Here is a 60,948-nt window from a genome sequence, read left to right on the forward strand (position 1 = left end):
CCCCAGGGGGAAAAGGATGGGATAGATTCCAGGGGGCAGTAAGGGCAACGGTAGCAGCGACGAAAACTTGTTTCAAGAAGAACCGGAGTCACCCCAGAGGCAGCGGTGGCACCAGAGATATGCGCCATCACCGAATGCTCCATGACAACCACCGTCTAAAGTGTTCCGACAAGGTCGGCATGCGCTACTTCCACCGTCCCCGCAACAAGTTTTACTGCCCCACCGTCGACGCCGACCGCTTCTGGTCCCTCGGCCCGGACGACATCAAGGATCCCGCCACAGCATGGATGACAGCTCTGCCCTCCTGACCGGTGTCACCCCGTCTTGCTACTCTGAAATTCTCAGGCAGAACGCCTTTACCGGCGGTCTCCGTTATTAAACCCCTGTTGTTGAAGGAATTCTTCCTCGAGCCCCCTTTGAAGTGACGGAGACCTTCAGCGGCCGCTCGATGACCAGAGAACTTGCAGATCGCTGTTCTCCTCCTTGCCTTCCTCCAAGCCCTTGGCATCCTCTTGAGGATGGCCTCCGGGGTGGAGGATCTGGCGGGGAAACCCCTTAGAGAGGAATCGGGGGGCTGAAGATGGCAGAGAGACGGCAAAGACCGGCGCGGAGGATGCTCGAAGTTGGCAGGGGCACTGAGGGAGTGGCTGAGTAGCTAGGCTCTCAGACGAAAGAAAGGTGCCATCCTTTAGGCAGAGTAAAGCCCCAAAGGAAGGGTAGGGGGTTTAAATAGGCAGCGGATCTTAGCGCAATTATGGTGGCGGGTGTCCCTAGACCAACCGATGCTTACCACGTGTCCCGCGTGTCCCACTCGCCGCTATTGAGGATTGACTGTTCGCAAATTTCCATGGTGCGACGCTTGGGATCACATCTCGATGGGAGTTCCGAAAAGACTCTTCGGGTCGCCCTAATCGAAAAAAGGGCTCTGGCATGCGCGCATTAAATGCCGACATATTCGAGAACGGTTGCGCCCGGACGTCAGGGGGAGAACTTCGGCTGCGACAACCTCTCCGTACTTCCTTCATTCGAAATTCAAACTCGGAAGTGGGGGGACTGGTGTTGGGCATAAAATACCCTCGGTCGAAGTTCTTGGCAGGGTCGACCCTCGCGAGTCTCTTCCGACTTTCGACAACTGTTGGTGAACTCCCGTCACTCCGTCCACAACTTCTGCAGCAAGGAAGACTCCGCCCGGACTCCCACGGGAGCCAGACTCCGTCCATAATTTCTGCAGCAAGGAAGACTCCGCCCGGGCTCCTACGGGAGCCGGACTCCGTCCACCACTTCTGCTGCAAGGAAGACTCCGCCCGGACTCCTACGGGGGCCGGGCTCCATCCATAATTTCTGCAGCAAGGAAGACTCCGCCCGGACTCCTACGGGAGCCGGGCTCCGTCCACAATTTCTGCAGCAAGGAAGACTCCACCCGGACTCCTACGAGAGCCGGACTCCGTCCATAATTTCTGCGACAAGGAAGACTCCGCCCGGGCTCCTACGAGAACCGGACTCCGTCCACCACTTCTGCTGCAAGGAAGACTCCGCCCGGACTCCTACGGGAGTCGGACTTCGTCCATAATTTCTGCGGCAAGGAAGACTCCGCCCGGGATCCTACGGGAGCCGGACTCCATCCACCACTTCTGCTGCAAGGAAGACTCCGCCCGGACTCCTACGGGAGCCGGACTCCATCCATAATTTCTGCAGCAAGGAAGACTCCGCCCGGACTCCTACGGGAGCCGGGCTCCATCCATAATTTCTGTAGCAAGGAAGACTCCGCTCGGACTCCTACGGGAGCCGGGCTCCATCCACCACTTCTGCTGTAAGGAAGACTCCGCCTGGACTCCTACGGGAGCCGGGCTCCGTCCATAATTTCTGCAGCAAGGAAGACTCCGCCCGGACTCCTACGGGAGCCGGGCTCCGTCCACAATTTCTGCAGCAAGAAAGACTCCGCCCGGACTCCTACGGGAGTCGGGCTCCATCCACCATTTCCGCAGCAAGGAAGACTCCGTCCGGGCTCCTACGGGAGTCGGACTCCGTCCACCACTTCTACTGCGAGGAAGACTCCGCCCGGACTCCTACGGGAGTCGGACTCCGTCCATAATTTCTGCAGCAAGGAAGACTCCGCCCGGACTCCTATGGGAGCCAGACTCCGTCCACAATTTCTGCGGCAAGGAAGACTCCGCCCGGACTCCTACGGGAGCTGGACTCCGTCCACCACTTCTGGGGCAAGGAAGACTTCGCCCGGACTCCTACGGGAGCCGGGCTCCGTCTACGACTTCTACCGCTGGTAAGCCTTATCCAGACTCCTACGGGAGCCGGACTTCGCTTTTGATTTCAATTGCAGGAAGACTCCGTCCGGACTCCTACGGGAGCCAAACTCCGCCTACGACCCCCAACTGCAAGTAGACTGCATACGGACTCCTACGAGAGTCAGACTCCGTCTTCTATTCTGACTGCGGGAAGACCTCGTCCAAACTCCTACGGGTACCGGACCTCGCTACCGACTCCAACCGAACTTCGGCCAACATGTCTGGATCCCCTGACAAGCCACAGTAATGGACACCACTGCTCCACTCCCTGCGGCAGACCCTGCGTAGCTCCATTACTCCCTGATAGGCCGTATTAACGGCCATGACTCTGCTCCACTCCCTGCGACGGATTCTGTGCGAGTCCACCACTCCCTAACAAGTCACGACAGCGGATGCCGCTCCACTCCCCGTAACTGATTCCACGTGGCGAGCCACGACGATAGCCACGATCCCGCTCCACCACCCTCCGCAATAAATTCCTCCTGACTCTGGGCGGCCCACGATCAGACGGTTTCAGATGTCGCCATCAATTTGTTGCCCCCTCCGTCTATAAAAGGGAACCCCAGATATGTTATTCCATAAGCTCTCGTTTTTACCTAGAAACTCTGCTAAAATTTTCGTTCGAACACTCCATTCTTGTTGAGGCAGAGAACTGACTTGAGCGTCGGAGGGTCTTACCGGAGCAACCCCCCCTCCGGTTTAGACTTCTTTTGCAGGTCCCGACGGTGACCGCGACTCCCTCGACTCCAGCTTCTCCGACGCAAGCAGATTTTTGCACCAACAAATTTTTTTCCAATCTGGCATTGAGTTAGGACTTAGGAGGGGTGATTCAGCCATCAATTGAGTGGAGCTGACCTTTCCATCTTGCTAGTTTACTATCAAACCTAATCAAACAAGGATTGCCGATTGGCCCAATTATAGAGAGAGGTGACTGTAGAAGCTCAAGATAGCTGATGGGAAAGCTGCTGCTAGTACAATCAAGAATTGCAACCAATTTTGCTCCCTTTGCCATGGTCGGCATCCATGTAGACTAGAGCCGTCAAAACAGACCGGCCCAGCCTATGGAGGGCCGGCCCTTCACAAGCCGGGCCTATTAAGGCCGGGCCAAAAAAGCCCTTTTGATACACAGGCCATCAAATAGACGGCCCAGTCCTAGTCCTTATAAGTGAAGAGCCTAAATGGGCCGGCCCTTATAGCTCACAAAAAAATTAAAATAATTATAAAAATTAAAAAAATTAAAAAATTATAATAAATTAAAAAACTCTCAAACATAATATTTAACTCCACAAAATCAAACAAACCAAGAAGTAATAAATATTGTTCAAATAACATTGAGTCCAACTATTGAAATTCAGTTTCTGTTCTTAAGATTTTTGCCAACATTTCATTAATCAATAATCATCCTCATCTTCGTCAATTATAACATTAGAAACTTGACAATCTTATTTTGGCAAATTTGCATCAACTTTTGTAGTTGAATCATCATCTTCATCTGCAATCCACAAGTAACAAATAACAAAGATCAATAAATAGTTAAAAAAAATCTATTTTGCATCCAACTAAATTCAGATTTTTATCTTAAATTATAAAAAAAGATATTACCATCATGAATAAAGCCATGTAACTAATTGCGGGTGCAAATGAGAGCTTGCACATGATCACCAAGGAGGCAGCATCTATATTTATTTAAAACACGAGCACCAATGCTAAAAGCTGATTCGCTAGCCATTGTAGTGATTGTTATGCTTAGTATATCACAGGCCATTTGAAGAAAGGAGAGAGTAATAATGATCAGATGGGTAGTGGAAAGATGAACAGGGACTAAGGCTTGGAAAAAATGATTTGAGTTATTAGACATTAACGATGGAAGTAATGACTAATGAGGCATAGAAATGAGAAAAAGGATATTTTAGAAATAATTGGTTATTTACTGATTACTTTAAGTGGTTAAGTTATTTTAAAATATTTTTTTTTAAAAAAATGAACTGGCCCGTGGGCTAGACGGGCCAGCCCTTCACGGGCCGGACCATAAATGGATCGGGCTAAAAAGCCCTTTTGTTAAATGGGCTGCTAAAATACTGGCCCAACCTTATTATTTTAAGAGCCTAAATGGGTCGGCCCACGGGCCAAGGCCCGTTTTGACGGCTCTAATGTATACCAATGTGCTCTTTGAGGACACCTTGAGGTCTGAGGCTAGTTTAGATCCCAAGTAGAATGAACTTTGAGATTTGACACTTGGTGCTGAGATGCTTGGCAAAAGAGGATAGTGTTTTCTACATATTGCAAGCTAGTCAAGTGTCCAGTTTGAGAGGAGGGGCCAAGACTGACAGGTTATTCCCCTAGCATGCATAAGAGATGCATAAAATATTGACAAAGTAAGTGTTCGGACAATCGGATCTACTCTCCCTCTTATTCAAGATCGGACCCTGACTATGTATTGGTAACAAATGATGGACCATCATAACAAAACTGTCAAAGAAGTTATTTGTTCAACTATAGCGTCTACAGAGTTCGTTACCCAACATTCTATCGACGTCATAGAATATAAATGACCGACTATCTATCGATAAGCTGACCGTCTATTGATAACTCTGAATCACCTTAGACGGCAACTAATCTCAATGACTTGATCGACTATACAGTTGATGGTTAATCAGTATATCAGAAGTACCGACATATAGTCGATATATTAAAATCATCGATTGCCAATCGGTATATCGGAGTTAACGATTACGATACTACAATCGTGGGTAATAACTATATGTCACGATCGTTAGTAGATGTAAACTATCCACTAATTTTATGATTATGATCCGATAATAGGAGTTAATTATTTTTTAGTATCATAAAAAATGGGACTCCACGTGTTCAACGGTTACATCCGAATTGCCTATAAAAGAGAGGTAAGAGAACAGCAATGATAAAAAAAAAATTCTGAACTAAAACTTTGTTGAATTATATTCTAAATATCTTGTTTACTACTTCTCACTGATTTAGGCATTGGAAGATCCTCGTCGTACAAAATTCTGAGTAGTGAATTTATTTTGCAGGTCACTCTTCATTAGATTCAGACATACTTGAGAATTGACCGCAACGGTAAGAAACCCAATCACCCATTACTTTCCTTTGTAGTGAGGCAGGTTGGCTGCTGGTGTTATGCGTTGTACTTTTATTAGACCGTAATTGGGTGATTTCCACCCTATCTTCTTAATTATCCCAAAAATTAGACTAATTAGCAACGTTCACGTTGGGGTGAAGCTTACGTGAACTCTCCTCCATGTAATCTAGCATACAATTTATTTTTTCTATTTTTGTCGATGATAGTATCTAGGACAAATAGGAAGAGTACTTTACCTAAATAATTTTTTAAAAATATTATTTATAAAAATAATTTAATTTTTAATTTATTTATTAAAATAATATAAATCATAAAAATATTATTTTGAATGATATTTTATGATGGCCACATCACCATCCTTTTCCACGTGGATGATGAAAAAAATAAATAAATAAAATCATCATTTCGTATGGTATTTTTTAAAACACCATTTAAAATAGTATTTTCAAAAACATCATTTCAAATGATGAGTTCAATTATTAATTCTTCAAAAAAAAAAAAAAAAATTATAATTTTAAATTTTTTAAAAAATAAAAATTATAATTTTGATTCAAATAAAAATCATCATTTCAAATTAGTATCTCCATTTCAAATTATCTTTTTAAAAAAATATCTGAAAAAAATTGATGTAAAAAAAATAAAAAAATATCATAAAAAAAATTAAAAAAAGATAAAAATTATAAAAATAAAAATTTTAATTTTAATTCAAATAAAAATTATTATTTCAAATTACAATCCCCTTTTCAAATTAATTTTTTTAAAAAAATATCATAAAAAAAATAAAAAATGAGAAAAAATAAAAATTATAATTTTGAATGAATTTTAAAAAATAAAAATTCTAATTTTAATTCAAATAAAAAACATCATTTCAAATTATTTTTTCTATTTAAAATTAATTTTTTTTAAAATATCCCAAAAAAATCTTAAAGAATTAAAAAATAAAAAGTGCCATAAAAAAGAAAAAAAATAAAAAAATGGAAAAAAATAAAAATTATAATTTTAAATTTAAAATAAATAAAATTTTAAATTTTAATTAAAATAAAAAACATCATTTCAAATTATTTTTCCCATTTCAAATTAATTTTTTTAAAAAATATTCCAAACAAAGAAAAAATATCTAAAAAAATGTCATAAAAATAGAAAAAAATGGTAAAAAAAAGAAAAAATTAAAATTAAAATTTTAAATTATAAAAAAATTAAAATTTTAATTTGAATTCAAAAAAAATAAAAAATACCATAAAAAAGTGAAAAGAAGGAAAAAAATGGGAAAAAAAATAAAATTTGTAAATTGAAATTTAAAAAAAATAAAAATTTTAACTTTAATTTAAATAAAAAATATCATTTCAAATTACTCTCCCCATTTCAAATTATTTTTTTAAAAAAATATATAAAAAAAATTGGTGTAAAAAAATAAAAAACACCATAAAAAAAGAAAAAAGGGAAAAGAATTGAATCGAAAAAAAATAAAAATTGTAAGTCTAATTCAAAAATAAAAATTATAATTTTAAAATATAAAAAAATAAAAATTTTAATTATAATTCAAATAAAAAACATCATTTCAAATTACTAAATAAATTTAAATTTAATTTTTAAAAAAATATTCCAAATAAGGAAAAAAAATACCTAAAAAAATGCCAAAAAGGGTAAAAATAAGAGAAAATTAAAATTAAAATTTTAAATTATAAAAATTTTAATTTAAATTCCAAAAAATTAAAAAAATACCATAAAAAAGTGAATAAAAGGGAAAAAATGGAAAAAAATAAAAATTATAATTATAATTTTTTTAAAAAAAATTAATTTTAATTTAAATAAAAATTATCATTTCAAATTACTATCCCTATTTTAAATTAAATTTTTTATTAAAAAATTACATAAAAATAACTAAAAAATTAAAAATACCATAAAAAAGAGAAAAAATAAAAAAAATAAAAAGTTGAAATAAAAATGCCAAAGGGAATGGCGTTTTTGAAAACGCCATCCCTTTTGGCGTTTTTGAAGCTTAAGACCCAAAAAAAAAAGGAAAAACTCACTCTTCTCCGGTGTGTCGCTCTTCTCTGCATATTCCTTCTCCTCTCCGATGGCACGACGGCGAACTCCCGACGGTAGTGAGCACCCTCTTCCTTCTTTTCTCTTCCTCTCTCTCTCCCTCTTTTCTCCCTTTTCCTCTCTCTCTCCCTCTTTTTCCTTGGCCCGCCGGCGACAGACGGCCAGCGGCGGGCCCAGTGCCCCCCATGTGGTTGGTCCGTCAGTGGGCCGCCGGCGGCCGCCCCGCCCCTCGTCTTCCCTTGGCCGACCGCCCGCTATCTTTCCTCTTCCTCTCTCTCTCTCTCTCTTCCTCTCTCTCTCTCTCCCTCTTTTTCCTTGGCCCGCCGGCGATAGCCAGCCGACGGCGATCCCTCGCGCCCCCCATGTGGTTGGTCCGTCGGTGGGTCGCCTGTTGGGAAATGTGTCCCAAAAAGTCAATCGTCAAGCTATTGACGGTTGAGCAACCAAGTATTGTAATTGATTTGTTAATAAATAAAATATATTTGGCATTTTCATCATAAGCTTTCATCTTCTAATGAACTCCATTGTTATGATGAAGTCCTTAGGACTATTTAGATTCGATAAAGAGAGGATTTATCGATTAGTCCTTAAAACAGTTCACGACCAAATGATAGGCTGTTAATAAGGACGACAGCTTCTATCGAGCATAGGTCGCTGTAGGCCATATGGGTTGGTTATCCTCTTAACCAAAGAGTGTGGAGACACTGGTATGGCATACAGGTGAGATGTACTGGTACATCATCATTGAACGTGACCAACTCCAGAGTATTCTGCTGTCGAGAATGTCTTTGATGGGATATAGGTATAAGTGTCCCTTAGACTTGAGATCGTCTCAGTGACTTGCAAGCAACTCACTGTGCTTTGGTATTGGACTAACTGAATTTTTAATTCAGAGATGGAAGGCTTCTGGGCACAGTCAAGTACTTGCGAAGTCAGAGTATGATCGAGATAGGATTGACCACTCCAAGAGTTGGAGAAGAATGAGTCGCTGTATTTCAATTTAGCAAAACCTTGGCCAGGATAATCCATCAGATGGATTTGATATTTTGAAATACAATGTGGACAACCTGATCAGAGTTGACAGTTGAACTCTGGAATGTCCTATGATCATTTTGGTCAAGGGGATGAATTATATGAAAACTATATCCGCATGGGTTCTAAGGATGTTGTTCTACACATTCGACCTATCCGATCATCGGGTACCATTACTAGATGATCACTTCGATTGGTACAGAAATTTATTTCTGTGCTACCGACTTAGGTTCGGACCTATGAGGTCACACACATTAGAGTTCATGATCTGATCGGATGGTTGATCAACGATTAAGAATCGTTCTAGGATTAAATGATCAATACGATTGACATTTAACCCAGTGCAAGTGTTGCGGAGGATCGATTAGCAATTCGATTGCTAATTGGCTTAATTTGATTAAGCCAATGGACTGAGATTAAGTTTAATTAAATATGATTTAATTAGATTTGGTTTGGGCTTGATTGGATCAAATTCAATTGGTTTATTGGATAAGCCAAGTGCAAGAAAAAACTAGTCCTAGTTCAACTAGGACTTGGGTCAATATAATTTCTAATTTGATTAGAAAATTAAATCAGATTTAAATCTAATTTAATCTGATTAAATTAGGTTCTTAATTGGGTTAAGACGTATTTTAATTAGGTTGATCTAATTTTGGTTTGATTTGGTTTGAGAAACCAAATTAAAACAAGTCATAAGATAGAATCTTAGTAAGACTAGGATTCTACCTTGCACCACATAAGCCTTCCCCACGCCCTCTCTCTCATTCAATGCCAATCTCCTCTTATTTTGTACGACAAAAGCCCTCTCCCAAGTCTCTCCCACATTCACAAAAGGTCTCCTCTCTTCTTTCTTACATGGAAGGTGATTTGGATCAAATCAAAAAGGAATAAGTTTGGATTTCGAATTCTATGAGATAGAGTTTTAGAAATCCAAAACTCTTTTAATTTTGCACCGAATTTATCCAAATTTTTTTTGAAATTTTTATGGCTTTTAGGGTATATATTGTGCATCCTTTTCTAGTAACCCATGCACAAAAATAAGGAGGAGGTGCTCAAGAGTTGGGCGCCCCTTATCTTGCCATGTTTGGATAAGCCTTGACAAGGTATTTGACCTAGACAAGGACTCTATCATATCTCTCTATATAAAATGAGTTTCTTCATAAAATTTTTGAAAACGATAGAAATTTGAGAGACCTTTGGGTCACCCAAAAATCAAAGAGAAACACCTTTAGGTCATGGAGATATAAAAGACACAAGTTAGGGTGTCTAGAGAGAGAAACAAGAAGAAGAAGAGGGTCTTCTTCTAGGGTTGTTTGTTTTCATATCTTTCCTCCCTCCATCTTGAGTTTTCTGAGAGCGTCTCAGATCTAAAACTCCTTCTTCTACTTTCTATCTTTGGAAGAGTCCAAATCAAGAAAAAGGAGGCACCTGATCAACCATCAAAGAAGGATCAGCGCAGTACTAGCATACTGTGCTGATTTCCTGAAGCAGGACTTCTGATCGAGATTCGTGGGCTCGTGTGGATGACTCCTAGAGGTCGGATGCGTGTGCGGCTTGCAACATCATCCTTAAGCCCGGATCAGCGAGGTTATAACGTCTAACTTGCAAGAAAATAGATCTGATCTATTGTTTAATACATACATTAGATGTAGTATAGAAACATGTTGATATGATCAACATGTAGTTCATGCTATATTTATATATTTTAATTTTTAATTTAATACTATATAATAATCATGTAATAAAATTTTAGATCTAGAGATTCTCTGATTTTAGAAAATAATTTTGATTTATTTTAGTCTTTCGCTGTATGATCTTGAAAAGTTTCAAGATCTAACCCTGAAATCCTAGATCTGGTTCCTACAATTGGTATCAGAGCCAGGTTGTTTATTACATAATTATTTATACATGCTTAAATTATTTTTTAGATTAGATCTAATTTATAATCTAATTATTAAATCTGAAATTAAAATTTTAGATCAATCACGAACTGCAAGGTTGTCCTGCTGTAAGGTTTACCCCTTGCAGTGCAAAGGTTGTCCTAGTTCGTGTAGATCTATCTTTAATCATAAATTTATTAGATATGATCTAGATTAAATTTATGATTTATTAGATTTAAAAGGTGTTTAAATCTGAAATAAAATCTCTTTGTTAATAATTTTTGTGCAAAGAAATTATTTAAAGTTGAAATTGTTTCAATTACATGAACCTGTTTAGATTAGATCTAAAGTAGTTTCATGTTTATTTCACTTACATCTTGATTATGAATCAAACATGCAATATGGTTGGTAGAATTATATTATAAAATTATTTTACAAATATGAAAATTATTTTTTGAAAAGTCGAACCCAACCCTCAACCCAAAACTTAATTAAGAATTAAGAAGTTGTTTGATTAGGTTCTAGGATTGTGAATTGAAGAACCTAAGACACAAACCATAACACATTGGGTTAATGGGTTAGTGAGAATTAGGTCCATTAATTGGGTTACACCTATGGTTAGATTGAAGATGGACTTAATTAGAGAATTGACTAAATCTAATCAATTGTTGTCTTAGATTAGGTCAAGGATTCTCTAGATCAATTACAATAGTTGTAGTTGGTCAAGTCTATGTCTTTAACGAGAACCAAATGGACTTGATTCTTGGCTAAGCGGTCTAGCACGAACTGTTAGGTTGATCTAATCGAAACTAATTAAACCAGTTGGTGTCTAAGGTAAATCTGACCGGTGGTTTTTAATTGGGAGCCCGCTTACCTGGCCATTTCTGATAGTGTCTAAGGCAAGCTTTGGCCGACCCTCCCACTGATCGAACTTACCTGGCCTCTTGGTGAAATTATGTCTTGATCGGATCACTTAACTATTCGAGCTGACCCATGTCAGCTAGGTAAATCAGTGTGACTGATTTAGGTACTCTTAGACCAGCCCTTTTAATGGTCTCCCTTAAGCTGACTTGGTGAAGCCAGTGGGAGGATCATGATAAGCTGGTTCATCTGACCTCATCCTCTATATTATTTAAATCCTCTAAAATTATTAGGTCCTTAAAATGATAAAGTTATGGAGATAACTGAGTCATAGCCTCCCATTAAGATGTTTGATAATGAGCCCATTAACTCAATAATCATTGCAGACCCAAAGGCCTGGTGCTTGTTGACTAATGGAATTATCACTTATCATATGATGACTTGAAAGTGTCTCTCTAATGGTGGTTAGGTGAGCCAACCAAAGTTGGGCTTAATCATTCGTTGGTTAGGTACACCAAGTATGATCATGTTAATGGTTGGACCTAACTGGATCCTTACAGTGGAGGCCAAAGCCTACTGATTAGATTTCTGGGGCAAAATTAAAATTACTAAAAATTGTTTAGAGAAACAATTGGTTATGAACCTACCCTTAGATGTACATGAGTTGGCCAACCAAAGTTGGGCTTGTGTGCAGTCTAAGTGGATTCTAGTACCCACTAAGAAATTAGGATAATTCTTCGAATTGGAGGTAGAGGCTACCAATTCGAATAAAATAGTGGGAGAAACCTTTTGATTAAAGTCCAAATCTTTAGGTTTAATGAATCAATTACTAATTAGGTTATGGTTCTTCTTTGTGCAAATATGGCCACTTTCCTATCACTCCGATCATTGTTGGACAATGATAAGTTGGTGGGACCCAACTTCGGTAGCTGGTACCAAAAGTTGAGGATAGTCCTGGAGCATGAATGGATCCTATATGTGATAATGGATCCTGCACCTGAGGAGCCAGCTGTCAATGCACGTGGAACAGTCAGAGACACTTACCAGAAGTGGCTCAGTGACCGGACCATGATGCGCTGTATCATGCTGGCTGCCATGAGCGACGAGTTCAGTCACAGATTCGAGACGGCTCAGTCAAAGGACATGCTTCAAATGTTGGAGGATGCCTTTGGCACACCCGATGATGTAGAGAGGCACAAGACTAATTGTGCCATCTTCAACACCAAAATACGGGATGGTGCCTTTGTCACTGATCATGTATTGTACATGATCGAGCTGATGGAACGATTGAGCAAGCTCGACTTTTCCTTGCATGAGCAGCTTGGGAAAGATGCAATACTGAACTCGCTGCCCAAGTCTTATCTCCCATTTCTCACTCATTATAGAATGACAAAGCCTGAAGAGAACTACCATGGGTTACTGGGGTTGCTTCAGAACTTTGAGAAGGATCACCAACTTCACAAGGAGTCGGTGAACTTAGTGGGAGGTTCATCTTCTGGTTCTCGACCCTTAAAGAAAGGAAAGAAGAACAAGAAGAAGAAAGTGAAGAAGGTGCAAGTTCAGGCTGGGACATCAGTGCAGAGCCAGACCAAAAAGATCAAGCCTGATAAGAGTCTATTCTACTGGCAAGCACCCTAGATTAGATAGTGTGTCAAATATCTACTTATGGCACTGTAAGCTAGGTCATATAAACAAGAACAGAATAAACAGGTTGACTCAAGAGGAAATCCTCGAAGTCAGTGATTGTGAATCACTTCCAACCTGTGAGTCCTGTCTTCTTGGTAAAATGACCAAGTCATCTTTTACTAGAAAAGGTGAGAGAGCTACTGAGCTCTTGGGCCTAGTACATACTGATGTATGCGGGCCCATGAGCACCAATGCTAGAGGTAGATATTTCTACTTCATAACTTTCACGGATGACCTATCCCGATATGGATATGTCTATCTGATGAAACATAAGTCGGATTCATTTGAAATGTTCAAACGATTTCGAAGTGAAGTAGAAAAATAAACTGGGAAGAGTATTAAAACTCTTCGATCTGATCGAGGAGGAGAATACCTTTCTAGTGAATTTCTCATATATCTAGGAGAGAATGGGATTCTCTCCCAATGGACTCCTCCAGGAACACCACAGCACAATGGTGTGTCTGAAAGGAGGAATCAGACTCTGCTAGACATGGTCCGATCCATGATGGGTTTTGCTAGCTTACCGATATCCTTCTGGGGATATGCACTCGAATCGGTCTGTTATCTGTTAAATAGAGTTCCAAATAAGTCTGTAATTAAGACTCCATATGAGATATGGACGGGACGTAAGCCAGCACTTTCACACCTTAGGGTCTGGGGGTGCTCGGCCTATGTCAAATGATTAGTCATAGACAAACTTAGACCTAGGTCTGACAAATACTCATTCATAGGGTATCCCAAAGAGACAAAAAGATATTTTTTCTACCATGCTGATGAACAAAAGGTGTTCATCAGCCTTAAGGCAATCTTTTTAGAAAAGGAGTTCCTTAGTGAAGGAACCGTTGCCTCTAAGGTTGAACTTGATAAAGTTCAACAGGTAGAAGGACCAACACCAATAGCTGAACCTGAGTCGGATATGATTAAATCAGATCTGGAGCCTAATGTACCTGCACCATTAAGACGATCCGATAGAGTACCGCATCAGCCGGACAGATACTACGGTTTCTTGGTCTGGAACGGTGATCCCATCGAACTTGATGAGAATAATGAGGATCCGATCACTTATATGGATGCAATGCAGAGATCAAATTTTGAGAAATGGCTTGAAGCCATGAAATCCGAAATGGAGTCCATAAAGGTCAACGATGTATGGACATTGGTTGATCTATCTGAAGGGGTTAAACCCATTGGGTGTAAATAGGTCTTCAAAAGGAAGAGGGGCGCAGACGAAAAGGTGGAGACCTATAAAGCCCGTCTGGTCGTCAAGGGGTATCATCAACATTATGGTATTGACTATGACGAGACATTTTCTCCTGTGGCAATACTCAAATTCATTCGGATAATGCTTGCAATAGCTGTCCATATGGATTATGAGATCTGGCAGATGGATGTAAAGACAGCTTTTCTGAATGGAGAGCTGACCGAAGAGGTGTATATGATACAACCTGAGGGGTTTATATTACAACCTGATACGGTATTGTAATTGATTTATTAATAAATAAAATATATTTGGTATTTTCATCATAAGCTTTCATCTTCTAATGAACTCCGTTGTTATGATGAAGTCCTTAGGACTATTTAGATTCGATAAAGAGAGAATTTATCGATTAGTCCTTAAAACAGTTCACGACCAAATGATAGGCTGTTAATAAGGACGACAGCTTCTATCGAGCATAGGTCGCTGTAGGCCATATGGGTTGGTTATCCTCTTAACCAAAGAGTGTGGAGACACTGGTATGGCATACAGGTGAGATGTACTGGTACATCATCATTGAACGTGACCAACTCCAGAGTATTCTGCTGTCGAGAATGTCTCTGATGGGATATAGATATAAGTGTCCCTTAGACTTGAGATCACCTCAGTGACTTGCAAGCAACTCACTGTGCTTTGGTACTGGACTAACTGAATTTCTAATTCAGGGATGGAAGGCTTCTGGGCACAGTCAAGTACTTGCGAAGTCAGAGTGTGATCGAGATGGGATTGATCACTCCAAGAGTTGGAGAAGAATGAGTCGCTGTATTTTAATTTAGCAAAATCTTGGCCAGGATAATCCATCAGATGGATTTGATATTTTGAAATATAATGTGGACAACCTGATCAGAGTTGACAGTTGAACTCTGGGGTGTCCTATGATCATTTTGGTCAAGGGGATGAATTATATGAAAACTATATCCGCATGGGTTCTAAGGATGTTGTTCTACGTATTCGACCTATCCGATCGTCGGGTACCATTGCTAGATGGGCACTTTGATTGGTACAGAAATTTATTTCTGTACTACCGACTTAGGTTCGGACCTATGAGGTCACACACATTAGAGTTCATGATCCGATCGGATGGTTGATCAACGATTAAGAATCGTTCTAGGGTTAAATGATCAATACGATTGACATTTAACCCAGTGCAAGTGTTGCAGGAGGATCGATTAGCAATTCGATTGCTAATTGGCTTAATTTGATTAAGCCAATGGACTGAGATTAAGTCTATATAAATATGATTTAATTAGATTTAGTTTGGGCTTGATTGGATCAAGTTTAATTGGTTTATTGGATAAGCCAAGTGCAAGAAAAAACTAGTCCTAGTTCAACTAGGACTTGGGTCAATCTAATTTCTAATTTGATTAAAAAATTAAATCAGATTTAAATCTAATTTAATCTGATTAAATTATATTCTTAATTGGGTTAAGACCTATTTTAATTAGGTTGATCTAATTTTGATTTGATTTGGTTTGAGAAACCAAATTAAAACAAGTCATAAGATAGAATCCTAGTAAGACTAGGATTCCACCTTGCACCACATAAGCCTTCCCCACGCCCTCTCTCTCATTTAACGCCAATCTCCTCTTATTTTGTGCTACAAAAGCCCTCTCTCAGGTCTCTCCCATATTCACAAAAGGTCTCCTCTCTTCTTTCTTACATGGAAGGTGATTTGGATCAAATCAAAAAGGAATAAGTTTGGATTTCGAATTCTATGAGATAGAGTTTTAGAAATCCAAATCTCTTTCAATTTTGTACCGAATTTATCTAATTTTTTTTGGAATTTTTATGGCTTTTAGGGTATACATTGTGCATCCTTTGCTGGTGACCCATGCACGAAAATAAGGAGGAGGTGCTCAAGAGTTGGGCGCCCCTTATCTTGCCATGTTTGGATAAGCCTTGACTAGGTATTTGACCTAGACAAGGACTATATCATATCTCTCTATATAAAATGAGTTTCTTCATAAAATTTTTGAAAAAGATAGAAATTTGAGAGACCTTTGGGCCATCCAAAAATCAAAGAGAAAGACCTTTGGGTCATGGATATATAAAAGACACAAGTTAGGATGTCTAGAGAGAGAAACGAGAAGAAAAAGAGGGTCTTCTTCTAAGGTTGTTTGTTTTCATATCTTTGCTCCCTCCATCTTGAGTTTCCTGAGAGCATCTCAGATCTGAAACTCTTCCTTCTACTTTCTATCTTTGGAAGAGTCCAAATCAAGAAGAAGGAGGTACCTGATCAACCATCAAAGAAGGATCAGCGCAGTACTAGCATACTGTGCTGATTTCCTGAAGCAGGACTTCTGATCGAGATTCGTGGGCTCGTGTGGACGACTCCTACAGGTCGGATGCATGTGCGGCTTGCAACATCATCCTTAAGCCCGGATCAGCGAGGTTAGAACGTCTAACTTGCAAGAGAATAGATCTGATCTATTATTTAATACATACATTAGATGTAGTATAGAAACATGTTGATATGATCAACATGTAGTTCATGCTATATTTATATATTTTAATTTCTGATTTAATGCTATGTAATAATCATGTAATAAGATCTTAGATCTAGGGATTCTCTGATTTTAGAAAATAATTTTGATTTATTTTAGTCTTCCGCTGTATGATTTTGAAAAGTTTCAAGATCTAACCCTGAAATCCTAAATCTGGTTCCTACATCGCCGGCGGTCGACCCGCCCCTCCCCTTTCCTTGGCGGGTCACCCTATCTCTTTCCTCTTCCTCTCTCTCTCCCTCTTCCTTCTCTCTTCCTCTCTCTCTCTCTCCCTCTTTTTCCTTGGCCAGCCGGCGACAACCGGCCGATGGCAGTCCCCTTCCCTTGGCCGGCGGCCGCCCCGCCCCACCCCGCCCCTCCCCTTTCCTTGGCTGGCGGCCGCCCCGCCCCTCCCCTTCCCTTGGCTGGCGGCCGCCCCGCCCCGCCCCTCCCCTTCCTTTGGCCAGCGGCGGGCCCCTTCCCTTCCCTTGGCTGGCCGCCCCGCCCCATCCCCACTCGTGGAGGCCCCTCCCCGACGACGGCCCTGCGGTGGGCCTCGACGATGGCCCCATGGTGGGCCCCGACGATGGCCCTGCGGTGGGCCCCCCGCGGCCACCTGACGATGGGCCGCGGCGGGCCCCGACGGCGGCCCCGCGGTGGCCCCCTACGGCGGCCCCTGATGGTGGGCCCCACGACGAGCCCCGACGGCTGGCCCGCGGTGGCCACCCGGCGACGGGCAGCGGCAGGCCCCAGTGGCGGCCCCACGACGGCCCCCCGACGGCGGGGCTGCGGCCCCCGGCGCCTTTCTATTTCAATCTTTTTATTTTTTATTTTTATCGTATTATTTTTTATTTTTTATTTTTATCTCATTAGATTCGGATTTGTTTTAAAACTCGATTCGATCCTAATTTAAAAATTTTAAAATATATTATATTTTATAAAAATGTAGACCAGTCAGTTAACCAATGTAGGATATTCTACGATATCCGTATAAAATATATATTTGATTATATATTTTTGTATGGGTACTGTAAAATATATATATTGGTCAATTGATTGTCCAGTTTGGACAGTTTGGGAATTGTATTTAATTCTATAGGTAATTATATTATTTGAACAATATGCAGAGGATTTGAGAGAAATTTCGAACAGTATTTTTTTTTAATTCTCCTCACACATTTTCAGTCATGTGGAGAGAACTAAGGAGAAATGCTGTCGAAATTTTTTTCGATCCCTGTTGCGTATCGTTTGATTAATATAATTAATCTATAGAATTAATACAATTTTTGAATGGGATAGGATCTATCTGTATCTATTTGTTGATGATATGATGTATTTATCATATAAATATTTTGAAACGATAAAATAATTAGTCATACTAAATTTTTTGATTTTGATTTTGTCATAGATTTTTCTGAGAAAATGGCCAGTACTAGAGTTCGTGTACTATTATATTATGATGGCATAATACAGAATGACGAGATTGGTGTGCAGTATAGTCACCCCGCAAATCAGATGATTAGAGTATCTTCATCATTATCACGTCAAAAATTATTGGACCATTTATACAGCAGTATTCCTGTAGACAAAGAAAAATATGAAATAAAATTAAAATAAAAATCTCCTAATCTGTTGGGATAGTTAATGCAGAGCAAGTATATCTTAGTTTCAATTGATGATGATAAAGATGTCGAAGAAATGCTGACCTTTCCTTTGAAATATTTAGAATGTCGTTTTTTAAATTATATATTGAAAAGAAAGATGTATCGAGCTTTGGATACTATAGTCGGCTTTAACTCAAGCGGACAATATTGTTGGACCTTCTTCACCTTTCGTAACTCCTATTGTGCAAATCGATAGTGTTGAGGCCATATTTGCAGAATAACATTCTACTACTGCCGGTCCTAGTTGTTCAGTTATTCAGTCCTATGGTGACTTCTCCTGTGTCTTCTGCTATAGTGACTTTTCCTTTGCTAGAAGTAGTGGTAAGTGCGGGAGATGACACTCATATAGAAAATGATGACTGGGTAGTCGGTGGAATAAATTTTGATAATCTAGGCTTTGAGTCAGATGAAAGCGAAGATGAAGACTATTGGATGGATGAGGACAGTAGCAGTAATGATGATGATGATGGTGAAGATGAGAATGATGATGAAGATGTTCAGGCTAATATTAATGTGGGAGAACTTCAACCTCATTTGCACGAACCTTCATAATTTTTTAACGATATAAATTTAGATGATGGTGGTTGTGTTAGTGCTGGTCAAAGATTGAACTCTGACTATCAGTTTTGGGACTCCTCGATGACTGATTTTTCTAAAGATCTAATATTTGAGAGTAAAGATTATGTAAAGAGAGCTGTTGATCTTTATCACATTATGAAGCATCGAACATACAATGTAGTTCAGTCGCATTCAAAATTATGGTGCATACGATACGCATCATCAGATAATGTTCAAAATTGTAAATGAAGGCTTCGTGCTGCATTATTGAAAAAACATGGATATTTTCAAATCACAAAATATGAAGATCCTCATACTTGTTTGTTTACGGGATTGAGTCGAGACCACAAACATGTCAGTGGAAAGATCATTGGCACACTAGTCTGACATATTGTTGAGAAAGATCCCGATGTTAAGTTAAAGCTATTGTGGCAACCGTTAATAATCAATTTCAATATACAGTGTCATACAGGAAAGTATGGTGTGAAAAGCAAAAGGCATTGGTTGATATTTATGGAGAATGGAAGCCGTCTTATGCTAAATTATCCTATTATATAGCTGCACTTCAACATGCAAATCTCGGTACAGTTGTTTCATAGAATTTTTTTCAAACTGTGAATTCCAATATCCGAGTTTTAAATTATCTTTTCTGAGCTTTCAAACCATCCATTTAGGATTTTACGCACTGCCCTCCTGTAATCAGCATTGATGGCACGCACTTGTATGGAAAGTTTAAAGGTAAGATATTAATTGCAACAGGAATTGATGCAGAGAATGGGATATTTCCATTAGCATATGCAATTGTGGATGAGGAGATGACTGCAAGTTGGAGTTGGTTTCTTTTCCAGCTCAGAACACATATCGTCAAAGATAGAAATGGAATATGCTTAATTTTTTTACAGGCATCCAGATATATTAAATATCATCGCAGATGAGTCTATTGGATGGAATCCACCACGTGCCTATCACCGATACTGCTTAAGATATATCTGTAGTAATTTGAATACTCATTTTAAAAATGTGCAGTTGAAAAGAGCAGTATGGCAAGCAAGAAGCATCATCAAGTTTGCAAGTTCAACTTTATCATGGGTAGGATCAGAATAGTGAATGAAGAGGCTTGAAGCTGGTTGTCTGAGATAGAAAAGGAGAAGTGGATGTTGGCACATGATGATGGCTTGCGCTATGGTGTCTTAACTACAAATTTGTTGGAGATTTTTAACAGTATTTTACGAGGAGTTAGAAATATGCCAATTACAGCTTGTGTTCAAATGACATTTTATCATCTTGTGAAATACTTCAATACGAGACATGCCCAAGCCTTGAGATATATAGAGGAGAATCCAAATAATCTTTTTACTTCTCATGTTGCAATTAAGATTGCTGAAGATCAAGTTAAAGCTAGCCAGCACCGAATAACAGCATTCAACCTTCAAAGAGGCATATATGAAGTGCTTACGAGGAGAGCAAGCGTAGGGTTACGAAGTGAAAAAATTTTTCATACTGTTACTTTAGCTGAAAAAAATATTCTTGTGAAAAGTGGAGCATGTACAAATATACATGTTCACACGTTTTAGCTGTGTGTCAAAAAATTACTGTATATTTTAGTGATTTTGTGGATGATGCATATACAATTACAGCATATATGAATGCTTGGAGCGGTGACTTTAATCCATTACCACATGAAGATTATTGGATGCATACACGTATGTTCAAATGTATTCCTGATCATCATCGTTTGAGATCCAAATAAAAAGATAGACTAAAGTCAACAAGACTATGAAATGAGATGGATGATAGGCAAATAAGAAGGAAGAACCACTGTGGCATTTGTAAAGAACAGGGACATGACCACCGTCGCTGTCCTAGGATACTTCAACACACTTCAACTTTAAGTAGTGGAAGAATTAAAAGCTCCGAAGATGTATTTTCGTCATTGTTTTATATATTTTTGTGAGATTGTATTTGAATATATGTGTTTAATATTCAGAGATTAACTGAATTATGTGTTTAAGTTGTATTGTGTGATAATATTATGTTTAAAATATATTTCTCACAAAATAAATGACTATCATATTTCTTATTTTTTAATATACTTATGATAATATCATTATTTTAGATTCATTAGCGTATTATGGCTTACGATCCGCAGCATCTCGATCCTCGAGACAGCAGTATTCTTACATTGCAGGAGCACCATCGATCACAGACTATTTTAGATGGCGACGTAAGTATTCCAATCCTACTCTTACTATTTAAATTTTTTTTTAAAGTCATATACATTATCTAATTATTATATCTTATTGCAGGAGTCCAGATACCTTCGTCTACGACGATCTGATGCTGACTTCTAGAGGACAGAGGACATCTCACATAGAGTGCTGGATTATTTATGATATTTTAGATTTTATGAAGTATATCGGATTGGTCGTATATAGATGGACGTTGGTTTTATTACTGCTTTGCTTGAGAGATGGCGTCCAGAGACACACATTTCATCTTCCATTTGGTGAGACGACCATCACTTTACAGGATGTCAGCATCCTTACTAGACTACCAGTTGATGGCGATCCAGTTATCGGAGTTGATCCCATGCTTACCATTCTGGAGTGGCAGGATTTGTGCTTGCGATTGCTAGGGTTTGAGTCCGACGCTCAATTTTTCGATCATTCACGACTCAGGATTGAGTGTTTGGATGATCGTTATCGATATTTTCATATTGAGGATGATGCATCAGAGGAGATGGTATAGCAGTATGTTAGGGGTCAAGTGCTGCAGTTATTAGGTGGTATCCTGTTACCCGATACTTCATCGAATAAGATAAAGTTGATATTTGTGCCATTATTAGAGGATTTAGATTTTGCTCGTAGACTCAGTTGGGGCAGTGCAGTACTAGCTTGCCTGTACAGAGCTATGTGTCGGGGTTCTTATGCTGATCAGAGCGAGATTGGTGGTTATCTTGTATTATTATAGGTATGTGAATTAAAAATTTTTATTTTTAATATTCAATTATAGTTCACATTGGGTATATCATGTATAATTTTTTTGAAATTTTACAAATTTGGGTATGGAAGCGTATGCCGACTATCAGTCCATTACGATGACAGTTGCTCGAGATGCCATCAGAGCAGTATGATCTTGATGTTCCATTCAGACTAGACGGATCATTGAGATATAGGTATAAAAATATTACTTTTTTTATTTGAAACTTACTATTTTAAATCTGATAAAAATTATTTAACATGAGTAGATTGTGAAACAGATGGAACGTTGCATTCAACGTTCATCACGTATCGACGAGAGTGGCATGGATTTATAGGTGCCAGTTAGATACATTAGTTAATACATATAGACGGATAAATTTAATTTTTTTTATAAATATTATTTTACAGTATTCATAATCTATTAAAATTTTAGCTTATTAATTTTTTTTATTTTAACTCTATCAGTTTTTGTGGGAGCCATATACAGATGAGATATTGGCTATATTGCCGCAGATGTGTACAGTTGGACATGACATATGGACTGCTAGGGTGCCACTTATTTATTTTGATATGGTAGAGTGGCATCTTTTCGATCGTATCCTACGGTAATTTGGTCAGATTCAGGACATCCCAAAGCAGTTTGATATCAATCAGGGATTTCATCGTTTGATCGATGAGGGAGTGCTCATATTGACTGACGTATCAAACATGCAGAGTACATCGATATTTGGGATGTACGTTGAGATCATATTGTTCATGGTGATCCCATTTTGAGAGGCCGTTCATATATCGAGGACTACATGACTTGATTTTTTAGTACTATAGTGCGAGTCATTGGACAGCCTCGGTATGCAGTTTTCGGATACGAGGGCGAGAGTTCTGCTATGCATCTTTTGGTAAGACTACGAAAATTAGTTTATGTTATTTGTATTATATTTTTATTTTATATTTTACAGTATATTGACTATTTTATTTTTATTATGTAGACTGATTCTATGTCGAGTCTTGTGTTGAACGCTCATCGTGCTTTATCTACGACTGATGAGGACAAACGGATTCGGATACTGCGTGAGATAGAGAGAATAAATTTTGAAATATTGATGGCGATTGGTGTTGACCCATATAGCTATGCGTCTTGGTATGGAGCAGCCGATGCATCAGATATGAGATATACGCCGTCACCATATGTTCCACATATGCCATCACCGCATATTCTGCAAATGTCATCACTAGATGCTGCACAGATGCCACCGCCTTTTGATCCATAAATGGCAGCACCTTCTTCTTCCTACATTCCCTAGATGACATCACCGGATACCAGTTGGCCACATGAGTATGACACTTTCATTTCAGGCCCATCCGTGTATCCAGATGAGAGGGTTGAGGGGGTCGCTCATTCCGTAGATGATCCGACAGCATCAGTTATTCCTGAGCAGCATGACCAGCAGATCTCCACTGATATAGGAGAGGAGCCATCACAGTAGGAGTAGGAGCAGCCATTGAGGACCTTCCTGAGAAGGTCCAAGCGACCACGGGCACCGCAACGTCCTTGTGGGACTTAGTCTTTTTTAGATTTGTACTTAGTATTTTTGAAACTTTTATTGTACTATTTTTTGTACACTTGATATTTTTATTATATTTAATATTATAAATTATTAATTTTATTTTATATTATTTAATTTCAAATGATCGGATATTATGCTTTGTGGATATGGATACACATACTCTAATGTGTCTCAAAACATTAGGAGAGAAAAAGTTATGCTAAAAAAGCTATAGAAATTATAACGTAAATAATAATAATATATCAGATAATTTAATTATATTTCTTAAAATATCTAAACATAAGTTAAATCAGATAAGTTGGTGGGGAACCATCAAAGTTCAAGCCAATTTTTCGATATATGAGATGAATCGGATCGCACTGGTACATTTCGATCTGGTACGAGCACGAATAGCTATGTACGGTGCAGTATGGACAGGTATAGGATGGTAAGATTTCGATATAATTTTAAATTCAAAATTATAATTTTTATTTTTTTCTTATTTTTTTTAATTTTTTATGATATTTTTTATTTTTTAAATTTTTTAAGATATATTTTTTTGAGATATTTTTTAAAAAAATTAATTTTAAAAGAGAATTGTAATTTGAAATGATGATTTTTATTTGAATTAAAATTAATTTTTTTAAAAAAATAAAATTATAATTTTTTTCTTATTTTTTTCTTTTTTTATTTTTTTAAAATTTTTAAGGTATTTTTTGTGATATTTTTTTAACAAAATTAATTTTAAAAGGGGATTGTAATTTGAAATGATGATTTTTATTTGAATTAAAATTAAAATTTTTATTTTCTTAAAATTTAGAATTATAATTTTTATTTTTTTTCAATTCAATTCTTTTCCCTTTTTTTATGATGTTTTTTATTTTTTTTACATCAATTTTTTTCAGATATTTTTTAAAAAAAATAATTTAAAATGGGGATAGTAATTTGAAATGATATTTTTTATTTGAATTAAAGTTAAAATTTTTATTTTTTTTTTAAATTTTAATTTATAATTTTTATTTTTTTTCCCATTTTTTTCATATTTTTTCACTTTTTTATGGTATTTTTTATTTTTTTATTTTTTGAATTCACATTAAAATTTTAATTTCTTTTATAATTTAAAATTATAATTATAATTTTCTTTCATTTTTACTTTTTTTTTTCTGTTTTTATGGCATTTTTTGTTTAGATAGTTTTTTCCTATGTTTGAAATATTTTTTAAAAAAATTAATTTGAAATTGGGAAAGTAATTTGAAATGATATTTTTTATTTGAATTAAAATTTAAAATTTTATTTTTTTAATTTAAAATTATAATTTTTATTTTTTTATAATTTTTATTTTTTTTATGGTATTTTTTATTTCTTTAATTTTTAAGATATTTTTTTAAGATATATATTTTTTAAATTAATTAATTTGAAATGGGAAAAGTAATTTGAAATGATGTTTTTTATTTAAATTAAAATTAAAACTTTTATTTTTTTAAATTTAAAATGATAATTTTTATTTTTTTTCATTTCTTTCTTATTTTTCCTTTTTATTTTATTTTTTATTTTTTTAATTTAAAAAAAATTGGGATATTTTTTGAAAAAATTAATTTTAAATGAGAAAAATAATTTGAAATGATATTTTTTATTTGAATTAAAATTAAAATTTTTATTTTTTAAATTTTAAAATTATAATTTTTATTTTTTTCTCATTTCTTTCTTATTTTTATGATATTTTTTAAAAAAATTAATTTGAAAAGGGGATTGTAATTTGAAATGATGATTTTTATTTGAATTAAAATTATAATTTTTATTTTTTTAAAATTTAGAACTATAATTTTTATTTTTTTTAAATTTTTTTATGGTATTTTTTATTTTTTTTACATCAATTTTTTTTTAGATATTTTTTTAAAAAGATAATTTGAAATGGGGATACTAATTTGAAATGATGATTTTTATTTTAATCAAAATTAAAATTTTATTTTTTAAAAAATTTAAAATTATAATTTTTATTTTTTTAATTTTTTTTAATTTTTAATTTTTTATTTTTTTTTATTGAAAAAAAATTAAAATCGTCAAATCAAATGATATTTTTTAAAATGTCATTTGAAATGGCAATTTCAATTTTTTTCCGTCTACATGAAGAATGGGTGGAATAGGATGGTGACGTGGCCATCATAAAATGTCATTTTGAATAACGTTTTATACTGTTTATATTATTTTGATAAATAAGTTAAAAATTAAATTATTTTTATAAATATTTTTTTTTAAAATTAATTAGATAAAGCACTCAGGATAGGAAGGAAATAAAGAATGGTAGATTTTTTTGAGCTCTATAATCTACCAGTGCAAAATTCTTGAGCAATGGGCAAAGAGTTATCAGTCAAATCTCACAGCACCATATTTTGTTATATAAAAAGAAACAACAAAATAAAGAACGGTTAAGAGCCTTCTTTATCAAAAAAAAAAAAAAGAATGATTGATGTTTTAGGCTCTATGCTTCAACAGCCTGAGGATGGAGACACGAAAACCAAACCCCTAAAAAAAGAATGGAGATGCGGGGTATCGATCCCCGTACCTCTCGCATGCTAAGCGAGCGCTCTACCATCTGAGCTACATCCCCAGGGTGTGAACGGCAGCAAACATTTTATATTTTAGTATATAAATAATGCAAATAAAGAAGCATTACAAGGCCCATACGTGGCTCTTTTGCTGCCCCTTCTATTGCCATTGTACAAATCATCAACTCAAGGACCAATAAGAAGGTCGGCTATGTTATTCTTCTTGTAAAATTTTCGTGTTAGAAAAGCATTTCTCAATATGTTCACAAGTTTAATGCCATTTAGACGAGAACAATGAACCATCTCCTCTTATAAAAACGTACAATTTAAAGGGCAACACGCAGAATGAACCGCACCTTTCCCTGATTAACATACAAGCCCCACATGAATCAGACATGAAACCCATTAGACGAGGGTGGAGTATGGCTGCTGTTTTTCACAATCAGCTTTTGCTGTTAGAGGCCATTACGTGCCAATGTTTCTCAAGTTTTTAACTTCATAATCACTGTTGAAATTACTTTAGAAGTGCAGCACTTTCAAGCAGCAGTCATTATTTGTGGTTAACACATAAGAAGTTAATCGCAAGAGTTTAAACTTGTTCCCTTAGATCTTGATCAAGACTTTCAGGTTGATTGGACCGTTGTGCAGGAGATTTTCTCTTTTCACTTCTTATACATACCTGTGTTAACATTAATCATGAGAGAATGCATGCATGCGATTACAGAAGCTCCAATAATTTCTGATCCCTTAGGATGACGGTCTCGTGTGATGCAGTTTCTTTTTTACTTTTCTCGCCTCATACGGAAGCAAGCATGTGCAAGGGCAAAGAAAATGCATTGAGATTTACAAAGACAGCAATTATTAATAAAGAAAAAAAGCAATCAGCAATCACTAATTTTAACAACTCATTTGCCTTTCTATGAGATAGCAAGGGAAATAAGCTCTCACTTTCCAAGAGGAAGCTGCAAATTTATCTCTTGCGGTAGCAGCAGCAACCCTAGGCTTATTCAGCAGTTCACACTTTCACTTCATTGCTAATATCAACCTTTAGTTTAAATTTGCACTGAACAAATAGGAGTCGAGCGAGAAAGGAAAATTTATAAGTAATTTAAACTTCTCTCATAGCCAAAAATGAAAATATATTGGTATGTCCTTGGAAAATCTGGTTGTCCTAGGTGAAAAGCGTGAAATGCAGTGAACATTTACGGAGCACATTCTTTCAGGAACGAAGAACCATTTAGATGACAGAAAAAATAACAAAAGCTGAAATAACACAAATTATCCCCTTCTTTTATTGATCTAAAGCAATGCGGCGAATCTTGCACACAAGATGGGCAGTTGGGAGGTCAAGCTGGTTTCCATCTGATTTGAGGAGATCACGAATCTGATCTCTTGGAGTTGAGAGGCAGGTGTGAAACGTTGTCAAGAATGGAGGGATGGGCATTGAGAGTGCCGAGAGCACATTACTCAAATATTCTATATCAGCTGAGAGCTGTTGTGCACCTCGGTCAGTGATATACTGAATTCCCCGTAGCTGCTCCATGAAAAGAGCAGTAGCACCCTCAGCTACCTACATATCATAGAAAGAAGGAAAAAATGAAAACTATATACAACACGCAGCAGCAGCAACAATAATAATGTATATTAGTGAACTGGGTGATAGAGGTGCTTGCTCAAACAATATAGCCAAATACTAAATGTGGCATATGATTTTACCAATCTAAACAAAGTCATGCTATGGACTTAACAGAAAATAGAAAACAAATCAAAGAAAAAGCAACATATGGGGGAAAAAAATAATTCTATAAATCAATATTCCAAGAATATCCATTGCTACCAATGGTGCATATATTTCAAATTCCTAAATCAATGTTCCAAGAATATCCATTTCTAGCAATGGCACATATATTTCAAATGCCAAAACCAAATTCACTGAAAAGAATGTTACCAAGAACCATAGGTTGATTTTTTTTTTTTTAATTACCTTAAACATCCATTCACTAGCAAAAAACTGGGCCTCTTCAGTGCCAGCCTCACTGCTAGAAATGCCCTCAGCCAATGGCTCCAGTTGTTGGGGTAAAGTAAGAAGATATTCCCCAATGCTGGTCACATAAGCTTGTGGGTAGGCACTAAAACTTGGGAGGGGAAGAGCACTTGGTTCCTCCACAGAAGACCAAATTGGCATCCGAGATACATCATTCAAACGTTGTCGTACTTTTGATATAAGAACGTCATAAACAAGCTCATTTACTGTGTCTGAAAATGCTGCCACTCTTTGTGATGCAAGAGGAAGCGCATGGAACCGTGGATCTTTTGACTGCAGAAAAGTGAAGGAAAATTACTATTGAAGAATAGCCTAAAAAGAATTGTTCGTATTGCATTTCTTTTTTAAGTAATTAAGGAACAAAATGTCAGCTCAAAAGGACAATGCAGGGATATGGGTAGACATGGGCAGGTCTTTTGTTTGCACATAACAACAGGATTATAAGAAAGAGAAACACACAAATGACAGATAGAAGTAAAAGAGACAACATACAGGTAAAGACGGTTCTTTCATGTTGCAAGCTAAATAATGTCGTTAGAAGAAATATGTGTTCAGTGTATGGTTCTGTGTGATGTGGTAGCAGATAAAAAAAGAGTCATCTAATACAGCAATTTCAACTTTTATACTGTCCAGACTCTACAATTCATATTGCTGATATTAAATGCCTTAAACATGTTTCTTAAACATGCCATAACCACCTGGCTCTTCCAGTCTTGGGTGCAACTGCAGTCGCAGAATTATATGCTTTGCTCAGAAAGAGATGCACCTTCCTTTACGTCTGTTAATATGAAAAGATTACCTCCATGCAGCAGAATAAGTTTTTTGCTGATAAATCATGTCAAGAAACATGGCCAGGCTTAGGATGTGCTTTGCAATATGAATTAGTGGACTGTAATCTGTTTTAGATGCTAGAACTTTCTCATGTATTGGGTAGATTATACTATACAGATTTTGTATTTAATGATGCTTAACTCCAAAAATAGTGCATTACAATATATTCCATAGTATCATGTCTAGCCAACCAAATGGATCCCTAAGGGATGCAACGGTAACCCATTATGCCATACCTAGATAGCATACCAAGGCAATAGCTCTCAAACAATAACATGGCAAGCTGCACTCCACAGTACCGAAGGGATAGGAGGGACAGCAATAGAAGTAAAGATTGGAGATCCCATTAGCCCTAAAGAAACAAGACATGTAACCACCTTCTACATTAACTATTGTATACCATATATGGAGGTTGGAGGATCATGTTTCTTGATGCAAAATTTTAAGGAGGCTTACAATGCCCCATCATCCAAGGACACCACAATTTTCTGTCTGACTTCATGACCTGAAATGCTATGCATATCTAGGTTAGTGGAGCACCCATATGCCAGATGGCTTGAAGAAGATGATGAAGAAGGAGGAGGAGGAGGAGCTAAAATCTCTCCTTCAATTAAACCCCTTTTTCAATTAAAGAAAAAGTGACTTGAATAGATGTTGCTGCAACAAGAAAGAGCTAAAATCCCTTCTTCAATTTGGGAAGAAAAAAAAAAAGAAGTGACTTGAATAGATGCTGTGGCAACCCAGTGTTGGATGCTGAGACTGGCCTGACATGATACGTGCCAGAAGAAGTCCCTTTTTCCCTTTTCTTTTAACAAAAAAGGTGACTTGAATATATGCTGTGGCAACAAGAAAGAGCTAAAATCCCTTCTTCAATTAAACCCTTTTTTCAAAGGGAATGACTTGAATAAAGAAGAAGAAGAAGAAGAAGAAGAAGAAAGAACTCAAAATCCCTTTTTCCTTTTTTTTAATACAAAAAAGTGACTTGAATAGATCCTGTGACAACAAGAAAGAGCTAAAATCCCATCTTCAATTAAACCCTTTTTTCAAAGGAATGACTTGAATAGATGCTGTAGCAACAAGAAAGAGCTAAAATTCCTTCTTCACTTTTTTAAAAAAAAAAGTAACTTCAATAGCTGCTGTGGCAACCCAGTGTTGGATGCTGAGACTGGACTGACATGATATGTGCCAGCATCCCTTTTTCAGTTTGAAAAAAGAAAAAAAAAAAAAAGTGGCCTCAGTAGATGCTGTCGCAACCCAGTGTTGATTGCTAAGACTGGCCTGACATGATATGCGCCAGCGGGGTTAGACCAGCATGGACCAATACTTGAAACCAGGATTTTATGTCAACAGCAGGTGGCAACATTAAAATTGTTTTTTGGATGTTGTTTTTAGTAAAATTGACAGCTGAATTGCAGGAGAAAGTAGATAAAAGCTTCCATTTGACGGCGAAACCCAGAACATGAATAGCAAATATTGTCAGAGAAAAGTAATTTATACCTGCTCTAAGAGATTAAAAAGCTTCCTAGCTTTCTCAGGAGCATCAGTAAGACGCAAAGCTGCCACATCTAGTGCTGCCCTTCCTGGAAGAGTGGCTTCGCCACTCTCATCATCAGCAACTGCACGGGATTGGTCCAAATTTGAGCCAAACACCGAAAGAGATAAACTCGTCCCAATTCTAGCCAGGGTAGCCCTTAAAGAAGCTTCAAAAACTGATGCTCTGCTGGTTAGGCAATCTGCAACAGTAAGAATTTGCAAAGCACCTTGGACAATAGACCACTCCTCCTCTTCAGAAACCATATCCACTATGCGTGCTCCTTCTCTTTTGTCCAATCCTGCATCCTTCTTAGGACCATCACCTTGTATGGTATTATCCACTCCGCATACAGATCTAAGTGACTTCAGGGTATCTTGCAGATTCGAAATGTACTGTAGCATGATCTCATCAAGGGCCACTATAAGTTCATCAGCTTCAGAACCACCAGTAAAACTAATGCATCTTTCAACAGCTGCTTCAAGGAACACCATGACTTGGGGGATAGATTCCTCCATCCTCCGAACAGTTTCACTGAGTTCTATACCCTGTGCACCCACACCACGGGCGACAGCTCCACGGATATCTATCCCTGTGATCTCAGAAGAAAGGATAGCACGCTCCATCTGACCATACCTAGACAACCACCAAGTTTGTACTGGTAAGTTATTATCCAGTAGTTATTGATTGATTACATAGCTTTATACCAATAAACCAAGGCACCACAGTAAAGCTTAAAGTATGCACCTCGACTTAAATGTTTCAAAAGGAGAATAGACAGCCTTTAGTGTACTCAGTAGAACTTGAATATCAGTATCCGAAAATAAGTGTTGAATATTCCTTGCAAAAGAGACGGTCACGTTATGCAGCTCAATTAGTGTCTCAAGATGCTTGTTTTGTATCCTAGTACCCTTTGGTATGTCTCCAGACAAAATGTCCATTATGCCTGCATTTGTAGATAAAATAACAAGTTGATAGCATAAATTAAAACAGGAAAAAAAAAGTCGGTATATCAAGGTCAGTGTCAGTATGTAGATTGACAAGGGCAAAAAAAGACAAAGGGTTCCGAGATACACAGATTCCAGAGATGGAATTTGTGCATGGAATTACTATGCAACTAGCCTCCGTCTCTAGGTGAAGCACCACCAGCCACCAGATTAAACTGCATTATGCATCATCAATATACATAGGTCGAACCTCCTAGCAGCATTATGGTTATCCTTTTTTTCTTCTCTCTCAATAAATAATTTTTTAAAAATAAAAGAGAATGCAATATTAGGTTCAACTTGTCAGTTCAATTTGGCACTTGACACTCTAACTGTCCATGAGAGTAAATCATGTTTTATAAATGAAAAGAATCTAACATGGGATAAGAATCTCGGTGGAAAAGAACAAAAAATAACAGAAGTGGTCAGGCTAATCTATATATGAACCATGAACAGGGGAATGAATTAGAAACATATGGAATAAGAAAAGGTACTGCCAGCAACTAAACAAAGAACCCAAGCAGAGGTGGTCTAAGACTATCATTGTTAGAAAAAATGAACTTTGATAATGTAACCTTTTGTCAATGTTTTGGTTTCAGGAACAACATCTCCAGTTGCAAGATTGACACGAGAAACAAAACTGGCACCCAATTCAGACATAGTGTCAATCAGTAGTTTTGGAACAAGAGACTTGTAATCATCAGGTAAAGCATTCATGCACCTGCAAGTATAATCTCAGTTAGAGCATAGCATTAACAGCAGCAGGTGAGGATTATTTTGTGTTTAAGCATACTTTGAGATGGGAGGAAGAAAAAACTACAGATGAGTTCCTTGTCATAAAATTGTGTGTGCGTTCATGATGTCAGAAATTGAATAACTTTATTTTGTGTGTGTAGGTGTGTTTGTGACTCTAGCAGTAGCAGCAGAAACAATTATCAAAACATCCAAGATAAAATCTTGACCTGTAAAAAATATACCTTGAGTTAATCATGTACAATAGAAATGTTTAAAAAAAAAAATGGATAAAATCTTCTGCAGCACAACAAGATAATGAACTAACAGTCATTTATAGCCAAATAAAAAAGAATTCCATGTCGCTTTAGAACTTAGTTGGAAGAAACTTCTATTAGTGTGTCATATCTGCTTTGAAATCTCTCAGGAAACTTGCTCCCTCACCCAATTCCTAATTGCCACTTCTTCTTCTTCTTCTTTTTTGGAGGGGGGGGGAGAGAGAGAGAGAGAGAGATCGCCATCCCCACTCCCATAACCGCTCCTGCTATAGGTAAGATTTAGAATGCATGTATGACTTGCTATTGGTAACTAAGATTTATAATACATGTAACATAAAGAGCATCTTTATTGTTGTCAAGAAAAAGGAAAGATAGGTCTGATAATATGGATGATACTTACGTTGGGCAGGGCTTGACATGGAATATTGTATGCTTACTATATGAAGCCATACGAACCTAGCATTACAGTGCCAACCTTTCTGGCTGGCATGGACAGCAACATATTCTGCCAATGCCTTAGTGGCACTGGCACACACCTGTCAAGTGCACGTGTGCCATGTTTTCCGGGCATGACATGGCAAGGCACGCTCCTGTGCAATTTGAAGTCGGCATGACAAAGGTACATGACATTTAAGATCTTAATACCAACACTTTGCATGATTTGGCATGAATAGGTATGCAATCGCAGTACCTATACTCCATGCTCCTACGAAAGGGAATTTTCATGTTAGAGTGCCCATACTACTGTCATGGTTCTTTCAAGTTAATATCATAACATTTTAAAAGGTACCTATTTTGCCAATAATCATAGTTTGACCTTGTTTATTTGACCACAATTTTGATCCATGAAAATATCTACAATAAGTTTATCATCTATTGACTTTATTAAGGTTTTCTCCCAAAAATGACTTTATTGAGGACGACCTCTTTCTTTGCATCATTAATGCTGCTACGAAGAATTCTTACATGACAGAAAACAAACCAAGCAGTAAGAAGCTAATGCCACAGAACAAAAGATATACGAACTAGGATGCTTTTTAAACTTGAATCCAACTCTTCTGCAAGATCTCGATGTCCAGATCTTGTTAGTACTGCTATCACATACAAGCTCACATGCTCATTCTTTAAAAAGAAAAAAGAAAAAAGAAAAACATTGTGGTTTGAAATGTAATGGCATGTCTCCTTTGTTACCATGCTTCTTGATGCACGTCAAATTTTGGTCTATTTGGTTGTACCTTTTCTCCATTTATGAAATAATATGAGTGCTCGCCTTTGATTATCGATCAACCGCAATTGATTGAAACAAAGCCTAACAGAAGCTATAATACCAAACTGATGTAGGACAGTTAAAGAAACCTCTTTACTGATTTTTTGATTTAGTAAACGATGTCATTAACTAAACAATCTTGGTTTGGCAGTCAAAAAATCGACTGAATTTTAAGAGAGCAATCCCAGTCTTTATCTATTTTAGTTCAGACATCAGAAATCACTGATGTGGACAATCAGAAAAAGAACACCCAAAAGATATGTTAATTTTTGTTGTTCCTTGAAGTTCACAACATTAATTCCAAAGAAGTTTAGCTAACCAAAAAAATCAGTTAAATTACCTCCTAGAACTGGGTTTAGCCATGCATAGTGAATAACATGCATATCACTTGAAATTGTTGGCACATGACATTTTTTTACATATACTAAATTCCAAAAACAAATACTGCAATTTCACAAAGTAAAAGAGTAAAAGGAAAATAAATAACATACCACTTCCATTCTTGTTCAAGGTAAAGTAGAACCTCATCATAGAAACTCGGTAACCAGCTAGAGAAAGAAACAGAGGTTGAGTTATCACCATGTCTTTCCATCTCAAGCTTGCTAGTTCGCCGTCTTGAGTCAAAGTCTTCCCAAAGTATCTTTAAAGGTTTGATGTGCATTTTTGTATACTGCAGCTCTAATGATTTGAACCTCCCAATACGAATAAGTATTCGCCGTAAATCTTGAACATCATCAACCTTGATATAATAGTGCAAAGAGCAGCTAAATACGAGCCATGATGCTATGGAAGCAAGAATAAACAAATGTTCTAGAGAAATCAAGCAGTTCAAGCACATAAAATTGATTTAAGAATGAATATAAAAACCTTTCGATTTGAAAGAGCATCTGACAGACGAGGTTGGACCATTTCTTCCAGCCTGTCTTCTAATACTTCGAGCTGCTTTCTCACATTAGCAAATTCTGCAACCTGCGAGCACAGTTTTTTTTCCCCCCAAACAAACATAATTTGACGAAGAAATACCTTCAGTTTAACAGTAGCATAGAATATGCAAAAGGGAAAAGGACAGTTACCTACCTCTCCAACAGCTGATAAGCAATGCCTCATGTTGGCCAAGGTTTCTGCTGCCCGTGGAAGATCTCCACTTGCAAAAACATCCTCGACACTTGCACTCAACTGAGTCAAGCCTGCTGCATCCTGTATTTCCACAAGAAAGTTAGAAAAAAAAAATGCTAATTAACAACTCTGTACTGATGGCATTTGAATAGCTGATTTGGTAATTCTTCTGGCACACCAAGTAACCAAATAGCTCATACCTGCAACGTCTCATATGCTGCTTCCATTCGCTGTTTGACAGTGTCAATTTTAGCAAGAGCAGCTATAGATTCTGCAGATGTGCCCTCAGCCTGCCAATCAAAGTCCGCTTAAACAATGATCAAACTTTGCAGAGATAGTCCTCTAGTTATCAACAAACCAACCTCCCCCCTCCAACTGAAAACAAATATTAAAATTAAAAAAAAAAAAAAAGAACTCCACCACAAGTTATATATAAAATTGTAGCCAGATCAAGTTGAATTCCTGGAACCCAGTAAATTTAGATATAACCTATTAAGATATAAATTGAAGATTTTAGTTAAAGATTTACATGAGAGCACATATATCTGCCTTCACTAAATTAGTTTAACAAACTCATAACATGAATTCTAATGAAAGCTGCTACAGATTCAGCAACTGTTTCCCTGGCCTGCCAGTAGATTCCTTTTAAGCTCTAACTGGACTCTGACCAGATTCCATATACTAGCATATGTAGAATTTATATTTCCATGAAAGAACACACAAATTATTGGAACCATTGAAGCTGACAACTTAACATTTTAACAAAAAATTAGTATTTCTGCTTCAGAGAGTCAGTTCTAACAATACCACCTATATATCCAGCTAATATGCCCATGGTCTACCATTAAAACTCATTTACACTACAATCTAGCTCTCCCAAATGTAAATTTTTGAGTCAACATATCAGCATACAGTAGAGATAGTTAAGACAAAATAAGACTAATTTAAAAAAAATCAAAAAAACACTACTTAAATCCGAAATTATCAAAGGAAAAAAATTGAACCTAACACAAATAACTGAAATTTAATCAAATTATGAATCCTAACAAAGCTATCAAAATCAGCTTTTGACCAAGGAATTGCATTCTCCACTTCACGGCATCCATTTTGGCGAGGCAGCAGCTATAGATCGATTGGCATTTATACTAAAAAACTGAACTTTCCCAATAAAATACTCGCAAACATATATGGGCGCTCAGTAATCTAGAGATAAATCGAACCAAGTAAGAACAGAATCGACGCCAAACTCATCAAAAAGTCAAATTTCCAAAATACCCGCACAAATTGACCGGATTTCTTTGGGTTTGAGAAACTTAATTGAAATCTGAAATTCAGCTACCAATTTTTAAGATTTACAGACTACAGAATTGGTTGTATTCGGTTAGAACAGCAAGAAAGGAAGGAGGGACCTTCTTGAGCTTAAGGAGGATGGAGGAGATGATGGAGCGGAGGGCGAGGGCGTCGTCGCGGAGGCGGACGACGTCACGGCAGGCGAGGGGGACGCGGCGGAGGGCGTCGGCGCTCTCGCGCTCGAGGGCGTCGGCGATCTTCTCGGAGGCGGCGCGGAGGTTCTCCTCGAGATCGGAGAGGAAGCGATCGAGAGGATCCTGGGGGTGCCGCGACTCCAGCGCCGCGTTGATCCATCGCTTCGGATCAAACCCCTCCTCCGAGAACTCCCCCAGATCCACCACCACCATGGCTCTCCCTCCCTCGACTACTCTTCTTTAACCGAAAGAAAGCTGCCAACTTCCTCCACCCGTCCCCTCGTAAACCCCCAGGGTGGGCGCAAAGGGTGGACGCAAACGGATGGATCCGGCCGCATAGCCAGCGTCATCCAAAGACGGCAAAAAACGTACAGTCTCTTGGTTGAAAATAGTCTCAAACCGGCTACAGGTCGTTCCACTAAAAAATACTGATACCAGTTACATTAATTCTATTATTTCTATACAATAGCACCATTTAATTTTTTTAAATAATATTTAATAATCCAAATGAAAGCATCATTATAATCTAAGATCATCGATGATCCGAATCTTATAATGATTTGATCTCCATAGTCCAACGATTAAAATATATTTAGCAGAATATGATTCAGTGATTAAAGATTTTCAAATATCTATGAATAACTTGTTTGGTACGAGAATTCAAAATTATTGGTCATATAATATCAAAACTAACGATGATGAGGAGAAGTAGATTGAGGACCCTCACATAGGTTCCCTTAGAATGCTGAATGCCATCAACAGTCAAGTAGAGGAGCAGTCCAAACTATCCAAGCCACAGCAGCAACAGTTGAAGCAACAGCAGCTGTTGAAGCCGCACGTGAAGTTACCCACCTTGGGTTGAAGCTAGAGAGGGACTCCAACAGGATGAAGGCAGTGAACTTGAAAGCATAGCCCATTGTTGGACTTGCAAGGGGTGTGTCTATTCTGGTCGGAACTTAGAGTGGAAAGACCAATTTCATAGCCATACCCCTAGGATGACTTCCAAGTCATCCTAGGCATGGATTTTCTTCAGGCTGCCAAGGTGGTGCCCATGCCATTTTTAGATGCCTTGTGCGTGATGGGAGATGAGTCTCCCTGTGTTGTCCCTGTGGCTTGGCAAACTCAAGAAGGGATGCACCAAATCTCTTCTCTTCAACTAAAGAGGGGAATAAGGAGGGGGGAACTAACATATGTGGCTATCTTGAAATTGAAAATGAAACCAAAGAACATGGGTTCCTTCCCTCCTAGGGTCTTGAAAGTCCTGCACGAGTTTAAGGATGTGATGCCTCCTGAGTTGCCTAACACTTTATTTGAATTGAGGGATTCAGAGGGAAAGGAAAGGGAGGGATTCCCTTTTCCTTGTTTGGATATTAATTTTTAAAGGAGGGAGAGAGAAAGAGAGGGATACCTTTCTCCCTCCCTTTCCCTCCATTAAACTAGTTTTCTAATTTTTTCAATTTAAGGGAATCGGGAGGGAAAGGAACATGTGACAAATTAAAAGATAAAAATACCATAGATCTTAAAATAAAATTAGGGTACAATGGGCTTTTAATCTTCTTTCCTTTTCCTTATGAGGGCTATCCAAACAAAGATGATGTTCCCCCTCCCTTTCCTCCCCTTTCCTTCCTTTCCCTTATGAGGGCTAATCCAAACAATATGTAAGACTTTGCCGCTCAGATGGATGGTGGACCATAAGATCGAGCTAAAGCCAAGGGCAAAAAGCCCTACTCGTCCTCCCTATCGCATGGCCCCATCGGAGCTTGCCGACCTCCGGAAACAACTTGATGAGTTGCTAAAGGGAGGGTAGGAATGTATCCTACCAGGTGTAACTTCTCACATGACTCAAAGTACATCCAGTATTCCATGAAAATTGCCTCAAGCCATACTATGCCGACCAAGTAGATCCCATAAGGAACATGTCAAGCCATCCAATCCTTACTTCTACATCCTTGGAGAGACGAGTTGATAGCATTCTGGTAGATAGAGTTCAAGTCCTACCCAATGGTGCAAAATAGAACTAGCACTTCATGAAGTGGAAAGGACTTCCAGAGTTAGAAGTAAGCTGGGAATCATGAGGGCTCGCTGCGGCACAAGGAGGATTGGATCCAAGCATACAACATCGACGAGGACATCGACTTGATCAAGTGTAGGAGTCTATTAGGGCTATTTTGCCTTACACTTTGTTTGGCAATGGCCTTTGATACAGTTTTGTATATATTTTGTAATTAGAAAGCACGAGCAACTATCACTGGGCCATTTTTTCTTGTTTTGGGGTGGATTTTGGGATGTTTTTTTTATGTCGGGGCTTCCAATAGTGGGCCATAAAAATGCAATGCTACTTGATACTTTGGAAGCCCCTGGGTGGGATTTGGGTAGATGCCCTATTTATATAGTATTGAGAGGGTGGGTGAGAATAATCTAGTGGATCGATTTTCTTGGAGATTCTTGCGGTATCTATTATTGCTTCTCCTGCCTCCTGAGCCCCTAATTATAGTCTGAGTAGCGATTGCATGGGCTTGTAATCTTTTAATTTTATTAATGAAAGTATTAGTTTTACAGTTTCATATTTGAGTGTATTGCATTGCCTTTTCTTATATCTTTTATATGCTTTACCTTAGTGCGCGTTCGCTGGCTCCTTTGTACAGGTGACATCGGGACGCCGCATGGATTTGATCTACCCATAGGCTGAATCCGTGATAAAGTAGTATTTGATATGAGAATTTAAGATTATTGATCATATAATACCAAAACTATCCATGATATATTTTATAAAAATATATTTATTAATCATATAAAATATATTATAATAAAATATTAATATATTAATAATTAATATATTTTATAAAATATATATTTATTAATTCTATAAAATATTAATTAATATTATAAAATTAATATTTTTATTTATACTTATAATATATATTATTTATTAATATGAATAAAATAAGATGAATAAAAATATATTAAATACTTTTATTATATAGATATAAAGTATGATAAGATATTTCTACTTCAATTTAAAATTATTATTGAACCATAATGTGACAATAATATGATTAATAATATATTATAATATATATTATATTATATTATGTCATAAATATAATATAATATCATATATATAATATTTATATAACATATTAATGGTATATTGATATACCTTTTTTTGGCTAAATTAAGAGATATTTTTGTTCTTTAATTTTAGCTTAAGATTATTACTTGTGGATGATATTAGATTTCCGACCTCACGAATATCCCATCATTGGGTTAGATGATGATTTGAGAAGTGAGGATGATTTGAGATCACTACCATATAAGATTATTATGGTATAATTAAATATGATAATCTCATCATCTTCACCTACATCACTCTTAATTTTAGATGGATCATCATATACTAAAGATCCTCATATAATACAATATACAAAGGAATATACCAAGAGAAAGATATTATATTGCAAAAGCCATATGTTAACTATTTCACAATTACATTACCATAACTACTTCAACTACTGAAATCTTGACAGCGAGGCTCATGATAAGCAAATAATGAACTTAAGAGATAATTTTGTTCTTTAATTTTAGCTTAAGGTTATTACTTGTGGATGATATTAGATTTCCGACCTCACGAATATCCCATCATTGGGTTAGATGATAATTTGAGAAGTGAGGATGATTTGAGATCACTACCATATAAGATTATTATGGTGCAATCAAATATGATAATCTCATCATTTTCACCTACATCACTCTTAATTTTAGATGGATCATCATATACTAAAGACTCTCGTATAATACAATATGCAAAGGAATATACCAAGAGAAAGATATTATATTGCAAAAGCCATATGTTAACTATTTCACAATTACATTATCATAACTACTTCAACTACTGAAATCTTGACAGAGAGGCTCATGATAAGCAAATAATGAACTTGTTGCAGCCAATTCTCTAAAGCACCTGATGCTAGTGAAGAGCTATCTACAAAAAAAAAGTTCATTGATCAAAATTGTGTTCGACAGAGATCCTCCGATACCTAAGTCAATGGAGAGTAGACCAACAGTAAGTTGAATATAGAAAGTAGTGGAATGTTTGTCCAGAAGTATTTTATCCCCTGCCTGTTCCCTTACTTCCTCTTTATAGGTAATTCAAGTGTAATCGTCGAGCATGTGGTTTTATTTTTTATAGCACTAAGGGGTAGTTACCCCGATTATCGGATCATAATCATGAAGTTAATTTATATCCACTAACGATCGTAGCATGTAGTTATTTTCCATGATTGTAGTATCGTGATTATATATTTGATAGTCGGTCGTTTGACAGTTGGCAGTCGGTTGTTTGACAGTTGGCCCTTATGATGCTGGTTTGGTCATGAAGATGGTCAGTCGGTCATGACATGAAAATGGTCAGTCGGTTATGCTATGAAGATGGTCAGTCGGCCATGACATGAAGATGGTCAGTCGGTCATGATATGAAGATGGTCGGTCGGCCATGATATGAAGATGGTCGGTCGGTCATGACATGAAGATGGTCGGTTGGTCATGAAGATGTTGCTTCAGCTATGATGACTCAAGTTGAGCCATGATGACTCTGTTTTAGTCAGATAACTTTGGTTCGGTGATAATGATTCTATTTCGGCTAGATGACTCTAATGAGAGCTGAATTTTGAAAATTTTTTTCCTTCCACAACCTCTCCTTTTAGGATATCTTGGCTCTTCTTATATAGGTATGAAACAGAAGATCGTTCTCGAATATAGAAGCCGACATAGAATCGGAAGGAGCAAATCTGATTGTCCCAACAAAACTATTTCACATATTGTGTAAAAATAGAATAAGTTAGTCTCTCTCTAGATACAAAGGGTTTACATCTTCTTCAACTTTTCTCTAAAGTCTAAAATGAAAATATCCAATTCAAATTATATGCAGCCAATGTGGTATGATTGAAAAGTAAGCTCGGCTGAAATGTGGGACTATGATGCAAGACAATATTTTTTGAACTCAAATACTTATCAATTATAAGTATCAAAGTTTAGCCATCATTTATTCAGATTTTTATTTTAATTATAGAGTGCAAAGAAACCTTAATAAATATACCAACTTGTGTTTGTCAGTTTCAAAGAAGATATGCATACTTAGTACAACAAAGTTAGGTAATTCCCACATACAAAAGATCGTCAAGATGAAACGGACATTGAAGACAACTCATGGGATCATTGCCCTCTCATTCTTTCACGTCTTACTACTGATACTCAATGTAGTCGTGTACTAAAACTTTTTGACATCACTAGTTTTTTCGTTTTTGGTAAGATGACATCACTAGTTTTTATGACTTGATGTTATGCTTTTGAATTCAAACTCAAATTCACGCTTGAACTAAGCTTGATTTAAAAGTGAATTGATTTCAACTCAAATTATGATTATCAAGTTGATTACTTAGGCTTATTTTTGCTTGATTTAAAGTTAAATTTAGAGTGAGCTTGAAATATTGATAAACAAGTCAATCTTAATCTTAGAGTTTATAATTAATATCAAATTAAAATTGATCAGGCCAAAATTTGACCAAGATTGGCTCAATTAGGACAGACTGATTAAAATTTTTAGAACCATCATATCATAACTCAAATTCTCAATTTTTTTTTTAAGGTCCACTCTTTTGTGGGTCAATATTATGAAAAAGTTGATCAAATTTCTCATTATCAATTTACGTATATTCTTACATTTTTCAAGATGAATAAATTATTTTTTCATACATAATATTTATCAATGAAATATGAGAAAATTTTATCCATCAAGATGGTGGCTAAATCATTTTTCCATCGATCAGTAAAATAAATATTTAATTTTATTTTTAAAATATTCGATCCTTATTTTCAACACGTCCTTCATCCCAATAACTGAATTATCTATCACTATGGTGGTAGCTCGGTCGAACCGAGTTCGAGTCATGATCCCTAGGGGGTAGCGATCTTCTTCAAATAAAAATATAAAAGATAGTATGAAAAATATGGATAAATTTTAATTTTTTATTAAAAAAATAATAAAAAAATATGGATAAAAAATTTTGAAGTTATTTTTTATACGTAAAAAAAATATAAATAAATTATTTTTTATAAATATTATTTAAAAATATTTATTTAAAAAATATAAAATTTTAGATAAATTTTTTATTTATAAAAAATGAACCCTCGATGATAACTAGCGGATGGCAAAATGCTTACCTCTCTGGTCCCAATCCAAACGCAGTCCAAACACCTGACAGCTTTGTTACAACGTGAACTTATATAACTCCATTGCCACTTGTAACATGATGTGCCAATGTACCTGCCATCTAGAGCGTAATATAAAGATGGAAAAGACCTGAAAAAAGAAAGAACAAAAAAAAAAGGCTGCGGAGCCTTCGGTTCCCGCATTTGAACCCCACCAGTTCCACCACCCCCTCCCCGACACCCAAAAATACCCAACTTCCTCCTGCTATAAAACCGGATTCCTACCTCTCTCGGCTCGCCCGCCTCCCCCCACCTGCCGCGATTCCTTCGCCCTCCTCCTCCTCCTCCTCTTCTCTCTCTCTCTCTCTCTCTCTCTCTCTCTCTATCTCTCCGCCTCCCCGGCGCCGAAAGCCTAAAGCCAGCATCCGATCTTGAGATCATGAGCGCCCGCGAGCTGCTTGGCGTCGACCCCCTGGAGCTCAAATTCCCCTGTAACTCTCTTATCCCCCTCTTCCGTTCATCTCGATGCCCTCTCAAATTCTGTTCGATCCAAATCTTTCCTAGGGTTTCGATTATTTCTAAGTTTTCTTGATCTTTTCTGTGGTTGGTTCGGTTTGTGCAGTCGAATTAAAGAAGCAGATCTCGTGCTCTCTTCAGCTATTCAACAAGACCGATGACTACATTGCTTTCAAGGTATTAACCTCTAATCATTTGTGAGAATTTTTTTAACCTTGAAGGCAGATTCTTTGAAATCCTGGAAAAAGAAAAAAAGAAGCTTTATTTTTTTCACCTTTTTTTTTTGTGATTTTTATTGAATATCTGCCGGTGGTAATGCTGTTCTTTTTTTAGGTCAAGACCACGAGCCCGAAGAAGTATTGCGTGCGGCCCAACACTGGAATTATATTGCCTCGACAAACATGCGATGTCATTGGTATGAATTTCATCCCAAAATCTGCTCATGTTTCTTTTTTTTTTTTTCTTGGAGAATCTTCAGATTTTTTGGATATATGTAATTGATTGCTGTCATCATCGTCACTTTTTTGCTTCAGTTACAATGCAAGCACAGCGGGAGGCTCCTCCTGACATGCAATGCAAGGACAAATTTTTAGTTCAGAGTGTTGTCGCGAGTCCTGGTGCAACCGTAAAGGATATCACCCCAGAAATGGTGCCTCCTTTTCTCTTTATTTTGTATTCTCTGAAACTAATCAGATAGAAAGTAGAAACTGTGTGGTCTTTCTGGAATCCAATCTAGATATTGATGCGTGGAGTTGGGTTTTTGTTTAGTTCTCTAAAGAGTCTGGTAATATGGTGGAGGAGGTCAAATTGAGGGTTGTATATGTGTCACCACCTCAGCCACCTTCACCGGTCCCTGAGGAATCCGAGGAGGGTTCATCACCTAGGCCTTCCATATCGGACAACGCAAACATGACTACCAGAGAATTTGTTTCTGCTGTGAGTTTTTGGAATCTTCGGCTCATGGATCCTTTTTTTTTTTTTGTTAAAATTTTTGGGCTATCTTCAAAAAGAAGGGGGGTAAATTACTTGACTGTGTAAATGTTGCAGGCATCGAGGGAGGAGAGTGAGCTGCAAGAAAAATCTTCAGAGGTGAGTCTTTGTGGAGATCATACGTAAAATATGTACCAAACTGTGGACTCTTTGTTGATTTTTGAATCCTGTAGGCCTGTTATAACTTAGAAAATAGAAACTACTGCTTTTGTTGGACTTTTGGGTCAAGGAAGGGATAATTGTAATCTTATGCTGTTTTATCTATTCTTTTTGATCCTACTAGAATCCGGTTGCATCTGCATGTTTTTAATTCAACAAACAGCTGAATCTTTATTTGGTATCGAGCCTCAGAGCTTACGCTTTATCTCACAAACTATTATATAGCTGTATGAAATGCTGAATGGAGTTAACTTTACTTGCATGAGATATTAAAGGTACAGTGGTTGGTCTTCCATGGTCATACATGCATGTTTACAGGCACCGAGAATACTTTGAAATAGTCTACTGTTGTTGATATCATGTGCCAACTGGGAAGATATGGATGGGAAATACCTTCAAATGGAAGCTTTTTAGTTTTTCACTTTTTATGCTGGCATCTGTTTGTTTTGTTACAATAGAATTTTTTTATCAGAATTCGAAGTTACTGCCTGATGTAGTAGATTTAGTTTTTATTTCGATTTACTGCTTAGAGTAGGTTATAAATCCAAAAGCTGAATATGTTCTGCAGGATGAATTCAACAGATTAGTTAAAAGTCTTATTAACTAACAATATTATCAAATAGATTTATGATTTTGTTGCCTTGACCGTGCAACTTTGTCAACAACATTGCACAAACAGTTTATTGATTATTGATACAATGAGAATGCATGCTATGCGTCTTTTCATTCCTGTGCAAGCATGTATTTGTGTTATGAGAAGTGCCCTGTAAATGTTTTTTTGAAGTTGGAAGTTGGTCTTCTTAATGTTTATTGTCCGGTTCTAGGAAAATGGTTTTTGAGGATGGAACCAAGATTAAGATCAATCTCTGTATTAGATTGAGTTTGACGTTCTCAAGGCCTATGTTTGTCTATGGAATTAATAAGTCTTATAGTCAAGATTTGCAGAACCGGTACCGGCGGCCGTATTGGCTGGCGGTATGGTTCGGCACGCCTCCGTTCCGTTTCGAACCAAGGCGAACCGACGAAGGAAAACGGAGCCAAACCGGAGAAGAAAAAGAGAGAAAGAGAGAGAGAGAGGGAAGAAAGAAAAAGAGGGAGGGGGTCTGCCGGAGGGGCCGTCGGAGGGCCTCCGGCCGGCCGTCGTGGCCCGTGAGCAGCGTTTATGTCCCCTGTGGCTCTGCGGCGTGAAACAGAAGCGATTCGCCCCTGTTTCTCGTATTTTTTTTATTTTTTATTTTTAAATGAAGCCGGCACTGGGTTTGTCGGCATCACTTAAGTGAAGTCGGCAAATCTTATGCCGGCTTCATTTAAAAAAAAGATTTTTTAAAAAAAATACGGGCGCGGAGCTGCGGGAGGCGTTTACGCCACCCGATGGCCACGATGGCCTGCCGGAGGCTCTCCGGCAGACCCCCCCTCTTTTTCTTCCTCTCTCTTTTTCTTCCTCTCTTTTCTTCTTTTTCTCTCTTATCTTTTCCGGCACTGGCATGTGCCGTTTTTCACGCTGGAACTGTCTCGGTTTCTTACCGGTACGGTTCGGCATGCTCCGTACTGGGCGGTTTGGCCCGATACGGCATTCCTTGCTTCTAGTGAATATGTTTAGGAATCATTGTGTGAGGAGCTGAATTATTATGTCCTACACTCTTACTCATTGATGAAAATTGATCGGAATAATCTCAAATGTGGGATCAAAGTTTGAACTAATGTCATGGATTGCCAGAGAGAGAGAGAGAGAGAGGATACTTGGATGGGCTGGTGAGGCTAAAAGTTTAGAAACAGTCATAATGATGACTCAGGCAGTATCATTTATGAAGTGGACAAACATGTTATGATTTTTATAAGGAGCTAGTTTCATGAAAAAGATTAGGAAATAAATGATCTTCTTGCTAACTAACTAGGATTTTTTTCTTTTTTTTTTTGTTGAAGAATGTTCATCCTGAAGGTGTTTTGAAGAAACCATATTACCAAATGTGAGAAAGCATGTCACAGTAGTTTCAACTGGGAAAATTGAGTTGAAGTTGAAACATTACTTTTTTTATGTATCAAAGGGTGACAATAGGGTCAAAAGAGAAAGACAAACCAAAACTTAAAATCCCCATGAGGCATTGTTTGGATGGAAGCAGAAAGGGGAAAAGGACTCCATCACTAATGCCACTTTATGGTGTTTGTATTTGAAATATTAGGAGCAAGGACTAAATTTTCTATTCATACCATCTGATATGTGAGATTTTAGGCTTTATCGTGGTGTATCAATGCAATATGCCATGAAAAAGGTTCACAATGATATGGGTTCATTTTGTTTTTTACTTGCTTTTTATGACTTGCTTATAGGTTGCATTTCATGACTTGTTTACTCATCGTACTCTTTGTTCATTCAAGTTGTTCATATCATATCTCAGTATCTTCTTGTGATCATGTGGGTATGTTTTTTTGTCTTAATTTTTAAGCCCATGTTTATTTGCTTTATCTAGTACCTTGATTCTAGACAGATTGTGTGGCCTGACTACTGAGGTTGTCGCCCATATTCCCTGTAGCCAGACTTTAACATATATATAACATGATTAGCAGTAGCACATAATCGGCACACAAATCTTCTTTTCTCTTTTTTGGTCACAGGTCCCTTTTATCTTTATCTTGTGGAGTATGCATGTTTCAGTACAACATTAAATAAGAAGAAACCACTAAAGAATAAAATATAGTCCTTAAAAAAAGATTAGTGCTAATTCAATGAGTTGAAGATTAGGGCTGTTTGATTCATGTATGCGTCTGAATTGACAAGTCTTTTAAGACTATATTTCATTAAGGATGCAGGGCACATTTCATAACATGGAAATATTTTTCTCATATTTGTATTGAGGCTGTTAGGTTTCAATTAGATTGTATCTCTTTTTTATAAGATATATCTTGCCTCTAGCTCGGCTTACATTTCTATCCATCACATTTGAGACGTTCAACCCAATTTGTTTATAAAGTTGAGTTTGGATCATGTATGATCCAACCTGAATATGGCTCATTTGCACTGTTGCTCCTATGTATTTCAATTACATTCTTCATGTTTTCTGTATAATCAAGTTGGGTTGGATCACGTATGAACCAACCTGAATCCATCCCATTTGCTGTGCCACTCCCATGTATATCAGTTACTATCCTCATGTTTTCTATATACACATTTTTCCACGAAGATGTTCAAAGAAAAAGCTGACTTGAATATATGATGGGAATATTTTGTGCAATGGTGTAAATTGTGTGAAAAATGAAGCCTGAAACATATAACAATTTTATATGTTGGTGTGAGATGACCAGTCTTAGACAAGCAAAATGTAAGCAGCTTTGCCTTTAAGATAAGATATCGGATGGTATGTTTGAAAAGACTTTTGATCTGGTTCCATTCATTTTTGGAACCATCACTTGCAGCATTATCTTCCCCTACCATGTTTTTTTAGTAATTCTACAGTATTTAGTGAGACATATATCGAAGTTTCAAGATGTCTATGCTCTGACAAACAAATGCAAGATCAATTCATGAATGGGACATGATAACAAGAAAATGTTCAAATGAGGGGGAGAGAGAGAATTTTTAAAAATTTAATGAAACATATGGGACATAAAAGACTATAAAACCTTATGGAAATTGGTACTGGTGATTTGCCGATGTTTCTCTTGTTTCTACTTGTGCTGTTCAGTGTTTTACTTTCAAAATAATTTATTGGGTATCTTGTCCACACTCCACACTTTTCCTGCATCATCATGAAGGGACCAAACCAGATATTCCCCTAAGGAGTTGTTGGGAAACACCTGCTTGCACGATTTATGAACAAAAACAGCTTTAAGGGCCAAATCTTTTTTTAAGAGATATCTCAAAAATATTCTTTTTTTTTTTTTTTTTTTAATGACACATGACTCATTAAAGTATAGAGAAAGAAAGATAACCGTAAAATCAAAGAGATGTGAAAATATAGCCACAGTTAATATGTGTCTTATGTTTGGAAACATTGCTGAAGAACAATAGCGAAAGAGACAATAGAGAGATAGACCACCTCAAAGTTACTTTTTCATGTTAAAGCACTTTCTTTTTTTTTTTTTTTTGCAGTGCGATATCTTAGTTTCGTGTATATGTTGTAAAGTGATTTAACCAAATGAACTGCATGTTTGCATTATTGCTTCATGTCTCTTCATTTGTTTTCTTTTAGTATCTCTACTCTGTGAGTCCAGTTTGAACACGTTCTCCCAACTAGCTATGGTTTGTGTATGACTTGATGACCTTGATATTTGGTGCAATTCAGTCAGAATATGCACAAGACTCATGATATAATAGCATTCTGGCTACTGTCTAGTTTAAAGCTTAGCCAACTTGTGTCTGGTTGTATAGCATTGTAACCATTTTTATTTTATTTTATTTTCAGGCAATGGCTTTGATTTCAAGGTTGACTGAGGAGAAGAATGCTGCTGTTCAACAGAACAATAAACTTCGACAGGAGTTGGTAAGAAGCTGTATCATGAATTTTACTATAAAAACTGTTATTATACAGGTTGGTGGCTAGCCAGTTTTCTGCCATAGACTATCAGGGGTTCTAATGAACTGAACTTATCTTGCGTTAAATTGAAATCAATTTGACATCTTTATATTTGTGGCAAAAATAAATTTGGGTAATCTTTTTCATTGCATTTCTTATTTTGCTTAATACCTATAGGGAGGCCTCCATTGTAATGATGGTTTTGATTTTTCTAGGCTTCTCTCTTATTTGAGTTCGCTAATAGCGTTAGATATTATTTTCTTTTTTACATAGTCATTGTCTACCTCTAGTTACCTTCAGCTTTTTAAATCTTGCATCAAAGTTAAAATGCATCCCACTAGTTCAGCAAGTTCCTCAAGACAACCCAGGTAAGTGGTACAATCTGCTTGGGAGCTCATAAATATCATGGCTACATAAGTTATTTTTAAAGTTCAATTTAAATGAGGAATAATCATTGAAGAATGACTGATATAATTTGTCTGGCTATTTGTATAAAATTGACCGAGCATCATGTTTTACTCATGAGTTTGATGAGGTCATTTTTTCAATGAAGACTGTATTTGGATTCTATTAGGGTGATAATGGATTGATGAATTCCAAAAGGATCTGCCTGATGGGTTTCTTTGGCCAAAGGCTTAGATGCTTGGGTAAGAAAGGATATAGCTCTTGACCACTGGATGGTGCAGAGATACCAAGTGGAACAAACTGTAATGTTGATTTGGGTGCCTGTGACCTGCTGCAGCCTTGGAATAAGAAACACTAAAATCACACTATCAAGTTGAGGAAAGACAAGTGGATTTCTAAAGCAACCAGAGACAATTCAGCTGGTGATTGCCACTATTTTACCAAGTGGGACTATGGATTAATTAGTGTCCTTAAGCATGAGACTTTGTGCAACAACAAGCTCTTATAATTTGAGTTTGGAGTTTGTGATCGCTTCTTTTCATGAACTATTATTATGAATGAACTAGTCAATTTGCTAATGGGTTTCAAGGCATAATTTCTTCAACAATGGACTGACACTGATTTGAAACTAATTAGCGGTGAAATTTACTTGAGGAGGCATAGTTATGTATTACCATTTTTCTTAGAGCTCAGAATGGTAAGAAAAGCTACTGTGATGGGATGTTCATGGGATCAAATCTAGTTTTGTGGAGTCATTTTGTTAAGAGATTCCAATATTGAGTAACCAGTTTTTTTGCAAACAGCGAACTAAGGGTGTCTGATTGAGATTTTTCTAGGTACATAAAGCGTGATGCAGAATCATGTCTTTGGGATTATATCCAAGCCATAGTGCAATTACCGGACATGATTTGTGAGCCTAAGGTTACTTAGATAATTTGGCATTAGTTTTATTTTCAGTTTTTTGTCTTTATTTTACTGTAGGGGTGTATAAGGAAGTTATTTTTTTAATTAGAATAGGGGCTTACTATTAGGTCTTTCATTCTTCAGTACTGTGATCCATGGCTCAAAACCTTCCTCTTTGTTTCGTTAAGGAGTCGAAGTTGGAGTTAATTGGTGGTTGATAGGATATAGTTTTGATCCTAATTATGGGATCTTGAATGGAGTTGAATAAGTGGGTTGATTGCTGATTTCTTTAGGAGAATATTTTCCAATTTGAAGAGTCCTAGTTTATTTGGGGAAGTCACAGAGATTTTATAAAAAAGGCCTACTGGGATTGCATGAAATTAGTGTACGTTGTTTATTTTTGAAATGAGAAGAAAAAAGTTTAGGTCAACCTTGCCTTCCTCTCTCTCTCTCTCTCTCTAAGTCTCTTTCTTTTATGCTCTTTCCATAATTTACTTAAGTTATGATCTCTGTTTGTTTCTGCTGTAATACTTCTACATATTTCTCTGTAGAATTTGTTGCTGCTCTAATCTTACTTGCACTTTGATTTTAAGGTTCTTATTTGATCCTTCTGGTATTCGTTAATGTTCAGAAACTGATTTCAGTTTTGGATATATGATGTCAGTCTTGAACTGAAATTAACTCATCATCTTCAGTAATCTGCATACAATGTGACTTTTTGATAGGGGGTCAATATTCAACTAATTTGCTAACTTTGAAACCCTTAAATATATTTTCTAGTTGCTTTCCTCCTTATTCAAACATCAGGATAGGGTTGTCTGATTTCTTATTTCAGTAAAGCAATCAAAAGTTTCCTCATTTGCCTTATTTATGAAATTTCATCAATTAGCTAAATTGCATATGTTGGTCACAGTGTTGGTAGTGCTGGTACCAGAATGCATGTGCTGGGACCCATGTTGGCCAGGTATAGTGTCGGCAGATAACCAGTACCATGCCATAGGGACAAATGGTATGCTGGACCATGCCGGTCAGATATTGATACCAGAAGAGAGAGAGAGAGAGAGAGAGAGAGAGAGAGAGAGAGGTGGTGGACATGGTGGAGCCGGTGGAGACCGAGGGCGTCAATATCCCCATTGACAATTCCAACGCCCCAACCCAAGCAGTAGCAAAGGGGCAGATGTGGGCGGTGATGATGGATGCAAGCTCAGCAGGGGTGGGCACTAAGATGGAGGTGGTTGAGGGCAACTGGCAGAAGTGGTGTGCTTGCCATTGAGAAAATATTTGAGATTGGATAGAGAGAGGTGAGGAGAGGTGGGATCAGCGGATCAGCATCGAGGATTAGGATGGGAATAGGATTGAAAGCTTTATAAGGAGGGGTCAGTTCGGCACTGGGGGAACCAGCATGTTCTGAGTCAGTGCTGCCCAAAACTGACTGGAATGTGTTGGTTTATCTTAATTCATCTCCTGCTCGGTTTTCTAAGCTTGAACTATCCTAGTTCTGGGCTGGTATGATATTACAATAGCTATACTGGTTGGTTTGGATGGTTCAACAAACCTTTGTTGGTCATCCCTAATTGGTCGTACACCAGGGAGATCCTCCAGCTGGTCAGCAAGAATATCTCTTTGTTTCTAAGTTTTTTATAAAATTCAGGAGATTTTGGTGTTTTTCTTAGACTATATTAGAAAAGCCCTAGATAGACCTGAATGAATTTCATAGTTGGTTATTCGGAGTTAATAAAAAGCTAATGCTAATCAATCATGGTAGATGGTGAAATGCAGAAAACTTGAGTCCTTTTGATTTTGTTCACCATTTTACTTGGTTGCGGCTCCTTTTCCTACAATTGGCTCCACCAGATCTGAACTAGATTTGGATACAGATTTGCTTTGCAAAAAGAAGCCTACAAGCATTAGTGATTCACCTTTCTTTATCCTGTGCTTTATCTTGGCATTCTTCAATGATATTTAATCCTTTAAACCTATCTTCCCACTCCCTATTGCAATTTCTGATGATTCTAAATTTGAATCATTTAAGTTGCCTCATATGGTTTATGTAGAAACTTGTGTCTGCTTATCTAGTTGGCATTTAATCTAGTTAAAGCTCTCTCTGGAAATTCCATTTCATAATCCCTAGGAAAGATTCTGGCTTTCTGAATCATGCCCATTGCTGTTGAGTAGACTTGGTCATAGAGTAGGGCTAAAAATGGATAGCATAAGGATTGAACATTAGTAATTTTCATATCCGTTTTCATTTAATGTATAAAAATGCTTATACATGTATTAAAAGGATACTAAATTTGTGCCAATGTGTTCTAAAATGGATATAGATATGACCTAGTTATTGGTCATACACATAATGCTCTGGTTTATATGTATATCAATTGGATATTAGTCTGAATACAAATTGAGCATTTTTAGCAAAGTTCAATGATAGCGATTGAAGTTGAGTGACATAATCATAAAAGATGTCAAAAAATAAATGAGCTGCAATTTAATTATTTAAATACAATTTTGGCAAGCATGTCGGTAAGGACATGCAGTAGAATGTAAAAAACTAGACACATCAATATTCTCATAGAAAGAAGAAAAAGTATAAGAAATAAGAACTGCGATCTTTTGCCTTTATTGTTAAGTTCTAATTTAATAACATTGTTGAAAAAGCAGCAACTTTGGCAAAGTCCTTTTTGGTAGATCTCTAGAATCGGAATTAGTAATGTTATTTCTATAGTACTCTTATATCGGTTTAGTAGTATTTTTCTCATGTGTAACAAAAATATATTATGTTATTGAATAACACTACTAAATTGTGCATGATAAATTGTTTAATCTAGCTTTGGCCTTATAAACTTATGCCCTCATTAGTGCATGGTATAACCACTAAGGATCACGTCTAATCTTAGATATCCTTAATATTTCGGATTGTGCTTGAGATTCTGATGATACAAATCACACTAATAGGGAAATTCAGTTGAGAAAAAAAATGTAGTATGCGTGTGTGATGGAAGTTGCTAGGGAGAGAGAAGAAAAAAAAACCATGGATCATTTGTTGCAAGCAACGAGAATAAAGAAAGATACCTTATTGTTGTGTTCCTCTGAATTTTGGATTTTGTTGTTTGTAATCTAAAAAGAGTTCCCCCTGGGAAAAAGGCTAGATGATTATGATTGTGAAATAGTCTGGATGGCTATGATCTCAGGTCCTAATTAAGTAGTTTTATTATTATTTAAGTAAGTTGATAATGCACTTCCGATTTTTAGGGGCTCTTCTTTCTCTCATTTATAGTAAGAACTTGGTAGATAGGACGTATGTTACTAGCTAGTATGGAATAGTTAAAGTACTCTTAAGTCTGAGATATGGAGATAGATGACTTAGAGCCCTGCAAACAGAGTCACACGTTTGGATATAGGTTTATTCTTAATGGTTCGAAGGAAAAGACTTCAGCATATACTTGAAGCTTTCAGTGAACAAGAAATGAAGAGATAGCAAGCCAAAGAGACAAATGGCCACACCAATCAAAAAGTCACCTAGAAAAATAAGAGATAATGAAGGATAAGCATCTTGTGATGTTGTGAGAGTTTTGTTTGAGACAATGACTAGGGGCTTTAGATGGAAATTGGATGTCACTTGGATGTTTCTGCTTGAGGAAAAGCATTAGGAGATGGATAGTCTAGGTCTAGGGCTTTGGCTTGGCTAGCCATTCCTTGAGGTTGAAATTCTGGCAGCAGCATAGCAGACAATGAGGATGGAGGAAAAAAAGAAAAGCACTAGGACATTGTAGATGAGGAGAGGGAGAAAGGGTTAAGACTTAGGAATTTAGTCTTCAGGTGAAGTTTTATTAAAATGTACTGTAATATTGGATCACAGAATGCCTTGAATACAAATTTCAGTCTGGATCTAGGAAAAGGTCTTGGATATCCAAATCTTAGTTCCTAATAGCAAAAGTAGGTGCAGGAGCATATTCGGATGTGTAGAGTGGGAAGCTTGTCTCTTAGAAAAGTTGCAATACGTGGGTGCAAGGACAAGCTTTGAGGCAGATTCTGTAGTAGGTAAAGCACCTTAAGGGAAACATTCCTATGATAAGATCTAAAATGATTCTAAATACTAATTTGCATTTGGTCGATTTTGATTCAGAATTGCATATATGTGGGTAATTCTAACCAGTTTGCACACTTAGGACCTGATTGGATGCTGGAGGATCATATTGGGTGTGAGGAAGCTTGTCTCCTTTTTTTTTTTATTTATTTAATAAGGAAGAAAGCGCAAGCATCGAGATTCTAAAGCAGGTGTGACACGTTAAGTGGAAGATCTGGTTTGCATCCGTATGGCCTGATTGGATGACGAAAGATCTTATTGGCCTGATAAGATCTTCTGATAAAGATGTCTTATCTGAAAAAAATGAGGGAAAGAAGATGGTTGAAAAAAGATCAAGTTGCCGGTAATCCGTATCTTTTAGAGATAAGATATACCATATCGAAAGGGATTATTTATCTCGAAAAAAAAGTGATTTTTTATATGTATACCATTCCAAACATTCAAATTTGCATAAATATCCTTTTAAAATTGATATTTGCATGTATATCCTCATAAAATATTTTTTTTTGCATCTGTACCCATATCATCTAACATCGTTAAAAATTGACGGTTTAAAATTAAAATGACTAAAATATTAGATGTACAAAAAAAAATTATAAGGATATATGCAAATCGCAATTTTATGAGGGTATTCACGTAAATTTGAATATTTAGAAGGATATAGATGCAAAAAATTCTTAACATAAATACACCTCTTGGTTTGTTAATTCTTTCTTTATTCTAATAGAGAAAAATTAACATATACAACTAAAATAATAAATTTACTTAAGTTATTAATTTACATAGGTAAAATGATCTTTTTACCAAATGATAGATCAAAATTATTTTATCTAAAAAATAAAAAGGTCATAACCATCTATGTTTCCTCTAATGTATAATAATATGCTTCTAAGAAAAGTATCTAAACCTGATATTACATGAATAGTTTGTACATTTGCATAGAATGGATATAGTTGTGGATTTGGACGTTATGTAACAATAAGAATTTATAATCTTATTCTATTTTATTTTAAAAATTTTTATCGAAAATATCTTTGTGAAGTGTATAAAGTATATCATGTTGTTATAAGATGGATATAATCATCCTATCTTATATAAAAATAAAATATAATATAGTATTCTAATATATAAAATATTATATAATATCATCATCGTGTTGTTATATTATATAATATGTTACTACATTGTATGGTAAGAGGGTATGAATACATCTAGATGAAATACATAAAAATTAAATTAGAATTTTTTATGTGTATATCCTTCTAAACATTCAAATTTGCATGAATATTCTCATAAAATTGCTATTTGTATATATACCTTTATAAATTTTCTTTTTGCACATCTATCCATAAAGATATTTTAGTCATTTAAATTTTAAATTATTAATTTTTTAACGGCGTTAAATGATGTGGGTACATATGCAAAAAAACAAGAAAAAAGAAGGATATACATGCAAAACAAGTATTTTATAAGGGTATACGTACAAATATTAATTTTGAAAGAATATTCACGCAAATTTGAATGTTTAAGAGGGTATACATGCAAAAAAACCCCCCCAAAAAAAAGGAGATTGGCTGCTCGTCCATATCTTTTTCGACGATCTTCTTTCTGCCATTTTTCGAAGACAAAGCTTGTTGGAGATCTTATTAAACTAGACTGATATGATTTTTTAACTAACAGAAAGGCCCTTAGGGCATGTTTGGTATTGCTTTAAAAGTTACTTTTGTGATTTTTAAAGCAAAAAAAAAAAACACTTTATCAAAAGAAAGTGTTGAAAGTGCTTTTACAAGGAGTCAGAAAAGCATTTTTAGGACAAGCTAGAAAATCTAGCTTCCGGCTTTGCTTCTCACAAAGCAAAAGCCGCACCAAACATGCTTTTAGAATAGTTGTTGCTTCTATTCGTTATCTACATGTCATGGAAACTTATAATAATGGGACAAGACCCCTATGAAGCTATGATTATATTGCTAATTTGTCTTTTCTAGTGGAGAGCATATGACTCATTAGAGAATGAGATGAGAAGTCATGTTTATGATATTGAGAAGGGTTGTGTATATGGGGAGTAGGATGAGTGATTGGGTTAACAGGTAAGATTGGGGTTGGAAAAATTGAAGACTTGAAGAGAAATTGTTTGCAATTGAGGAGGTGCAATAAACCTTAAGGCTGCATTTGGATGCCGAATGGCACCACCCCTTGAATAATATTAACCAGGGGTATTCACAGCCTAACCAGCTAATTGGTGCAACTTTATTTGTTGTTTATTTGTGCTCCTTTGGTTAGTGGTATAAAGTTAGGGAAAAAGTCAAAAAGTGGAGGAGAGGGGGGTGGGGGGGGAGTGTTTTGGGTGGTTCAAGATTTTTCATCCTCCCTTCTGAAATAACTTTAACCTGGTTAAAGACCTTTTTCATCCATTGACTGAATGAGTTTATTCTCCTTCAAAAAAGACTGAATAAGTTGATTATTCACCCTTCTGAAATAACTTTTTAAGTGGTGTGTGGCCGGTTAGCTGGATAACTTTATGTTATCCACCCTTCTGCCATTATCACATCTGATGCTCAGTTAGCTTATCTGGAAGGTTTAAGGGCATTCAATATTGAAGGTGGCATCAAGTTTCACCAATTTCTTCCTTCACCAGTCATGGATCGGAGTTAATCATCCAGATCTAGTCAAAGCCTATGAGAGACATTTTATTATGAAGCTTTTCAACAGAATTTGTGCCTTCAAGAATTTTTGAAGTATGCCCATCTATGTCTTTGTAATCTCAAAATTTTATTACCACTTCTTTGCACGCTAAGATATTTTAATGGTGAGTTGGAATGTTGCATGGTCAAAACCATGTTCCAATATGAAGAGAGAATGCACTCTAATCTCTGTATCTCCACTCGTCAGCACTTGTATAACTGGATCCTGCTTTGGATAGACAGTGGTAGTATATTGTATGCTAGAGGAACACATTGAATGACCTCAAGACCTCCAACAAAACAATCAAGTTGGTGTAGGCAAGGACCCTCCAAGCCCTCTCCTTTGCTATCCTCCTCCCCTCACACCATTCTCTTCCATCCTTCATTGGCTGCTTAGTTTTGCTGCAACCAATTCTCTAATCTCTGAACCTAGTAGTGCCACTTGAAAGCAGATTCGCACAATGCAATGAGATTAAACGAGGAAGAAGATTAAATAAACCAGTACTGTAGGGAGAATGTAGGAAGACACTTTTTCATCGTTAACCAAGGAGGAGAAATGAACAGTTGCATTGCTCGTAGAGTTTAGAGATGTATAAAAGCATGTCATGGCCTCACGGGAATCCTATTCCTTAAACTTCAAGACAAAGCAAAGTCCATTCCTTCTCTTCTACATGATCTATGGCCAAGCCCTAAACAGCCAGTAAAGTAGAACTGTTGAATCACACCCAATGACCATTATATATAAAACAGAATTAACTACTGAAGTAGTAGATAAGCTAACCAAGCATTATATTTGAGATCCCATGTTGGAAAACGTCAGTCATAAATTGGCCTGGGGCATGGGTAGTTTGCTTTGGTCTCACATCCTTATTTGGACTTGGCACTGAAATGGAAGTGAATGAGGAGTTTCAGGAAGAGTTCACATGGTCGTGGAAATTGTTTTTGCATCTAACCTGTTGCCCGTGTTATCTCCTTTCATATTGGTTGGAGAGGTTGAAATTATTGCAACATCACCCAAACTATTGCCCAATTATTATTTGACTAGATTTCAGGTATAGATCCAACGTTCCAACCTAGTTCTTATCCTGCTTACATGAATGAATTTTGGTTTGGATCAAGTAGTATCCCACCAATTGTCATTCCTGGACACAATGAAATGGAGAATCTAAGAAATTGGTTTCTCATTGTCTTGTACTTCCTGCGACCATCCTGCAAGTTGCAAATATTACTTAAAACTTCCGCGTCCCAATTCAAATGGGTGCATGCAATCAAACTTTATTAATTTGGGTGTGGAAGTTCAAAATTGTCTTTTAGGAAAATCTTGAAATTTGTACAGATATGGTGTTGAAGTAGTGTCACTTTAAGTATGTAAGCTTATGAAAAAGAAATAGAAGAATTTGTGATTCTATGCAAAAGATGTCTAAGTCCTCTATTTAAAAGTTTAAACACCATTTAAATGTGCCTCACAAGCTGCAATGCCAAAGTTTTAATGATTAAATGCTCAAGTTATTTAAGTGAATAATTTTTAATCCTTGATCAACCTGATATATGCTCTATATGTTTACCAACCAACATAAATTCATGAAAAATCAAGTTTAGGATTCTGTAACCCAGAATTTTACTGGCACAACTGAGTATTTCCTTCATCGTAGCAAGCACATTAGATAGCATTGATGAATAGATCAGGAAAAAGGGAACAAAAAAAAAACATTGTAATGATTTGAAGTGAGAATAGAAATATTTCCTATTTTGATTGGTGAATAAAATTGTAGTTACGGATTGAATATCTTTTTTTTCCTTTGGGAACCTCAGATTGGATGTCTTTACTTCCATGACTCTTCATATTTGTTAGAGAACATAGTATTACTATAGATCTATAACTTAAGGGAAAGAAGCAACCTACATGTTCTATTTTGGATGTGGATAAAAATAAAGTGGAAGCTGTGCTTGCAAAAAACTGGTAGTAACTTTTGCATTCCCAATTTTTTTTTAAATCTTTTCTTTACCCTACTATTCCCTATCGTTTAAAGGTGTTTTATGGCGCTTTGTCCATATGTACAGGAGCTTACGAGGCGAGAAGTCAGCAAACAGCATGGTGGTTTCTCCTTCATGTTCGTGGTTATTGTTGCCTTGCTGTCAATCCTTTTGGGCTATCTTGTGAAGACATAATTTCTCTAGGTGTTTGTATCCTGTTGGCCATTCCTAACAGGAAAGGATGACTGAAATGAGAAGATCTGAAAAATTCCAAGGTTGATTGTGTGAAGCGGTTTGTAGAAATCTAGAACACACTGACCTCATGTTCGGCAATTCTCTGCTTGTCACTCGGTAGTCAGCACATGTAATTTGTGATCTGCCAAGCCATTTTGAGTTATTCTTCTTTTGTAACTTATTCTTGTTTTGCCCTCTTGATTTGAATAGTGAGGAATCGATTGTTTTAAATTTCCAAAACATTGCACATCCTAAAATATCTCGTCCTTGAAAAACCAACAATTTCATCTAGAATGGGTCTAGATATTTTTGTTAAAAGTTTGGCCTATCTATCAAAACCAGTCTTACTCTAGCTGGAGATTCCTACATTTGACCTATTACAAACCACCAGTTGGTAGTATTAATCATGAATAATTTTCACTAATGTTAGCAAATACATTCCATATTTTGCCAAAGGGATGCTATGGTGAAGAACTACAACCACAAAAAGAAACCTTGAAGATGGTGGAAAAGACTATCGAGCTTTTGCTTGTAGGAGGTACCACCATGCGGCTGTCTTTAACAGTGGTTGTTGTGGCTGTCTCTAACAGTGGTGGTGGTTATCTTATAGTGTTCTGAACCAAGGGGAAGGAAAAGGACGGTTTATCATTGCACTGACTGCGCTGGACGTGGTAGAAGTGGCTGATGTCTCTTCTTCGTCCAGACTCCAAAGGTCTTGGATATGAATCTTGTTGAAGCGATTTAATATGATAGAATAATTGAGGGTGGTGTTTGTGGGAAATGTTTGTGACATGTTTGTCCCAATCACCACGACATAAAGATTTGCGGAGCTAGTCGAAAATTTGCTGGCCATCCTACAGCTTCCACCGTAGAATACTAGGTTTTTGTGTCTGAAACCTAAGCTTGATTGCCAAATAAAAGAACTATCCAACTCTTAACTGATTCAAGGCAGCCCTCACAGGCAGCAGGCTTCAAGGCAGTCCTCAAAGGCACCAGGCGCAACTTTGTCGATTTTATAAGTAACGCCTTAATATTTGCTAAATATGGGAGCTTTATCCACCACTCAAGTTGTCGGAAATTCTACAACTTGTGCACATGCTAGATTTTAATTGACTCGAAATGAAGTTTAGTTAAGATTCCCTTTCCACTTAAAATCAACCACCTGGTTTATTTACTGCTAGCAGGCCTATTGATCTTATATACTCCGTTGAGGAGGATCCGAGCAACATTAATTACAAATGACTATTTCTTGATTCTCCTTGGTTAACAGGTTAATTCACAAGAACTTCATTCCATGTACCACAACTTCAAAAATTTTTTCTTTTTCAAATAACAGGGTTGGAACCCCACCCACCCCCCCCCCAACCCCCCTTTCTTCTTCTTCTTCCTCCTTTTTTTTTTTTTTTTTTGTGTGTGTGTGTGTGTGTGTGTGATAATTTTCCATCCTTGAAGCGTATTTATTCTTCTGAACGAATCAATGATGATTCCACCATCTTATACAGTAGAGAAAACAAGGAAAAAGAAGAAGAAGAAGAAAATAATAGATCCGTAATGAATGTAGTGGGTCCGATTTGAATTGGATGAAAGGCGCACAGGTTCACTTTAAGTTCAATTTGGTTGTACCAAATGTAGTGGGTTTGTTGCTCACGCGTACCTCAAGCATTACTCGTCCCGTAAAATTTGTGTGCCAGTCTGTCGGCAACTACCAGAAAGGATGATGTGCGCCCATGAAGATGAAACGTGCTGACGAAACGAAATGCTGCCGGTTTCATCCACTTTCCATCACTATCAAATTCTTTTTCATTTAAAGACCAGCAACTTCCTGTAATCTAGACGATCTAGATCTGTTTACTAAAACTTGTTGCACAGCCAAGGTAGAAGAAATTCCTCCACCTCTGCCTAATAATTACCCCTCACCACTTGGTAGTTTTTGTTGGCAAATGATTTTGATTGGTTTTTGCCATCACTTTTCCAAATTTGTCCAAAAAGCAATTGTGATAAAGAGTGATAAAGAACAACAACAAACTTGTCAAATTTCTGCCCAAGGTTCAGACTTGG

General features: G+C 36.8%; 2 protein-coding genes and 1 non-coding gene across 3 annotated transcripts; 1 reads left to right on the forward strand and 2 right to left on the reverse strand.

The window, feature by feature from the left end:
• Nucleotides 1-25,943: 25,943 nt before the first annotated feature.
• On the reverse strand, nucleotides 25,944-26,016 carry TRNAA-AGC (transfer RNA alanine (anticodon AGC)). The gene has a single exon. It is a non-coding gene; the product is annotated as a tRNA-Ala (tRNA).
• Nucleotides 26,017-27,076: 1,060 nt separating this feature from the next.
• Nucleotides 27,077-36,560, reverse strand: LOC105054983 (conserved oligomeric Golgi complex subunit 7). Its single transcript, XM_010936661.4, has 10 exons — nucleotides 36,149-36,560; nucleotides 34,940-35,029; nucleotides 34,701-34,820; nucleotides 34,491-34,592; nucleotides 34,115-34,362; nucleotides 31,922-32,067; nucleotides 31,108-31,306; nucleotides 30,327-30,996; nucleotides 27,939-28,271; nucleotides 27,077-27,524 (listed from the first exon to the last, which is right to left on the reverse strand). The coding sequence occupies exons 1-10, from the start codon at nucleotides 36,434-36,436 to the stop codon at nucleotides 27,246-27,248; spliced, it is 2,475 nt and encodes an 824-aa protein (XP_010934963.1). The 5' UTR covers nucleotides 36,437-36,560; the 3' UTR covers nucleotides 27,077-27,245.
• A 6,142-nt stretch (nucleotides 36,561-42,702) lies between these two features.
• LOC105054984 (vesicle-associated protein 1-2) lies at nucleotides 42,703-59,130 on the forward strand. Its single transcript, XM_010936662.2, has 8 exons — nucleotides 42,703-42,921; nucleotides 43,053-43,123; nucleotides 43,280-43,361; nucleotides 43,480-43,595; nucleotides 43,715-43,882; nucleotides 43,994-44,035; nucleotides 48,496-48,573; nucleotides 58,744-59,130. Exons 1-8 carry the CDS (start codon nucleotides 42,870-42,872, stop codon nucleotides 58,849-58,851), a joined length of 717 nt encoding a protein of 238 aa, XP_010934964.1. The 5' UTR covers nucleotides 42,703-42,869; the 3' UTR covers nucleotides 58,852-59,130.
• Nucleotides 59,131-60,948: the final 1,818 nt, after the last annotated feature.

Source organism: Elaeis guineensis, chromosome 12, assembly GCF_000442705.2.
Source record: "Elaeis guineensis isolate ETL-2024a chromosome 12, EG11, whole genome shotgun sequence".
Taxonomy (NCBI): domain Eukaryota; kingdom Viridiplantae; phylum Streptophyta; class Magnoliopsida; order Arecales; family Arecaceae; genus Elaeis; species Elaeis guineensis.

What these genes read in the sequence shown, in the direction of transcription:
- LOC105054983 (XM_010936661.4), bottom strand. Translation starts at nt 36,436, where the DNA reads ATGGTGGTGGTGGATCTGGGGGAGTTCTCGGAGGAGGGGTTTGATCCG. An exon ending in TCCTCCTTAAGCTCAAGAAG is followed by an intron (nt 35,030 to 36,148) that starts GTCCCTCCTTCC and finishes TTTGATTGGCAG; the next exon opens with GCTGAGGGCACATCTGCAGA. An exon ending in TTTGAAACATTTAAGTCGAG is followed by an intron (nt 30,997 to 31,107) that starts GTGCATACTTTA and finishes GTGGTTGTCTAG; the next exon opens with GTATGGTCAGATGGAGCGTG.
- LOC105054984 (XM_010936662.2), top strand. Translation starts at nt 42,870, where the DNA reads ATGAGCGCCCGCGAGCTGCTTGGCGTCGACCCCCTGGAGCTCAAATTC. An exon ending in ACAAACATGCGATGTCATTG is followed by an intron (nt 43,362 to 43,479) that starts GTATGAATTTCA and finishes TTTTTGCTTCAG; the next exon opens with TTACAATGCAAGCACAGCGG. An exon ending in AGGATATCACCCCAGAAATG is followed by an intron (nt 43,596 to 43,714) that starts GTGCCTCCTTTT and finishes GTTTTTGTTTAG; the next exon opens with TTCTCTAAAGAGTCTGGTAA.